The 72,089-nt window shown below is 32.2% G+C and overlaps 1 protein-coding gene and 1 long non-coding RNA gene across 6 annotated transcripts; one reads left to right on the plus strand and one right to left on the minus strand.

Annotated features, from left to right (window-relative positions):
• Positions 1 to 4,914: 4,914 nt before the first annotated feature.
• Positions 4,915 to 49,786, minus strand: LOC132736607 (SNF-related serine/threonine-protein kinase-like). 5 transcript variants are annotated; one of them, XM_060723767.1, is made up of 8 exons: positions 49,044 to 49,786; positions 37,897 to 38,038; positions 36,318 to 36,527; positions 30,005 to 30,187; positions 29,445 to 29,459; positions 17,068 to 17,475; positions 9,898 to 9,960; positions 4,915 to 8,179 (listed from the first exon to the last, which is right to left on the minus strand). In XM_060723767.1, the coding sequence occupies exons 1-8, from the start codon at positions 49,681 to 49,683 to the stop codon at positions 6,850 to 6,852; spliced, it is 2,991 nt and encodes a 996-aa protein (XP_060579750.1). In that variant the 5' UTR covers positions 49,684 to 49,786; the 3' UTR covers positions 4,915 to 6,849. The 5 variants fall into 5 exon arrangements, with proteins under 5 accessions (XP_060579750.1, XP_060579751.1, XP_060579752.1 ...); XM_060723768.1 differs by lacking the exon at positions 29,445 to 29,459; XM_060723769.1 differs by lacking the exon at positions 9,898 to 9,960.
• LOC132736609 (uncharacterized) lies at positions 42,670 to 44,577 on the plus strand. Its single transcript, XR_009626599.1, has 3 exons — positions 42,670 to 43,215; positions 43,458 to 43,618; positions 43,826 to 44,577. It is a non-coding gene; the product is annotated as an uncharacterized LOC132736609 (long non-coding RNA).
• Positions 49,787 to 72,089: the final 22,303 nt, after the last annotated feature.

Here is a 72,089-nt window from a genome sequence, read left to right on the forward strand (position 1 = left end):
AAATTGTTCATTTTAAGTAATTATTCATGATTTGTGTAAAATAAGAGAAAATTTTAAAAATTATCAGTAACTGTAACAAACTCTGAAAATCAGACCATTTTTACAATGAACATGTATCATAATTATGCTTTCAGAAAACTTTCCATAAAAATTATACAGGCACTGGCAAAACAACTTGCACAAATTATTTTTGTAAATGGTTTCAACAAAAATTAAGCTCACAGAAATGTGTAAACATCAATAGAATAAAGACATACTTTTTTCTTCATAAATTGAGCGGCGTCATGACAAAACCAACATAATGGGTTTGCAACCAGCATGGATCTAGACCAGCCTGCGCATCCGTGCAGTCTGATCAGGATCCATGCTGTTCGCTTACAAACCCTATAACAAGTAGAGAAACTGATAGCTAACAATGTCGTGACGTGGCTCAATTATCTTGTTTTAGAAATCTTGTAAATTAAAAAATTCTAGAAATCATGAGAGATCTGATGGGTCATGTGATTTTATATATCAGTAAATGAAGTTGAATGAAATGTTTTGTTCACTTCACTGTCTAAATCATACCTTAAATATGATTCACAAAACACAATGGTTATAATAATGTCAATGCCCAAAGAAGAATTGTGGTGGTGGTGTGCAACATTCATTTTTTATCCAAATGCGTTTTAGCACTCTTTGTTATTTATTTCAATGAGAATACAATTATTTAACAAACAAATACACTTAACTGATACTGATTACCTTTATTATGATCTATTAACATGTCATTTATTCAGAACAACTGATAATAATCATTAATAATTTCACCAACTAAAATCACTCGAACAACTGAAATTGTTCAATGAATGTTAACACTTGTGAATGAATACCATAATTACAAAATGTTGTAAAAGCAAACAATTTCCCATTTCGAATGTGTTCTATGAAATATTGTCAGGAATTGTTCTTGTATAAAATCATATACAATTATATGCTATACAGAGAAAGACTAATTTGAAATCTATCAGTAGAGATTGGTTAAAAATAAAGTTTTTACTTCAATAAATGATATATTTTACTGACAGGACATTACCAGAAGGTGCATGAAGATGCTCCTTTTCTCCCTAGCTATACATTTACCTTTAACCAAAGTAAAGACATGTAACTTATTGCTAATGATTGGCTAATATTTCACCATGTTTTTAAAATAAAAACTAGAAATGTGTCATCATGCCACGGATGCCCCCGCATGCAGCCAAAATTTCAAATGTTATAATATTTAGTTCCAAATTTGTTTGCACAAATTATTTTTTTCATTCTAAGTTCAAAGCCCTTAAAACTTTTCAATGTTAACACAAACCATTTTTATACAATGTTCAAGGCACTAAAATTATTCAGTCTTAACCATTTTTATACAATGTTCAAGGCACTGAAATTATTCAGTCTTAACCTTTTAAAAATAGCATATTGCATATTTGTAGCCAACATAATGGCTAAAAGTAAGAGTGCTGAAACTGAAAGTTCAAAATTTTTCCAACATTCAGGAAAGATAAGTTTGTCTAAAATAATTGAACCACAACCAAATTCAAACTTAAACTGCTTATTCCTAAGATGTATCTATATTATTTTCAAAGTGAAAGGGACATAACTCTGCCAAAAAATCATCGAACCATGACCAAATTCCAACTTGACCTGCGCATTCCTTTGACATATCCATATGTCAATTTTGAGTTGAATATGTAACACTGTTGGGTTGATAATGAACAGAAACTGTAAATTTCATATCATTTTCAAAGTGAAAGGGGCATTACTCTGCCAAAAATCATTGAACCATGACCAAATTCAAACTTGGCCTGGGCATTCCAAAAACATATCCATATGTCAAATTTGAGTTGAATGTGTTGTACCGTTGGGGAGATAATGAACGGAAACTGTAAATTTCATATTATTTCAAAGTGAAAGGGGCATTACTCTGCCAAAAATCATTGAACCATGACCAGATTCGAGCTTGGTCTGCACATTCCAAAAACATATCCATATGTCAAATTTGAGATGAATGTGTAATATTGTTGGGGAGATAATAAACGGAAACTGAAAATTTCATATTATTTTTAAAGTGAAAGGGGCATAACTCTGCCAAAAATCATTGAACCATGACCAAATTTGAAATTGACCTGCGCATTCCTTTGACGTATCAATATGTCAAATTTGAGTTGAATGTTTAATACTGTTGGGGAGATAATAAACAGAAACTGAAAATTTCATATTATTTATAAAGTAAAAGGGGCATAACTCTGCCAAAAATCATCGAACCATGACCAAATTTTAACTTGACCTGCGCATTCCTTTGACGTATCGATATGTCAAGTTTGAGCTAAATGTGTTGTACGATTGGGGAGATAATGAACAGAAACTGAAAATTTCATATTATTTTCAAAGTGAAAGGGGCATAACTCTGCCAAAAATCATTGAACCATGACCAAATTTGAACTTGACCTGCGCATTCCTTTGACGTATCCATATGTCAAGTTTGAGTTGAATGTGTTGTACCATTGGGGAGATAATGAACGGAAACTGAAAATTTCATATTATTTTCAAAGTAAAAGGGGCATAACTCTGCCAAAAATCATCGAACCATGACCAAATTTTAACTTGACCTGTATTTTCTCATGACATATCAATATGTCAAGTTTGAGTTGAATGTGTTGTACCGTTGGGGAGATAATGAACGGAAACTGAAAATTTCATATTATTTTCAAAGTAAAAGGGGCATAACTCTGCCAAAAATCATCAAACCATGACCAATTTCGAACTTGACCTGTATTTTCTCATGACATATCCATATGTCAATTTTGAATTGAATGTTTTGAACCGTTTAGGAGATAATGAACGGAAACTGAAAATTTCATATTATTTTCAATGTAAAAGGGGCATAACTCTGCCAAAAATCATCGAACCATGACCAATTTCGAACTTGACCTGTATTTTCTCATGACATATCCATATGTCAAATTTGAGTTCAATATGTGCAACGGTTATTAAGATAATGAACGGAAACTGATGATGACGGAAGGACGGAATGACGGAATGACGGAATGACGGAATGACGGAACAGGGTAACACTATATGCCCCTGCCATTATATGGCGGGGGCATAATAAACTTTCTACTCCTCATGCAAAACATATAAACATACTAAAGCAATACTAAAATAAAATTTCAATACAAATGAAGGTAAAAACATAATGTCAAATTATTAGTTAAAAAAGTAGAATATGTGAAAAATAAAAAAAAGAATCTTTGGCACAGAAATAGTTTCAATACCTGATTTTTAAAAAATTAATACATTTACAAAGTTAACCAAAAGTGGGTACAAGCAATCTTAGAAGCCAAATCTAATAAGCCATGAGATAATCTAAATGAAATATTCTAAAATATTACAATCTTTACCAAATTGCAAGGAGCACTTTTAATTTCTAATTTCACTATTATGTGAAAGATTTTCTGTCACCTCAAATGATACTTGTTTTACAGATCTAGTAAACTAAATGATGTTAGATTTGTTAAAGTTATGGTAACACATACATCAGAGCTTCATGAAATATAAACATTTTGCCATGTTCCATAAATTTTTCACAATGTCCAGAAGTAAGAAAAACATTTTTTATCTAACAGATTTCATCATGAATATGACATAAAGAAAATGAACATGTTAACTAAATGCACAAGCTACTGCCTTGTGAGAAAACTTATACAAGAGAAATTACTTGTAAATACGAATCTAAATAAATATACAGTGTGCAAAAATACCCTTTAACAAGAGGCTATAATAATAAAGTGTAAGGTGTGTGCACAACACATGGGCTTGAAGTAATTTTGTTTCTACTATAAACTACACATTTACATTTATCACACAGCATATATAATCATTTATACAGCATATATATTAATCATATACACAGCATATATAATCATTTATACAGCATATATATTAATCATATACACAGCATATATAATCATATACACAGCATATATAATCATATACATATACACAGCATATATAATCATATACACAGCATATATAATCATATACACAGCATATGTAATCATATACACAGCATATATACTCATATACACAGCATATATAATCATATACACAGCATATATACTCATATACACAGCATATAACATTTTGTATTGCACAAGACAAGAACAGTATCATAAAGGGGAACAACTCTTACTCAAGCACATCACTCAAGGGACATAATTTTTGCAATGACAGAATGTTACAGGATGAATGGATGAAGGTTTAATAATCTCTTAGACAGCCCTATAATAGTGATAAGATGTTTTGGCATCCTTATAAATAATGTGGTTGCATTGCAAATAATAGAGGAAATAAAATAAGGAAAATTATGAGTCCTTAAATAACGACAGATGAAAATGATATTTATACATGTGTGTTCCTCTTCATAAAATATGCAGTGTTCTTTACTTATGAGAGTACATTTGTTCTTGATTTTCAATTATATAATGTGCCATGTATGATATCTAGAGGATTAGAACCAGTCTAAAATCAACAGCATCTGATTGGTTGATACAAAACAAGATTTGAATTTTACCAATGACAGATGCTGTCAAGACTGGTGCACAATTTTACAACTACAGCAAGTAACCGTAAATGAAAAAAAAGAAAATTCTATATATAATTGACAGTTAGTTTCCCTGTTACATTTAACATTCAACATGATGATTCTCTTTTTTAACTTTCTGTCAGATTTACAGTTTGTTTGTTTTAATCAACATAAAAATAATACAGGTAAAAATTATATAATTAGCACAGATATAACAACCTGTTTGTCTCTCAAGCTGAAGAACTTCTATTGTATACATATATATAATCTAACAAAATCAGAGCTTACATCACTATAACTTGTCCATGAGAATAATCATTTTCCACTACTTACAATAATTGGCAATAATTGTGTGAATACTTTTATCTACCTAAATATTTCCAATAAATATCAATGACTTTCATTCACATCAAGTATAGATAATTTATTATGTTTGAAACATTACAACTAAGGGTGACCATTGTCCCTAGTATAAAATGCTGGCATTTAAATAACACAAATAAAAATATTCTAGTATATTAATGCAACTTAAAATAATGGCAACTGACAAAAGCAGTATCTTTGCTACTAAAATAATGCCAATAAAAATTCTATATTTCTACTACTTAAAATGAGTCAAAGTGGCATCTATAACTTATTGACAATAACGAATGTGAATAAATTTACCTGATTAAATTTGTTATCCATTATTGCCAATAAAGAAGTTTATAAATACAATTTAAAATAAATCCCAATATTACAATTTATTTTGATGCCAAAGAACATGATTTTACATTCTTTTGGTTGAAACAATGTTAATATTACAGAACTAACAGCTGGTAGAAATATGAAAAGCAAATTTTATTTCCTATATAGAATTTACAGAACATAAAACAATCCTGGATACAAACAGAGAAGTCCATTTCCTGAGGTCATCAGAGTGAATCTGTTAAGTGTATAACCATATTCGGTTGACTATATAACCAAATTCCCTAACCCCCACTTAAATTTGTGCTACTTAATGTATAAAATATGACTGCTGGCTATATAGGGTTATTCTTTTTACTTGAATGAAAAAACAGTATAGCTCCAGGAAAACCAAGCTTTGTGACATGATTTTTGAAATTATAAATTCAACTAAATTTCATGTCGATCAATTTCTAAAAAGCAAAAGATGAAAAATATAAAGACTAGAACAGTATTCATTCCATAGCTTTTCTAAGAACACAAATTGTTGACAATGTATCACATAAATGTTAAAAGTGTGCCTAGGCATTTAATTAAGGAAATAACATGTGTTGTGACTGTGGGGAAAATGCCCAGGCATTTAATTAAGGATTTAACATGTGTTGTGACTGTTGGAAAAATCTGTCATAAATATTATAACCCCTGTTATAAAATGTATATTTTTGGGACATTACTATAGACAATTTGCCACACAATAATTATAAAATTTCAGGCATCATACCAGTACTTTAAATATAGTAACCAATAGCAACTAGGAACATTATCAGACAAAATCCTGTATATATTGCATATTTGTATCATAACTTCTTTTATAGATGACTGATGCTGGCTTTGATACAAAATAATTTTAGAAATTTGCATTATTATCAATATGTATTATGATCAGCATTTTTAATGATATATAATTATTACAAAATGTCATTATGCCTGGTTTTCCTACAGTTGTGTCAAAATAGCAATAATAATAATTTCATAATCAAAATAATATTACAGTGAGAAATAAACATTTTACATTCATTTAATACAGTATTGTGAAGAATAATCATTATAATGATAATTATATAGTTTACATTTCCATGGTCAGCCACATAATATCTCTACTGAATATTTTACTATTAAAATGTGGCTCTGATAACTAAAACAAAGTTATTTCTGAACATTTGTGTAATCCAAAACTAAAACATGAAAATAGTATTGTCACAATCATAGTGCTTCATTTACATTTATAAGATCAAGAATAGCAAACATTGGATAAAAATCTACCGTAAGTTTTTTTTGTATAAAAAAGGAAATTAAAATTGGCAGATCACAAAGGTTCTGAGAAATTGTTGAAAGTCTTCTATGTTAAATATTAAAGAGGAGAAAAGCCTTTGCATTATAAAAATGTGATTATAAAATAAGATGCAATATGTTGATCTTTACTCGAAACCAAAAAAATCTACTCAGAATCTGAAACCCTTTGGGTTTTTAACAAATGTATTTACATCAATTCTAGCTTTTGTTTTGTATCAGACAAGTGAACAACATTTAGTTTCAACCTTAATTTGTGTATTTTGTTGACAACTCTGTTGTTTACAACACATGTTACTATTAATATCCATCTTCAGTTTCAATGGACTGTTCGACTTCTTCCCACCGTTTATATCACAGTTCGGTGGACACCTTGCTATTATCAGCTTCTTAATATCAGTCTTTGAATCACCATTTAAAGAACTAAAATCATTAATGGTAGTTCCATGTTTCCTACCCCTGGTCTTATTTTCCTGATTCAACTTTTCTATAAGAGTCTCTCTTAGTTTTTTAATCTCAGAAACACCTTCATCATTCTCTATGTCAGCGTTATCCTCTGCATCACTATCTGACACATTTTCATCTCGTTCTATAACATATTTCAAACTACTTCTACTTCCTGCTAAACTACGATTGGACACACTCGATCCAACACTAAGTTCACTTGTTCTAATGTTTTCTAAAATTGGTTCACCTCCTAGTTTAAAGCTTAAATTGTTTTGTTTGCCTTTGCTATGATGATGGTTACGTCCGTTTCTTGGACTTCCCCCTTTCCCATCTTTCTTTCCGCCACCTCCACCTTTGTCATCACCATCTCTACGTGGTCCACCACCACCTTCACCACCTCCCCCTAATCCTTTACCGAACCCTCCTCCTCCATGCCCACTAGGCCCGCCGTCGGTATCACTAGAATGATCACTACTGTCTCTACGATGAACAAACTTGTGCTTCAATTTATCTTTCCGTGATCTACCTTCGGTATCATCAGTATCACTAGCATCGGAACTACTGCAGCTGGTTCCTCTTGATCCGGTTCCCTTGCGTCTACGACGAGCTTCGTACTTCCTTATAACTTCCGGTGAGGCTACACTATTTCTCTTTGTCAGCATGCGATTACTCAGATTAGGTGGGACAAAATCATCCTCTTCCTCAGATTCATTTTCTTCACAGATCTGGTTCAACAACTGTGGTGAGCTAGCTACACTTAGAAGCGGCCTCTTTATAAACACTTGCTGTTGCTCTGGTTCTTTGTTTGGTGAGGCATTATTACTCCGGTCGTCGTCAAAATCAAGGTTTTCTGCTGATTTTGAGGATCGTATTTTATCAGTAAATGATTCTATCTCTAGATCTTCATCATCGCTTCTACAACTGTCAGAGTCAACACTTTCCTCTTTGATCAAGCTGCATTTACGGCCAATAGGACTGTCACACAAGGAGGTGGAGGGGGTTGGGTGGATGCCCTGCGGTGACAACAGTGACATCACAAGCCCTTTCTGCTTCGGTACAAGCTTCTTCTCATCTGCCGACTCGGCATCTTTACTTTGAATACTGAAAATATATAGAAAACCAATACTTTAAGTTAATAAGTCATGTACATCTTTGAGATTTTATAATGATAGAATAGGTACATTATCTAAATCTCTACAGCTATCAGACAAAACAAAATAGTTTTAGAAGACATAAGTACATTCTTATATGAATTAGATCACTTTTTATTACAAAAAAGAACAATAATGTTACTAGTAATTTAATATGGAATATTAATCTTTCAAATTAAAACATTAAACCAAAGTAAACATGATACCAAGTATCAAATGAAAGACTTCTTGACACCCTGCCCATTTACAGATAATTGATGTAGAAGTTATCTAAGTTCTACAGTATACAGATTTTACAAAGGGATCTTGTGCAAATAAGAAAAACAGTTTCACATCTATAAAGACATAGCTTGAATATTTAAACAAAACAAAATGTAAGTGGCAATATTTTGCTGCTGTGAAAAAATATCACTCCAAAGCTAGGAGATAACTAAGATATCAAAACTTCAGATTGTAAACCAGTCTTTAATTCACTCTAGAATATGATTGGTTGATTCTAAAAATAGATCTGATATTAGCCAATGAAAAGAGTTCCATTGTTAGACTGGTTGCCATTCTCTCATTTTTGAACCTGTGTCAGTGAATCCACACATACATCAATATAAATTTATAATGAGCAAACCAGTTCATATGTTCATATTTATAATGCTCAGAAAAAGGTGCTCAGTCCAACAAATCTACAGAAAATGACCAGGACGGAGATACCAAAATTGACTGGTTTTATAATGCTTTTGAAATAGTAAATGGTAAACAAATATGATGACTTACATAGAGCATTAATAAACATTCACATATAACACACACAGTCTAATAAAATAAAATTTGCATAGTTGTTTATAAAGCAACAGTTCAAGCTAAAACCCAAAAATATGCTGGTACGTTTAAATTCTAAACCATTCTGAAACTTCCTTGAATATATATCTGCTGATAAACATGAAACTTGAAAATGATTTTCAATTCAAGTACACATATTTTGGTATTTTCTTCAGTGATAATTTTACTTCAATTAAAATAATGAAATGGCAGTAATTTTATGTTCTATTATATTTTATATTCTTATAAAGTAAGATTCAAAACACAACTTGTTCTTGGTAGGACAAATAATTATAAAAAGTAGTTCTATCTTAGATGACATAAGTATTGTTCTGCCTAGCAAAAAGAGACTTCAGAAAGATTTTGGGTGAAAGTTATTCTACCAGAATTCAAAACTCGGGGAAAAAAATCAAAGTCCCAAAATAAAGTAGCAGCATTTCATGCAACTAGAGTATATTCAACAAGCATATGTCTCTAATACAGTAATCAAATAACAAAAACATACCAGAAATTAAGGGGGGAGATTTCTGAAACAAACATAAAATTTGGGAAAGCATAAAAACTCTATGAACTTGCCCTCTGTCAAAAGCATGGTGTCTTGGTTTCCAAATATTGAAGGATCAGGTAAAGTGCAAGTAAAACAAAGTCATACACAATGTTAGGATAAAAGCATTGGAATTATAAATACAATAGATAAATAAGCGTAATATTTAAAAAAAAAAATGTGGTAAATAAAATCAAGCAATTGGGGAAATATTTTTTTTAACTAAAAGACCATGCTCTTTTTTCTACTCAAAGGGAGACAATTCTACCAACCATACACAATTACAGCAAATGTAGGCTAAATAGAGTTACCACTCTTTGTTGTTAGCTGAAGGGTCAATGTTGGTAAAGTTCACAACATTCCTTTGCTTCACTCTTTAAATAAGGAAAAAAAATTATTACAACAATAATTAAAAAAATTACGAGTTCGTCTAAATATGGTTAGAGAAGTCTGCAAAAAGAAACAGAAATATTTGTATTAGTCAGTAATGTAACTAAATGCTTTAGTAGTAAGTTCTTTTGATAAACTGGCTTTTGGATAAAAAGTAAAATTTACTTTTTCCCAGCAACACTTCAATCTAGATAGCTAAACATAGTAAAAGAAGTAATGATATAAGTTTATGGATTTAGTTGTACATAAATTTATAATGCAGCATTCATTGGGCACCTGGAGATAAAACACTGCCTATCTAGTCATCAAGTCAATACTTAAATCTATTTTATATATGACTTAAACAGGTATCTTAACATCAAATAATATGACTTTAATAAGTATTATCTTAACATGAAGTAAATCTAGTTGTAAAATCACTTTAGGTATCTAAAGTTTAATAGTTCATGAACTACTCTGGCATCAAAGAAAATATATGAAATTGTGTATTCTGACACAGAATGGTAATAATAAACAACAACAATAACAGCTGCTTTAAAATCTGAGACACGCTGTATGATTTCATTTTCATCATAGTGTCACACAAGATAACCAGTAAAGGGAAATAACTCTTTAAAACAGGACATAACTTTTAACCAGTAAAGGGAAATAACTCTTTAAAACATGAAATAAATTGAGATGATACCCATAAAGGTCTAAGGTTTCTTCAATTTGCAAATAGATTTGCGACTGTCACTATTCAATGACAAAGGATGGTTACTAAACAAAGTGATTATTAAAAGTTTACGGTATCTGAGGTGAGAAAATATATAAAGATTTCAACACCTTGTTTTATTTATAAAATATCTCTCTGTTACTAATGAGTTCTGTGTGAAGAAAATACAATATTTTCAATTGGTGTGTTATATGACAACACATGCTATATTAAGAAACAAAACTGTTAATTAAAACTATATGATATCTATATATAGTTAACACAGTGACTAGCTTGCGATAACTTGAAAAACTAATGACGACAAATCACTCATCATTTTCATCATCATTATCAACAACAACTGGTTAAGACAAGAGATACATATCCAAGTCATGCACAATGACATGGCTAAAATTAGTAAGAACAACGATCTGAAGAACTTGCAGACAGCCAATTATTTTTTTTTTTAATTCAAGCAAGGGAGTGTCAGCATTTTGTTAGTTACATTCACTCAAGAACATAAATACTAGTTACCATTCAGCCAATTACTTGTCAGCATTCAGTCATATTAATTTGTTAGCAAACAGTTAATTACTTGTCAGCAAACAGTCAATTACTTGTCAGCAAACAGTCAATTACTTGTCAGCATTCAGTCATATTAATTTGTCAGCAAACAGTCAATTACTTGTCAGCAAACAGTCAATTACTTGTCAGCATTCAGTCATATTAATTTGTCAGCAAACAGTCAATTACTTGTCAGCATTCAGTCAATTACTGGTCAGCATTCAGTCTATAACTTGTCAGCATTCAGTAAATTACTTGTCAGCATTCAGTCAGTTACTGGTCAGCTTTTAGCAATTTACTTGTAAGCCTTTAGTTAATCACTTGTTGGCATTACTTGCTATCATTCATTACTTAATATTACTAATGTTCAGACTAAGCCGCTCCAGTCAATTACTTGTTAGTCAAGTCAAGTTTTTTTTTTTCATCAACCAGCATACAGCTTATCAGATTTCAGTCTTTTATTTTTCAGTATCTGTAAGTCACATTCCACAACATAGCTGTACGAATACTCTAATTATAAGGCTTATAAATCATTTATTTGTCAGCATTCAATTCTATAACTTGTCAATTCATTTCTGATGTTTCCAGTTCCAATATTAAGAACAATGTTATCTGCAGTTTCCTCCATTAATTATATTGATTCTATATTCTCACTTTCCATTATAACATTGAATTGTTTAATTGATCCTTTTTAACTAGACACTACTTGTTAAAATGTGTGTGACAAATGCAATAATCTAAAACATTACCCTCTAAAACACACATGAAACAATCAGTGAAAACTTTTACATAAATGAAATGCCATGTGCAAATTTTCATGCAATTAAAGATAATATCAAAGAGAAATTAAGTGGATATGAATCTTATTCAACGCACATTTGTCCTTTGACCTTGTTCAGGACATTCACATTTGACCTAGATATAATAATCTTGCATCTAATTAAGTTAGAATAAATCAATGCTAGCTAATAATGGGACATTCTCTTTAGACACATCACACTTAATGAAAATCTTCAGGAAATGCTAGCTTACATAAAATGCTTCAAATACCAAAATTTCCCTAAAAACAACATGCCACAAGTTTACTAATAATACTGTAATATTACTAATTAAATTATTATCATATACAGATTAATTGAATTTCAATGAAAGTATTTTAATCTTAATCACTGATATTTTAACCCCCTAACCCCCAGTCATCAAATTTAGCACTAGCCCAGTGACCCATGGTTAGTGAAAATAAGTTTGGGCCAGTGAAAATTTTAAGAAAATTTAGTTAATTATTTAGTAGAATAAATTCAAAACTGGAATTCGGGCCATTTAATTCAAAATCTTAAATTCTAACACTATTGGAAATTTTTCTATATAAACAAAGAAGGCCCGAAGCGTGCATTATTCTACAACAATGCACTCGCCGTTCTTATTATCTCCCTGTGTATTTTCACATTGAGAGCGCCATTTTGTTTGAAAAATCTGATAAATAAAAACAATTTTTTGTCGAATTTTGTTGTGAAAACTATCTAGAATGAAAGAAAATGGTCTAACTAAGAAAATTAATCCGAACACCAATATCTTTAAATCAGTCGTTAACGCTGTACTGACGTTTAAAGTGTTGTTTACGTGACGTCACAATGTAGCGCCAAACAGCACGTGCAAAACAATCAAATCGAGAACGCTATTTTTATGTCGCAAACGAGTTAAGTTTTATATTTATTTCACTTTTAATAATTTGTATTTCGCTTGAAAAATTATAGAGTGAAATAAAATAAACAAACAAAATTTATAAACGTTTTCAAAATTCGTTATTCTCAAAATGTTTCTACACAGGGTAGATTTAACGACAGTTTTTTTCATACCACTGGAACAGCCTTTAAAAAACGTTTCTATTGGAAACTCTGAGGCGAAAACAAATTTAATCACCAAACATAAAGTCCAACTTTATAATGATAATTATATTTTTTCTTGACGTGTTAGAATGGAAATAGATATTAATTCTTCGTGCATTATTGTAAAATAATGCACGTTTTTCGTTCAAATGCTTTGTAATTAATCACTCAGGCCTATCGGCCTTCGTGATTATATTACTACGCATTTGAACTCAAACCGTGCATTATTCTACAACAATGCACTCAGAATTGATATCTATTTCCTAATTCAATGACTGAACCCCTCCACCAAATCATGTTTTCACAGAAACATATTATATCAATCAAAGAATCTAAAATATAATTATTTATATAGATTATTCTCTAAATTATTTTGATTGACAGAAAACTTTTCGGCCAATAATCTTAAACTAACTGTATGAGTCTCTATGGAGTTATGCTAGTTACTTCTGACATTTCTAATGCCATGCTTTCCTTTATATTTCTGTTGAAGATGACATCTAATCAATTACTATATTTCTAGGGAAAAAAATGTAGAATAACCTTTATGTCTAAGAAAACGTAAAATTACTGGTAAAAACAACTATTTTCTTAAGAAACCTTTACAGGGTTTCCAGTTATATATATAATTCAGATTTTTAGCCTGCTGGCAGCACATGATTCTTACATGCGACCAGTGCAGACCAAGATCAGCCGGAAAATCCTTGTCCTCTGATCATGGTCTGCACTGTCGGCTATTTCAGTAAGTACATATTTTGAAATTTTTCTCTAAAAAATATAGTTTTGATAAAGATTGTAAGATGGACAAGTCCATTATAGATATGTTTAAAGAGACACCGCATTTACAGGGATACCTCATGAAGGCCGATACTTCACACGCAGCCATTGCACAAATATGATGCTCACATGGACAAACTTTTAAATTCTGTAAATTCTCACTACTTTGGGTGCCCAAGTTTCTCTACATTGAGGAATTGAACCTCTTGGATATACAGACACTAGTTAAGCATGAATGAAAAATCAAACTGAAATTCATGAAGGCCAATAGATACTTTCCATAAACATAATTTAGTGTTTGAAAGTTTTTCTCCAATGGGATTGCAGTATTTCAAATGAATTGTAACACATTTACTTTTGTAAATAGGCAAACTGTTAATTAGTCTAGTAAATCAACTTTTATAAAAATAATTTACAACACTAAGCTGGTTAAAATCTATAAGTACGTATTTACAAAATAAAATTGGTCGCGTGGCTGTGCCGCGCCTGACCAATTCAATTTTGTAAATATACACTACTAATAAACTTTAACCTATACTAAGTAACCTTGTTTTGACTTGACAAGGTTTTAAGTATTTATAAAAAGATTGACTTGATCAATGTATATAATTCCTGTGGCCTTGAAATTCTTAAAATAGTACAACTGTTTTCTCATTAACTGTTTTTCCTCACATAAAACTTGGCACCAAAAAAATAGTCCAACAACACACAATACAGTCTATTCATAGCATATTGCATTTAAAGAACAAATGTTTCAATTTATTTGCTGTAAAAACACTAAATTTTCATTATAATTCTCTAAAACCTGATACATAAAAATTCTATATTTTTTAATATATCTCAACAATTCCAATTGAAATATAAAGTAACATATTATATCATACCTGTAAAACATTTACAATTATTACAGTGTTTTACATTCTAAAACGCCTTTATTTTTATTAGGTGTACAAACTTTCTATTTGTATAAAATGGTAAGAGAAATCTTTCTAATATTACTCTTAAAATAAAATCCGATAATGTACCACACATAATTAAAATATGAGATGTTATGTTGTTAATAATTCAAGGTGTAACATATAAAGACACCTAGGTACATGTATGTCAAAACATGTCAGGCAACATGCATGCAAATGTGAACATTCTTGACAAAAAAAGTAAACCATCAATGTAAGCTGTCTTCAAATTTATTTTAAATATCAAGAGACATTCATCAATTAATCAAATGACATATCAATTTTATCAATGAAATCAAATGGCATACCAATTTTATCAATGAATCAAATGGCATACCAATTTTATCAATGAATCAAATGGCATACCAATGTTATCAATTAATCAAATGCATACCAATGTTATCAATGAATCAAATGCATACCAATGTTATCAATGAATCAAATGGCATACCAATATTATCAATGAAATCAAATGGCATACCAATTTTATCAGAATCCAAATGGCATACCAATTTTATCAATGGAATCAAATGGCATACCAATGTTATCAATGAATCAAATGGAATACCAATTTTATCAATGAAATCAAATGGCATACCAATGTTATAAATGAATCAAATGGCATACCAATTTTGTCAATGAATTAAATGGAATACCAATGTTATCAATGAATCAAATGGCATACCAATTTTATCAATGAATCAAATGGCATACCAATTTTATCAATGAATTAAATGGAATACCATAGTTATCAATTAATCAAATGGCATACCAATTTTATCAATGAATCAAATTGCATACCAATGTTATCAATGAATCAAATAACGTATCAATTTTATCAATGAAATCAATGGCATACCAATTATATTGATGAATCAAATGGCATACCAATTAATAATACACTTATCTTGCAATTATCAATGAGATATCAATGTTTATATGCAAGATTAAGTTATTACTTCAAAAAGAACAGTCACATGGTTGCTTTTTTCTCATATCAATATTCTATAAATCCCATCACCAAATGATGATTTCTTTTATTTTCACTTTATATAACATACAGTGATGCTATTTGAACTGAACAACCCTAGAATTGTCTATCACTTATAATTGCTCTTAAAGCAAGGAAATTAAACTTTCTCTTAAATTACTGTATTATTCTTGACCAAAATACTTAAGCAACTTAAGTGAAATTTATTTCAGCAACTTTACACTTACCTAACTCCAACAAGAGTATCATATCACAGATGGTGTAGCAGGGAGAATATTAAAACAATAGAGCTAAAGGCTTGAAAAAATCAATAGCAAAAAGAACCACAACTTTCTTTATTTCTTTAATAAGTCACATACAGACTGGCACTAGGCTGATTTATCAGCCCCAGCAACCATTGTCTGTTATACTATATACCAGTCTAGCTTTTTCACTAAAAAAGAGAGAGAGAAAACCTGAGAAAAAATGGCTTAATAAGTTCGTTTACCATCATTTGCATACAAAGCAGAACACGGAAATTATTATGGAAATTGTTTCCAGTCTGTTGCATTAACTTAAATCAACACGCCTCCGCATTTACGTAAATTGCTGTCTTTTCCAGAGGAATGCAATGATGAGACAATTTTGTAGAACTCTGTGTGCTTGAGACATTGTTACTGCTGCAGTAAAACGCCATAAATGTACGATACGAGAAATATATCACGTAAGTAGTAACTGATGCAGCAGTGATCATGTATTTGGAAACAAATAAAACCCAACATAACAGACATTAAAGTAACCTGTTCTAGTATTAACTTTAAATTTTTCAAGTTTGTATTACATATCATGTGCCAATACCTGGAAACTACTCTGTTTATTAATTGAGAAGTAATCCTCTCTGTTTAATGGAATAACCTAATCAACTTTTCTCTAATGATTAGATATTCAGTGTACTTTATCAATTTTAAATGAGCTCCTTTCTTTTTATTGCAATGGTGTACCAAATATTGTTGTTAAACATGCAAATTAAAACATTTATGTTAGTTATGTTTCATTCCGACATTTATCATTGTACAAGCATGAAGCCCCTTGACCATTGCTCCTTTATGGTAAATTCTACTTTTATCTCTTAAGACAACATAGGTGGCATTCTGCACAACTTTTCCATGCATTTAAAACTTTCCTCAAAATGCAACCTAAAGTCTACTAAGGGTTCAAATCTCAACATGACTGCATTCTTATACCTTCTCTTCTTCTTGGAAAACCCGGGCAGCCGCCATCCAGATTTTTTCTGAGAGCTTCCATTTCCTGATAAAGCTGCAATCTTCTGTTCAAAGTAGGAACTAAGAATGGCTATTCTTGAAAATGCACGAGATTTCTTCTGTTTCTGTCTAACTGGCTCATGGATCTCGGGCACACTTTTTGTCATTGGGTACAGAGGCCTGACAGAGTGCGGGATAGCCAATGAAGGGCTAGATGGCGCTGTTTTAACTGAAGTTCGATTTCTCGTTCTACGATCAAGCGTCTGGCTGTTTGTCAATGTAGTAAAGTAGTCACTCCTAGGATCAGACTCACCGACCTCCGTCGGACTTTCCGGTATAATGAGCTGGCTTAACGGGGCTGTCTTTGTCTTTTTTATCTCCCTTGTTCTTCTTTGAAAAATTAAAGAAATTAATATGTCAATAAAGTGTATGTATTTAAAATTACTATGCAAGCATAAAATACTTTCTAGGCTATAATGTTACCATAATTATTAAAAGGCAAAACCCGAGATGTTTTCCTTTTTCCCCTCCATATCATTAATAAAATTTGTAAAGTCATACCATTGCCTTTATAAATGATGTATAACAAATTAATACTATCTGAAATATCAGCCTGGAGTTGTAAAGATTATATGCTAAATTTGAATAACCATAAACAAATCTGGAGATTATCTTATTCACCTCATTTTTAAACTGTGATGCATATCAATATAAATGTATATAAAATATTATGACTTATATTGACTTGTAAGCCATTGATATAATATGACATTAAATATAATTTGGCATGCAACCTTCAAAATCTATGAAAACAATTTGTTTAAATATTGAACAATCTTTGTTTTATTATTGCACCTTTGCCTGTTAATCATTTGATTGACATATACAAGGTAGTTTAAAATTGATAAAAACTATTGCAATGTTTAACTTCATAATGGCCAAAAAGCCAATATGATTATTTTACTTTGACAAGATAGTCAATAATGGCTTTGACACCATTATCCTTGGCTGAATAGATTTTGTCCAGTTTGTTTATAATACAAAGTCTGGGCTGCCAGAGAAAGTTCATAATTCAAAATCATTACAGTAAACATTTTCATTTTGATTTTTTTGATTTCTATAAAAGCCAGTGTAAACAAAATTGCATTATGGGATTTGCGCATGAAGCCGCCAATAGTCATTCCCCATGACTTTAAGCAATCAGCCTGCTCACCATTCCAACGGTTGGGTGAAATTAAGCGTATGCCATTCCTTGCTTTGAAATATATGCGTCCGTAATAAACATATGCGTACCGGGACACAGAACTAAGCTTCACCAAGAACCTTGCAACCAATCAAATATATGCATGGGTCTCATATACCATTCAGAATTCTCTATAAACCTCTCAGCTTAATGTAATTCAAAGGATTTAAACCTTTAAAAAATTCACATATACATTCAATATAGGCACCAGCACTTCCAGTCTCTTGTAACAGTTCAGCGTTCCACAAATTAAGCAGTAAACATTGGGTGACAAAATACAAGAGTACACGCAATTAAGTAAGCAGACGCAATTTAGGGAAAGCAGACGACACCAGAATATATAACAGGAACCAGTCTACTTCCTGTAATGCTTCACTCTTAGAATGATAATTCCGATGTGATAAAACTGTAATATTGTCTATAAATGATGCTTTACTTCCCTGTGTATCTGAGGGGGCGGGGTTTATAGAATGTTATATGTAACCAAACATTCCTGGACATTAATGATGATCCCCAGGCTTTCCATGCAACACTATTATAATTCAATAAACTAGAAGAATAGGTTACTTACACAGCGTTGCATTTGACATTCAATATATCTATTATTGCCTCTCAGAAAAAAACCTTCAATCATTTTTCTGGCAGGCTATAACAAGTTATGATATATCTCGGAGCAGCTTTATGGAAAAACATTTGTGTCTGTGATGAATCGATGCCCTAGAATCTTGTTACAAGGCAATTATTGGAGATTATATGTAACAATGTTTCTTTGTCACAATACTACAACAAATCCCAATCATTCTTTGACAATCACTACTTCCCTAGCATATCTATTTCTTTTTATTGACAGTTTTTACACTTATTATTACCAGATCTAGACAAATGGGCCTCATCAACACCAAGTACTAACAGCTGATCTGTCTTTATTTCAGAAATAAAGCATGAGTTTATAAGGATGTAACATCATGTTTATAATTGTCATTTAAAAACATCCTCAATCTTTCACCATCAAGCTGACCGGTGTCAAGAAAGAGAAAGTCATCCTTGTACTTCATATTGCCAACACGAAGTGTTTTATCTTTATAACGTAAATAAAATGTACTTAAAAGATGAACTATGAATGTTGCATCATAACCAGAAAACCCTTCACAGTCAGTACTTAAATTTATATGATTTTTAAGTCACAAGGAAAAAAATCTAATCATTAAACACTTTGAAACCTTCACATTAATCAAGAGATTTGTGGATAAGTAACAATACACATACTGACATAGTAATGACTTCTTATTCAATGTCTAATTCTCCTTAAGGTGGTCCACAAACAAACAAAACAAGAGCTGTCCGTAAGACAGCGCGCTCGACTTTTTTAGTGCTTGCCTATAATACAAAACATTGACAGTTAAGGGCCATAATTCAAATAAAATCTTTGACAGAATTACCTTCTCCTGGACATGTTTGGGAATCATGATTGTAAACAAGTATTCCAACTTTCAAATTAATATCTCAAACAGTTCAGTCAAAAAGTGGACTGGTACTAAAAACTTAACCAAGATTCTAAGTCGATAAAAGGCCTTAATTTTTAAAACAAATCCTTGACAGAGTTACCTTCTCTTGCGTACAGATGGGGGTAATGATGTGAAATAGCATTAAAAGTTTCAAAGCAATATCTCAAAGGGTTAAGGCAATAAGTGGATTTTACCCATATTCAATGTATTTTCTAAGTCAAAAAGGGGCATAATTCTGTCAAAAACCTTGACAGAGTTATGTCCTCTTGTCTGTTGATGAAGGTCGTGATGGTAACAAGTATGGTCAGTTTCAAAGCAATACCTCCAATGGTTTTGAAATAAAGTGAGGTGGTACAAAAAACTTAACCAAGATTCTAAGTCGATAAAAGGCCTTAATTTTTAAAACAAATCCTTGACAGAGTTACCTTCTCTTGCGTACAGATGGGGGTAATGATGTGAAATAGCATTAAAAGTTTCAAAGCAATATCTCGAAGGGTTAAGGCAATAAGTGGATTTTACCCATATTCAATGTATTTTCTAAAGTCAAAAAGGGGCATAATTCTGTCAAAAACCTTGACAGAGTTATGTCCTCTTGTCTGTTGATGAAGGTCGTGATGGTAAACAAGTATGGTCAGTTTCAAAGCAATACCTCCAATGGTTTTGAAATAAAGTGAGGTGGTACAAAAAACTTAACCAAGCTCAATACACTTTCTAAGTCAAAAAAGGGCCATAATTCTGTCAAAAACCTTGACAGAGTTATGTACTCTTGTCTGTAGATGGAGGTTATGATGGTGAACAAGTATGGTAAGTTTCAAAGCCATACTTGTAATACTTCTGAAATAAAGTGGGGTGGTACGAAAAACTTAACCAAGGTGTGACGCCAACGCTAACGCTAACGCTAACGCCGACGCCGACGCCGGGGCGAGTAGGATAGCTCCCCTTTTCATAGAAAAGTCGAGCTAAAAACTATTCACTGTTTTAATTATTAACACCAAACTACATGTAATTCGCGACACTTTCATGTCCTGTTCAAGTTTGACATGATGAATTTTTTTATTTAAACCTGACATCTTAAAGGTTTCTGATGAAAACTAATCATTGACAAGAACTCAGTACTAATTGATCAACTTGAAACGTGAAACTTTAAATTAAAAGCTGAATAAATTTCACAAATTTAAAATATTCTGCCTCAGGATTTTTCTTTGCAACAAGATAATGAATATTCCCACAAATATCAAGAAGAAAATAATGTTTGTATTGCATGAGAAGTTACTATTCACTCACTGATATACAACATAAAATGAGTCTCACGACACCTGAAGATGTGACTTCTTGACAAGAAATATGTTGGCAGATGAAAGAAAAGTGTTTTTTTTGTCACAATGAATGTTGAACCAATTCAAACGCTATGGTAGAAAATATTCATGTATGTCTAAAGACTACAGTAGAAAAATTATTATTGTCATTAATTATAACTCCCTCAACTATTATTGAATAAGTAATTGTGAAGTTTCCAATCCAATCACTGCGGTAGTTTTGAACATACCAACTTGCACGCAGAAACTTAACCAATTAAGTATTATGGTGATGCTAGTACAATATGGTGACACCAGGGAGGAGTACAATTTTGCCCTACTCTTCTAATAGTCGGCTGAAAATGTAAATTTCTTTTTAGTTATTTGAAGACCCAGTATGCCTCAGAAATAATTTTATTTTCGTTACTCAAAATCTTTTTATTGCTGGTGTCCTAATGTTTCCAAAAAGACAGTCTTATTGAAAAGCTATTTAATAGGGTTTTAATTGCTGGTGTCCTGTTAAATTTCAATTCAAAAGGCAAAATAGTTTACCAGTTCCTAATGTTATAGCAGTTGTCAAATTCCGTTAAAAGATTCATACTGATGACAACAAGGTTTTATCTTATTATTTTCTTTTTTTCTTTCTTTTTTAATCAAACTTGAATCTTAGCTGACTAATACATTTTTTTACCATAATAATTTATTTTACTTCGAAAATTTGTCCCATCCCTATAAGTAACTGGAGAAGTTATAAAAATATTTTCTTAGTGAATATTTCATATCATATATCACCTTGACTTTTACAAATATTGCTTTAATTTTACAACACTTTTCCTATAATAAGGTCTTTGAAGTATACCTTTCAAACTTAGCTTTAAGTTTATTCACCATTTTATTTACCATTTTATTGAAGTTTTATAATGCATAAGTCATAAAACAAACATAAATGTTATCATGACATATCAACATTGTTACTATATGACAAAAATATCTTACAATTTATGTGACATACATAACTCTCAAAATGCTTCAAGTCCCTCTTGTTCTTTTATTTAGGACAGTTTGCACTTCCTATGACTCTAAATTACTATGATATTACATTATTAGAACTGTGTATTCCTTTGCCCTACAACCAACAACCCATTTATTGAAAACAATCAACATTCTAGATAACATATAAATTGTTTCATTTATGTTGATGGTATTTTTTATGTGAGAAATCCATCTACTTCTAGCTATCAGGGTATTGTCCCAAGATCTTATCCTTCCAGAATGATAACAACATGAATGTCTGATACCCAAAATACACACATTCAATGCACAATTGCAGTGTCATCCCTCAAGTCTCATCCAGCTGAAACCGGGGCTAATAACTTTTTGCCACCTATATTATATACTCCTGCATATCCATGTTGTTTGCCAGCTGAATAACTTTTTATCCTGATAAAGTAAAGTCAATTCTCTATATAAATGTAAAATGAATGGCAGGACAAATTCATTTCTGTACACAAATTTACACAAATTATACTGGGTGAAACCGAATAAAACTAAATTGAACTAGGCGAAAGAGAAATGTGAAACTCAGATGAATTTAAATGGACAACTGAACTGCTTAACAAATAACAAACTGATCGATCTACATGTAAAAGTACTAGATCTTAATATACAGTCATATAATAAAACTAACTTTTGAAGCAATAATCTACATTCAAATAATAATTATTCTTTTTTTTTCTTGGATTGTGTTTAACATTGCACCAACACTGTATAGGTCATATGGAAACTTTCCAGCTTTATATACTGGTGGAGGAAGACCTCAGCTGCCCCTCTGTACACTATTATAGGCACAAATGGGGACCACCGACATTTTGTACACTAGCTGGATATCTTTCTCATCCACTCTCTTCCAAAACTTATTAAAATATATTTTATCCTTAATATTAATATTATTTAAGTATCCAATTAAAAACCTTTACAGTAAATGATGTGGTGCAATATAGGAGTGGTTGCAATCTTTCACAGATTCTATAAACATTCTATATATAAATTTGAACCAAGTATTCTATTCTTATGTACAGGTAAATAAATTTTCCCAAAGTTGTAAAAACATCTTCTCTTAGTGCAAACTTTCATTCACAACTAACAAGACTAGAGTGAAGCAGACCTGTAAATTTATTGGATTACTTATTCCAGTAAAACATCTGTTTCAAGTTGTTTTCAAGGGGGTAAAAAACTTCATTCATAGTGTTTTCTCCCAGTCGGAAAAGCCAGCTGGGCTTATAAGTCTTACACATATCCGAGTTTAAACATAAATTACCTGACAGGTAACAATTTGTCAAAAATGATTTACAAACAAAAAAATAGACAAGACAGGGAAACTTCAGGAAATTTTAGCATTTAGCTTCTTGTTTAGATTTGGCATATTTCCTTCCAGGAGGCAATAAAATACAAAGGTAAACTGTTGTAACAAATCTTGCACAGGTTTGATAGAATAGATTGTATAATTGATGCTGAAGATAAAAGAAATTTCCTCTAAAAAGCAGATTATGCAAAATTGCTTGCTTTCCCTTTTTTTTAATTTTTAGTGTGCTGAATATTGGTCTGCTTTGAATTTTAGACTTACAAGATGGTCAGTTTAAAAGAGTTAAATAGAAATTTGTGTTATCGCCACTATCAAGTCTGGTTTAGCTGGACGGAGCATATGTACTGCAAGGCATGATACACTAATGCATATAAAAAGGTTAACTATATAATACCAAACGAGAGTGTCTGTGATAGAATTTTGTTGGTCATATAATCTCTTTTACTTTATTTTACATACTTCAGGTGAGTAAAATAAGTTTTGCTTGTTCACACTATCCTATTCCTAAAACATAGTTCAAGCTTTTATATCAGAATCAATGATGTAATAAAGAAAATAAACAACAACAGAAATGTCTTAAAATCTTTCCTGTAACTAATAAATTACATCATACCATTGTTTAATCAGGGATTTTCCTCTTATATTCTAATATCTTTGCTGTGACATTTCCTAATTACCCCAAAGAAAATTTTATAAACTTAAATAAAACACAAAGAAAACCTGTTTCCAGCATTGCCATTTTCAGCATCAAATTCCAAATTGATATGTTACCACTGGAAACAGCAAGTTTTTATTTTTCCTGAAATATATCATAGTTACAATGATAGATAGAGTCAGCTTATAGCATTTCATGCCTCTATACCATGATACAATAGGCTATATCTGTCTCCCCTCCTTAATATTAAAAGACAACTCAGAACATTGCCCTTTAGCAAATTACATTTTGGCAATATTTGAGAAAACAGACTTCTACTTAGATGGGAAATTTTCCAATTATTGTGACTGGAATTCACAATTATAGATTTACACATTTATTTTATTCTCCATACAGTTAATGCTAAGAAATGAAATTAAAGAAATAATAATTGCTGTTAAACAATAAAATCTAGAACAAATTAAAACATATCTTTTTAAGCAACCTAGTTTCAGTACAAGAGTCAGTGACACATATAGGAAGTTCTGACAAAGGGGAAATCACTCAGGAAAAAAATCCACACAAGAGTTACAGGTCTTTGAATGGAAGCAACAATTAAGACTTTCAAAGACATACATGCTGAGCTTCAAAAACAGAACTGGAACATGAAACTTTGACCAGAATTGTTAAGCTCACAAATGGAATTATGTATGCTTGAGTTATAGGTCTTGAATAGTGAACTACATGTACAATAATGCCCCCTTACAACAAATTACTGCCAAATGTGGGTGATTAAGTTCAGTATCAGTTAAAGGTTCACATAGTACTTCAATCAATTGTGAAATGAATTAAATCTTTTATTAGCTTCATTCATTTCTTAGGTACACTCTTTGTAGTAAAATATTTCAAGTGTTTTAACATTATTCTATGTCAGAGACGAGTCAAACAGATACAAAACTTCAGTCATCATTTTAATTAAAAACTGTACATTTTCACAGAGAGGAATTTAAATAATTTTGTTTACATTGAATGTTCCAAGAATGTAGTATATAATGGAGTAAATGGAAGACAGATCGTGACAAGAGTTTGGCAATGGTACTGTATATCATTAGATAAAATCATTAGTAGTTTTATTCTCCACTCTCTTCCCAGTCTGATAACTCTCACAACATTTCTTTGTTACTTATTCTCACCAGAAAAGGTTGAACCACATACTTTACTATAGCATCAATCCAATATATTTCTATATTAAACTTTTTATAGGGAAATTTTAACAGGATTCCAGTCTATTTCCAAATTTAACTTTTTTTGAAAACTGTCTATTTTGCTTAATTTAAAGGGTTTTAAAAAGGTAAATAAAATATTGGGCTTAGAAAAGAATAGACTTGTCACTGTATGAAACAAGAGTGAATTTATAATATACTGGTGTTAATTTACCAAACAAAATATAGTTATCCATCCTATTAACATAATAATTATGTTAAACAGCTTTTTTTCCATTCTTTTTTTTAAACTTTCAGATATCACTCAAATTTAAGACTTTTGTAAAGATATTTCTATTTCCTGGTTGAATGTTGGTTTGTTAATTTGTTTTTCTGCTTACATGCTATAACATATTGTTCTGTTTGTTGAATTGTTTAACATCTGTCCTACATATTAATTTAGTAACAAGTCGATCCGGACAATCTTCAAAATTAATGCTTACTTTACACCAGATTAATATGACAATAGAATTATTGTAATAAATCTTTTTATAGAACATCAAAGGTTGTGGTAAACACTAAATTTGGATCAGTCAGTAATTGAGTTTAACAACAATTGAGCCGCGTCACGACAAAACCAACATAATGGGTTTGCGACCAGCATGGATCCAGACCAGCCTGCGCATCCGCGCAGTCTGATCAGGATCCATGCTGTTCGCTTACAAACCCTATAGCAAGTAGAGAAACTGATAGCGAACACCATGGATCCTGATCAGACTGCGCAGATGCGTAGGCTGGTCTGGATTCATGCTGGTCGCAAACCCATTATGTTGGTTTTGTCATGACGCGGCTCAATTTAAACCATAAAGACATTTTACAGCTTGTAAGCTGAACAACCATTTCAGGTCATAGAATGACCACAAAGTAGCCTCATTAGGTCAATGTATAGATACTATTCTTATTATTAACACAAGGATTATACTACAGCTCTTATTGGTAATAAAAGCTTTTAATAATTTAGACAGCCATTAGAATTTCTCAAGGCCAAGTGATAGTTGAATTAAATAAATCAATAGTTAGGCAGTCAGTGTAGCAGACTTTAACTACCTGTATTTCCCTTCAGTTATATTCTTGAAATTCAGAATAGATAGCCGTACACAAACAACTTTTATCTTATAGAATTATGCAATTAAACTGTTTTACATGTTGTTATGTATGGACAAGACTTTTTTTTAATACAGTTAAGTAAAAGTTACTGTGTCCATTAAAGTATGGTCAATCTCAACTTACCATCACTACTAAATTGCTTTCATTTTAACAAATCTGATTGTTTCTGACATAAAGATAAGTCGTATCTCACCTAACCGGCTTTCCTGGATAATTAACCAGTAATAACCAATTTCAACACAAGTGACCGACAACCATTCCCACACGATTTCTGAATCAACGATGAGAGACAAACGACTATAAGACTCAATTATATAACTCTTTTGTCATCAAGAAATTTTGCCTTCCTTGAGGATCCAACCAGTAACCCTTTATTTTACAAATCCCAATACTGAGATAAGGGGGGGGGACTAGACATTATCATAAAATATGGTTACAAAAAATTTCCTTTTTTGTAACTTTTTTTTCCAGCAGATCACACAGTATGAAGCTTACCTATAATACAATCATTATATAACATTCTACTAATCACCAAAATATGTCTATGTTGTGTTTTTGGGGGATGCATTTTTTGTTTTTAAGTCCTGTAGAATGACAACACTTGATGACAATAAAATTCCTCAGTTTCATTTTTTGTATGTCATCCTGCTGACAGTTGCGTTAACTTTGTAATTAAGTAACACAGTTGCACTTACTTCCTTTTAGTTATTCATTCTCTTGTTTTCTTCTTTTGTGACTCATACTTCCATAATATTTTTTATGAATTATTATTAAGATCAGAATGAGGGTATGTTAATTATTATTATTGCAATTCTGACCTTAACGCGTTTTTCACATTCCTTGAAATACGTTTATTTTACATTAAAAAAACCTTTGATTGTATGTATTCAGTCAATAAGAAAAAAAACAACCCACAACTTACATAATAACACCAGTGTCCTAACATGTCTATAAAGGTCATTTAGTTAAGAAAGTGTTATATAAAGCAATTGAAATACACACAATGTAAAAACAAAAGTAATATAGAAAATATAGCAAACACCAGTTTAATCAGGATTTTCTAAGTGCAAAGCTTAGGAAAAGGTCATTTTGTCTGGCCGTATATAAAAATTTCAGAAGTAAAACACGACTTAGACGGAGTCTTAAAACCTAATTAGGTATTACATTATTACGTTGGGTTTCTATCACGTAAAAGAAAGAGATTTCCATTCCATTAGAGGAATTTGTGAATATATACTTGTTAACCTACTTCAGGCAATATAATCAGTGTTTTTTTGTTTTGTTTATTTGTTTCTATTTCTGTTCTTCAAACTTATGTTGTTTGAATGCTGACTCAAAATTCAAGCATTTATTTTAACCAAGTAATTTCAAGTAGTGATTATAAATATGAAATTAAATGGTATTAAAAATCTAAGAAAGAATTTGTTTAGTAATATTCATACAAATTTCATTTTCTTTTATTTTCGCTTGATTGAGAAGCAATTTTAACACTTATCCAGTCTAAAACACTTCAGGCAGATTCTTTGATTCAGTGTACCCACTTTCACCTCTTTCTGCAAAATTACTGCCATCAGTTTAAAATTATTTTAATATGTTCATCGTAGAATACATTATGAACAACCAAGATGAATTGTTGTCATCACAGAAACCAAACAGAATCCTGCACCTACAACTTATAAACTCACAAATCCAAGGTCTACAGATTTACATGTAAACTAGAGTTGTAATCCAAAATGGTATAATAGTTATCGTGCAGTTATCTTTTTCTAGTTACTAAAAACCTTGACCTTGGCTCTAGGGGGCCAAAAAGCAATCGCAAGCAAGGTCTCCACATAAGCTTGCTATGTACTAAGTTTTCTTACAGTATCTCATTCCTGACTCTTAGTTAATGTATGGAAACCATTGTTAGAAACAGTGACCTTGACCCAAGGGGGTCCAAAATTAATCCAAAGCAAGGTCTCCACAAAACCATTCTTTAAATTCGTAGTGGATGACAATATCTCGTGCCTACCTTTAATTATAGCCTGAAACCTGTAGCACCTCCTCACCAACAGACCTATGAGGTCACTGCTATATACCACCAAAACTTACGTCACATTATCAAACAGGGCATAACAAAATTGGAAACAATCACTTGAGAGATCAACACAATACTGTTTGACTGTAACCACCCTAAAGTATGTTTCAACAAAGAATTCTTCTTTAAATCTCAAACTTTGACTCCCAACATATTTTCACCAAACACAGACCAAATCTTTTTCTTCTAAGCTTTCCTGACATTTCCTATAAACAGCAAGCTGACACACTTCCTCCTTTTCTAAAGTGCAAGCCATAACAAGATATAAAACATTAAAAGCTCTCTTTTTCCCCCTAACAATCAATTATAAATTCTAAGAAACTAAATATTCAGATTTCCAGAAAATATTTACTACTTAAAAAACAAAATGGCAGAGACAATAACACTATTTTCAAATATTGCAAAATACCAGACTTTGCACAAAAAAAAAAATCCCATTTCTTACAAAATAATTTCGCCCCATTATTATCACAACATCATTCAGTATACAATTATTCATGAATGCTACTGCTTTAGTCATCTAAATAATGGGATTATTATTGCTATAAATAGATAGTGATGATTATATATACATTTATATATATACATATAAATATATAGTATACATTTCCTAAGGTTGTCACAAGCAAGGCCAAATTTTACGAGACAAACAAAAAATTTGCATTTTCCAACACATGACAAACACTTGTGTATAGATTTAAGCTTTCATTATCATTATGAAGCAAGAACACAACTTTTCCATTCTATTGCAACTCTTTTTTTTGTTTTCTTTTTTAAACATTCTACATTATATAATTTTTGTGCTTTAACAAACTTGCATAAATTGGACAAATAAACATAAAATACTTTACACAGTCTAACATATAAAACTTACAAGGACCACAAAAACCTGGAAAAAGGAATATGCTAATTATAATTTATATATAAACACTGAACTAATCAAATCTAACATGACCAGGGTTTTCATTCTTAGTTTAGGCAACTGATGTGCCAATGAAAACAACCAATTTGGACGAGGGTCGAGTGAGTATTATTATCTATCGGCTGAAAATACAACCGATTTTACATGATATGGATCGCCAATCTGTTAACAATGAAAACCCTGCATGACGCAGCTACTGCTGCTGAAAAAGTATCACATCTTTTTTGCTGATACATAATAAATTTTACTGAAATGTCAAACAATTTAAGCTCCGTCATCCACAATGTAATATTCAGTGGAAAATATATAATATAATTTCTAAAAATATCTCCTGATACTATGTAGATAATGCTTTCTTCCAATCAACACACAGCAAAATCTGAAAACATGTAAGACTATATTTCAAAAAGAAAACTGACAAAAAACCTAAATAGGCTAATAATATTAACTCAGTAACAAATTCTAAGATAATATATTATGGGTCTGGTATAAATTTATATTAACACACATACCGTGGAGATAGTGCCAATGGTTCTAAATGGGGTTTTGGATGGCTTCCTGGTGGGGCAGAATTTTTACGTAATTGCAACAATGCAGCCTGGTTGTCCATCTCCTGACGGTGCTTTCGTAAACGTCTCTCAGCCAACAAATAGTAAGTTGCTGTAATGTGGTTATACATGTCCTTTTCAATAGATCTGAAAAGAAAAATAAACATATTTTTATTTCAATAGTATAGATCAAGTCAAGTTTTGGTATAACGGTTTGACCATACATTAATTTGGTCAAAATGCTTTCTTCAATATCGGGTGACTACTTCCAGCTTGAAGCTTGAAAAAATATTCCTAACATATATCCTTAAAGCAAAGCAGTTCATATAAAGATAGTCAAGCAGTTTTCTTACAAAACAAACCAACCCATATATCATATACACTGTATATAAAGAATGCATTTCTAGAAGGTTGGAAAATCTATGTTAAGTGAAGGTCTGCAGAATTAGAACTTTGACATTTATGCTAACATTTTAAGGTTTTCTTTGCACATCTAAGCCACAAGCAAAACAAATAGACCAAAATAATCTGGCTGAGCTGCAGAGCATTGCGTAATATCTAAGAGACGAAAATCTGTAGCAGACATTAATGTACTTTCAAACTTTTTCAGTCAGCGGAGATAATCTATATCTACACTGTCATGACATTTCAAAACAATCAGTCTGTAGCAAAAAAAAGCTTTATAAAAAGTGCTGATCAAGCATTTTATTCTTCATAATTATAGATGTTGCCAGTTACTTAAATAAATATTGACCAGATATGGATAGTGGGTACATCATCCACTTCACACTCCATTAGTAGCAAAAATCTGCTGACCTACTGGCCTTAATATGTACAAACAGTACAACAATTTTCCTGATCTACAGAGAACATCACTGCCAATCAGATGACATTATTAATACATTGATGACACACAACAGTAATCATCACCTGTAGTTTTGAAGTTTGGTGTAATTATCTGCTACAGAATTGCTTGGTTCAATTTGTATTTATTTGGTCATAATGTGAAACAAACTATTAATGCATCCATCAAATATCAGACAGGTACCTTTATATATTAGATAAGTAAACACAGACCACATATTTTGTGAGGCTCTGTCTTATAATCAGTAGACCACTAATTACAAAGTTTCAACAAGATAAAGGCACATTATGCCTCAGAAATAAATAAATTTTTATTTCTTTAGAAAGAGTAGCCCCACTAATTGTAATGCAGGTTGAGATATTGTGCTGTTTTAGGTATGGGCAATATCTCCCTTAACCCATAACAAAGATATCTCAGAATCTAGCTTTGGCATGTCAAAATATTTTGTTATAATGTTTTAATAATAGGTTTAGAGCATGTCAGATGCTTGAACCCTAAAGAATGTAGTGATAAATATGAAATAGCCTGTGATGATATAAGAACCAAAATATAAACAAAGTAGTACTTTGACTTCCACACAAAATACTAAATCAATATATCTGTACAAACAGCAAAAAAAAAGAAGAAGCTAAAGATGAAAAAGATGGTTCTGGTAATTGGCCAATGAGCAACTTTTTGGAAAACTAAAGTATTCCAAAACGCCATAAATAAAAAAGCTTTTAGAGATGAAAAAACATTTCTAAGGCATAATGGGCATTTAAGAAGTCAGTCAGCATTGCCTATATTAAAACAGCAACATGACCTTGTAAAAATTACAACAACTTATTCAACATAAAAAAGAATTTTTTTTAGATAATCACATTTACATAAAGAAATCAAAAGTATGATGTCACAAACCAGAAATAAGACAATTTAGTGACAAATGATAGGAGCAATTATTCAAACAAGCAATCTAGACCATTCAGCCAATTAGTTCATCTTTTTACAAAAATCAATCATTCATTTGATGGGCTTTCCTGGAACTCTATACTAATCAATACATGTTGATATTTTTTCTTGGAAAAAAAATGTAAAAATAGCTTTGATGGTCACAGACTTCTATAATGATGATCAGTCAAAAAATATTCCGAACACAGCATTTTTAATGTATTTTGTAAATTAAGTTTCACATCTATTTACATATCTAATAGAACATAATGGAAACACCTATGCTATGTCCAAAAATATACAATTTAGAGATATAGCAAATGTTGTATTTAATAACTGTTTATGTCTTAATTGTTGTCAACTCTTAAAGTGAAAACAACCTCCATGGTCGAGGGGTTAGAGTTGATGACTTCTAATCCAGTTACCTCTCTGGCGTGGGTTCGATCTCCAGGAGATGCTTTGGTAGTTTAGCGCGGAGGAAGGTAATTTAGTACTGGTGTAACTCTCCAGGAACGATGGTTAGGAAACTACCCACCTATATGACTGAAATACTGTTGGGAAAAGGCGTAAAATGAAACAAACAAACAAACAAACATACTTAAAGTGAAATGATATACTACACAGATAATCAATCAGCTGCTGTATTTAGTGGCTAACTTAATTTATCAGAATGTATAAAGCTAATATAGTGTTATATAGACTATCCTAGCCCTATCTATCTGGCATTTTATGTCTCTCTGAGGAAGTCTCAGGTTATAAAACTTCCGTTCATGTCTTCATAAAACTAGGCAATATAAACCAACAACCAGAAACACAGAAATCTTTTGGAAAAAAAGCAAGCAAAAAAAAACAAACACCTTCTTGCATTAATAATCTTTCCATCTCAAACAATCAGAAAAGGAAGTCAACAGAAAACCGTTGTTAAATGTCAAAAAATCAATCCTATTGGAACTTATCAATTAGTGAAGAGAGCTTAAGTTGAGAAAATGAGGGAGTCAATTCAACAGCTGTAATTTCATGACAATCATGTAGACTCAAATGTCAAAGGAAATACAAATTGTTGGGGAATGTGGTGGTTATGGTATAGACTAATCAATAATAACAGACCTTCAAATACAGTAAAAAAGAAAATAAGAAAATCAGCAAAAAAATATGGAATTAGCAGGCGCAATATTGGTTAACCCCAGCTTTGTGATAACAAATTTCCTTACTTGCTTTTTATGATTAAATTTAAGATCTCTGAAAGCGTGAATTTCTTACATGAAATTAAAACAATTTTTGTGAAAATGTTACAAACACATTGTTATAAACACACTGTTAATGGCTGAACTCTGTTGATTAGGTAGATGGAAGGACAATAATGAAAATTGCAATATGACTTATTTATACAAAGTTATTTAAAGATTATTTTATTTTTTAAAAAATAAGTAAAATTTTTAATTGCAAAAAAGCATACAAAATATTTCCAATCAGCTTAATTTTGATAGGTTTCAATACAACACATATTTTTTACTTGAAACAAGACCGTTAGCCTAAGGTGACTATTTGTTACTATAAAAGTTAACAGCAACAGATGGTGTATCTTGATATTGACCCTGTCTTTTATCACATGCCATATCTAAACATATACTATCATGTACAAGGTGTTTATTTCATATATATATATATATATAGCCTTGTTTACATAAACACATTTATAATCATTACACCTGTGAAAATTTTGTAATTGACATTCAGATGTCCTGAATTGGATCTTGTCTCTTTAGAAGGGTGGTGCAAAAATTGATGAGTAAATTTTTTTAGGGGAGGGGTGCAGCAAAGATTGATGAGTAAATTATCTGGAAACTATTTCACTATAAGATTGATACAATAATAGACACAGTGACCCTTCCTGATGAACTGACCAGGACAGTTTCCACTGTCGGAAATATACACTTCACATACACTTTCAAATATGAAGTTTAATTTGTACATGTATATAGCTATGAACAGAAGAAGATGCTTATCAGTTGATTGACTGATTGGTTTGAAGTCACTCCAGCACTTTAAAGGTCAAGGTCACATGGCAACTTTCAAGCTTTATTAGTGGAAGAGAAACTCAGGTACCACTTAATGTCTTATTTCAGGTATAAGCAGGCACCTGATCATTGTTAACCACAGTATATATACTGTCGTACATATATTCTGTATATACTACATAATCTATTACATAATGTAGTACATGTATATACCGAATATATACCATGGGTAACCAACGATGGCTCTTGATTAGAATCACCCATCTTTCATAAGCTAGCTGAATAGCTTCCGCACATGAAAATATCCCTTGGGGTATTTGAGCCTACAAATTGGAAGGGACAATTTTGTCAGGAACCTTAATTACTCACAAACTCAGTCAATGATGCCCCAGGTATCTGTTGAAGATATATTTGGTTGTACATAATACAAAGGAAGGGTATCATAGATTAAGTTGCTTTGAACAGGTTATTGAGGAATAGCATGAGATATTGAAGGCAAAATATTAACCTGCTTTAAATTCTGATGATTTTAGTTAATGCTAATTATGTAATGAATATACATAGTTAAACATCCTTCAAAAAATTTGATTATGTTTGATTTTTTTCTATTGCTTAAAATTTATTTATAAACCCAAAAATGAGTATCGTGACAGAAATTATTTAAGCTTTAAAAACCTCAAAATGAAGAACCAACAGATTTTATTAATGGTGACATTCTGGTGTTAACCTCTCTTCTCTTAAATCTGAATTTACTTCACCATTCCCACTAATAAAATAGTAAGGAATTCATTAAATGCAATAGCTTACATCAATAATTCATTAACTGTATCTACTCTATTACAACACCTTTCTCTAAAACACATAAATATGAAAATAACAATCAATGTTTTGAAGGGATATTTGTGATTTTCAGTTAGTATTTATTCAATCTATGTGTCAGACAATTTATGTGATTTTCAGTTAGCAATTATTTAATCTATGTGTCAGACAATTTATGTGATTTTCAGTTAGCAATTATTTAATCTATGTGTCAGACAATTTATGTGATTTTCAGTTAGCATTTATTCAATCTATGTGTCAGACAATACACATTTAAAGCCCATATTGATCCCCGAGAGGTTCAATATAATATGATACTTCACAAATGACTTAATATCTCATATGAAGCTGATGATAATGATGTAAACCTATACAATACATGCAGTAAAATTATGTTGTAATCTTTATTTTTCATTTGAAAAATATCTTTCTTTTATTAAGGAAGGCAAAGAATGATTTCTTTATACTTGTATCAATGACGGAAGTAAATTTATCCTTAAGTACTTCAACAATCTATAAATTATCATTGGCCAATCAATACAAAATTCTAAATCAAGCTTATTTTATAAAAATCAGAAGAACTTCTTATTAAACATAAATCTTATTTTTTTTTAAAACTTGCATTTTCATGTAAAAAGGGAAATTAAACAAAAATTGAACACAAGTTTGTGTTTCTAGTTAGCTTGATAGTGGCATACACATCGTATACAAATAATTCAAGACATTTAAATGAATTCATGTAGCACTTAATAGTAGCATAACTTTTAATCAGACTCAAGAAGAATAAAGATGAACAGATTTTTATAAATGTCATGCAGATACTATATAAGTAATAAGGTGATTTTAGTACATTACTGAAGAAGGAAGCCCTTAAACATTGAGTGGCTACATGCATTGATTCAAGCACTGGCAGACACCCACATAGCTCAACAAATCTATTGAAAGTTAGCTGAATGACTTCCTAACACAAGACAAATCAATGCCCCTGGTGTTATTTATACCCAAACCAGTAATGGGCAAGAGATCAGCATCCATAAGCACTTAGCCACAGAAGCCTGTTTACTTCTGTAGGGTAATTTTGGTTGATCAGACCTACTGTTATCTCAATGTATTATGAATTTACTAAACAATTAAGTTTATAATATTCATCATTCAATCATGAAATGAGCCGTGTCACGACAAAACCAATACAGTGCGTTTGCGACCAGCATGGATCCAGACCAGCCTGCGCATCTGCGCAGTCTGATCAGGATCCATGCTGTTTGCTATCAGTTAGGGTTGGTAAGCGAACAGCATGGATCCTGATCAGACTGCGCGGATGCGCAGGCTGGTCTGGATCTATGCTGGTCGCAAACCCATTGTTGGTTTTGTCGTGACGCGGCTCAAATGTAATGAATTTATTGTGGTAAAATACAATGTAGTGGGAGGATTACAGTTTATGTATTTTTTTTATAAAGTATGACAGATTTATGTCATCAACCCAAACAAAGACAACAATGAAAGATATAAAAAAAAACTGTAGTATACATTTCAAAAAGAGGTCAGATCAATATTTTTGTAAAAAATATGCAGTTTGATATCTTTATTAGTGTAAGAGTAATGACAAAACTGGGCCAGTCAGTATCAAACTTGTCCTATATAAACTTACTGTAATATTTCTTCCTTGGTTGCAATACAGCCTTCGACCATTTTGTCTACAACATTAACGTGCACCTCTTCTGTGACATTCTCTCTAGAAATTAGAGGCATGTGGAAATGTGGTATATCATCTGCCCCAGTCTTCAACCAAGCATGTTCCTCAATCTGCTGTAAGGTGGCACGATGACCGGGCTCTTTACGCAGCATCAGAGATACAAGTCTGCAAAATTCCACAAAAATCATATAAGTACTAAAACAAACTTTACATACAATGGAACAGACTAAAAGATATTTAAATACTGAGTAAAACCAAATTATTTTTCTAATATTTGCATAGTTTTTTTAATTTATGTCAAGAGTAGCAGCAAAACTTCAAAAGTACAGATAAATTTAAAAGCAATACATCTTTTTAATATGTTTAGATATGGATTGTAGTATAACACTTAAAGACAGCAAAAAGTATGACGTTTTTCTCTATCTACAGATAACAAAATAAGTAAATCATTCAAATTATATTATCAGATTTTAAGATTTTAGAAAGGTTAAATATGGGTCCGTATGAATGGTTGTTACATATTTAACCAAAGCGATAAAGGGAAGGTCATATTGCTAACAGTCAAGACCATAAATAAAACCTGTAAAAAGCCTTACAAGGAATTAACAATATTTCACAATCTTTTTCTTTCTTTACAATGAAAATTAATTCATTATCTGCATAAACTTTGTATATAGCGTTTATCAAACATCATGATTATCCAATAAAAATTGATGTTACAAATGTGCAGTATTATAATTATGATACAGTAACATAATGATAAAACTTGAAGCCTGACTTTCACGACTCAATACTAAGATACCTATGTCAATTGAAAGCCCTGTACTTTAATAATTCTTATATGGCATTCAAGTCTAATACAAATGACACACAAAGGCTTATCAAAATAACATTTCATCACTTACTTTTTAAAAGTAAGTGATGTGCAATTTTTTCTTTTTACTTATTGTATCTTAAGTAAGTTTGGTAAGTTCATCCATTTAATTTAATATTCATAATGAATACATTTGAATATTATCACTTACAGACTGCTTATGGTTTTTACAATTATCTAAGCTTATTCAGACTGCTAACAACAATATCAATTTTCTGATACCATCTGTACAGCCTGAACATTTTGTATAAGCATGCAGTCTGGTCATACTGCCAACAGCTCAATTTCAAAAGATTTTTTAGAACATGATTGTGTATTCCCTTAAATGAACAATGGACAGTTCAAGGTTAAATATTTTATAGGACATGTTCATCACACAAATTTAAGGCTTCAACAAGCCTATAGAATCATTCAGGGTGTTCACTAGCTAATAAATCCTGAGGGTCATTTTGACTAAGTTTTACCGACTACAAGGCAAAATCCCCATGATTTTAACAAAATTTGACCCTCCAGTTAAAATCCTGAGGGTCAAATCAAGCTTGGGTCAAAGGGTCATTTCAAGGGTCAAATGGACACCCTGATCTTTGTTATGTTTAATTCTGGTTCAAAGTAATAGATTAGGAAGAACGTCACCTTGTGTAAATATAAATATATTCTTACTCTCTACAAGACTGTGAGACATGAGGTGGGAACTGGTATTTACAATCCATAATCATAGTTAGCGTCTCACTGTCATTCACTTCCTGGAAAGGTGGTTTACCACACACCAACATGAACAAGATTACACCTAGACTCCATATATCTGAAATATAAAGTACTGTCAATGTATGTACATGTGTGACATAGCATTTTCCTTGTTAAATGTATGTAAAAACTAAGATAAGAATATGGTATACATTATCATTATTAAAGTCAGCTATGTTATAGTCTCTGCTACAACATTCACTCCTATCTAACAGTCTTAACTACTTAGGTAAGTTTACATCCTTATCATTTTATATGCCTACTTCTTATTTTTAAGTCCAGTGACTTGCACAATTTAAGTTTGTTTGTTTGTTTGAACCTGTGTATGGCATATTATTTTCTGTCAAGAGAAGTTAGGTCCAAGTTTGACAAAATATGCTATTATACTACTTGATAAATGTACATGTAGAAATCAAATGTTAACTAGATGCTTCTAACATCAATGTCACCCTGTAATTTACTGATTGATCCAGCAATTTCATTCATGGAAAAGCTTATTAGCTTTATTAATATAGAATTTTGAATGAAAATTAACAATTTAGAAGTGTCTTCAGATTAATTACATAAAGAAGGTCAATATAATTACCAGCCTACATGTCACATTTTGTGTCATTTCTTTTGTTGTTTTAGCAAAACTGCGCTTAGCAGGAGCAAAATTATATAGTTTACATGTATTACTAAGTACACCGTCAAGGCACTACTTTTAAGGACAAATTCTCTTCCAATTCATTTTTATATTTATAAATCTTAATAATCTTGAGCTTTTCCTAAATAAAAAAAACTATGACCTGAGCCTCTTAAAGCTACTCCAGTGCTTATTTACCGGACTGTTCTTTAACAAAAATGTTTTTTGCAATTATAAAACATTTGTTAAAAAACAAGAACAATGAAAATAATCTATATATCTTAATGGCATGGCCTTGGCCTCATAAATCTTCACGCCAATGCTTATTTACCTGACCGAAAGGCATTCTCTAACTAAAATGTATATTTTTAAATCATTAGTTAAACTACCTGAACAATGAAAATAATCTATATCTTAATTACATTCTCACCTTAAACTACATTCTTGCTGACTCATACAAATAGATCAATACTAATCTGGAATTATGAAATCAATGTAACATCTGCTGATCAACATTGCTATGCATATGCAAGTACTCATTCTTTAGTTTCTACATTCCTTTGCAGCTTGTTTGTATAATATGGTATTATATGCTTATAGCGTGCATTGTTTGCATTTAGAATTCAGCATATCTGACAACAGTGTTTTATTCAGTTTATAGTGACTTTGTCTGTTTGTCACTTATGAACTGATAATATTACATTAAACAAGAGGGCCATGATGGCCCTGAGGTCGCTCACCTGTATATAGCCCCCCCCCAGGCCCAATTTTTACCCAAGGGCTTTTATTTGTTTATTTGAACAGACTTGGTAGACACCCATAAGAAGATGTTTCATGCAAAACATCTAAGTTCTAGCTCATTGGGTTTTTTAAAAGAAGATTTTTTAAGTTTTTACTATACACATAGAGTAAAAAACAATGACACCCCTCGGGCAGGGCCAGTTTTGACCCCTGGGCTTTTATTTGAACAAACTTTGTAGATATTTACTTAAAGATGTTGCATGCTTAATATCTAAACTCTAGTTATTTGGGTTTTTTCAAAGAAGATTTTTAAGTTTTTGCTATGTATATAAGGAAAATCAATGACCCCCGGGGCGGGGCCAGTTTTGACCCAGGGCTTTTATTTGAACATACTTGGTAGACACCCATTAGAACATGTCTCATGCTAAATATCTTAGCTCTAGCTCTTTGGGTTCTTTAAAAGAAGATTTTATAAGTTTTTACTATATGCATATAAGGAAAATCAATGACCCCTGGGGAGGGGCCAATTTGACCCCAGGGGTTTTATTTGAACAAACTTGGTAGACATTCACTAGAAGATGTTTCATGCCAAATATATAAGCTTTAGCTCTTACAGTTCTTTAAAAGAAGATTTTTTAAGTTTTTACTATATGCATATAGGGAAAATCAATGACCCCCTGGGGCGGGGCCAATTTGACCCCAGGGCTTTTATTTGAACAAACTTGGTAGACATTTACTAGAAGATGTTTTATGCCAAATATCTAAGCTCTAGCTCTTACGGTTCTTTAAAAGAAGATTTTTTAAGTTTAAACTATATGCATATAGGGAAAATCAATTACCCCCCAGGGCGGGGCCAATTTTGACCCCAGGGCTTTTATTTGAACAAACTTGGTAGACATTCACTAGAAGATGTTTCATGCCAAATATCTAAGCTCTAGCTCTTTGGGTTCTTTAAAAGAAGATTTTTTAAGTTTTTACTTTATGCATATAGGGAAAATCAATGACCCCCTGGGGCGGGGCCAATTTTGACCCCAGGGCTTTTATTTGAACACACTTGGTAGACATTCACTAGAAGATGTTTCATGCCAAATATCTAAGCTCTAGCTCTTACAGTTCTTTAAAGGAAGATTTTTTAAGTGTTTACTATATGCATATAGGGAAAATCAATGACCCCCGGGGCGGGGCCAATTTTGACCCCAGGGCTTTTATTTGAACAAACTTGGTAGACACTCACTAGAAGATGTTCCATGCCAAAAATCTTAGCTCTAGCTCTTACAGTTCTTTAAAAGAAGATCTTTTAAGTTTTTACTATATGCATATAGGGAAAATCAATGACCCCCCGGGGCGGGGCCAATTTTGACCCCAGGGCTTTTATTTGAACAAACTTGGTAGACACTCATTAGAAGATGTTTCATGCCAAATATCTAAGCTCTAGCTCTTAGGGTTGTTTAAAAGAAGATATTTAAAGATTTTTCTTTCGGTTGCCATGGCAACCAGAGTTCTGCATGGAATTAAATTCTTTGAACAATTTTTAAAGGTGACCACCAAAGGAACATTCCTGTGAAGTTTGGATGAAATTGGCTCAGTGGTTTATGAGGAGATGTCATTTAAAGCAAAAGTTTACGGACGGACGACGGACGGACGACGGACGGACGGACGGACGGACGCCGGACGAAAAGCGATCACAAAAGCTCACCCTGTCACTTTGTGACAGGTGAGCTAAAAATACAAAATGTATTATATAAAGTATACATGACGTACAAGTCAGTGATATTAATCACAATTCTTGATACTAGCTATGCCAAGTGTAAAGAACATATAGAGATATTAATTAAAGTCACAGTGTAGAGATTGAAAGATGGCTGTATGTACCTTAAGCCACCTTCACACTATTACTTTGATGTAATAATGTAAATTTCTTTAAAAAAAAACCAAACAACTTGACATTAATAAATATATCAACAATTTGTTATTGAAATGAACATCACTTCCTCTAAAAGTTATCTTCACTATAAGAACTGTACGTAAATTTTTCTTATCAGTTTTTTCAGATGTGCCTTGCAGATACAGTCAGTTTCCAGTTTTGGTAATATGGAGGTCAGACTGAGTTGTTAGTCTTGAGAAGTTGAATCAATTTAATGTTTTAAATATACATGTACTCTGTACATACAATGCACGGCAAGTAAATCAAAAATTATATTTTATGCATGTCTAAAAACCATCTTTTGAAAGAAGAAAAAAAATTATTTACACAAAATGTTATATTGTTTATTTTCAATTTTAGCACTTAGTAAGAAATGTTATTATATTGTAACATGTGTGAAAACTTGAGAACCTATTAAAGAGATGCTCTTAATTATCATTTCAATATTTACACAGATTATTAATATAAGACTAATGTGTTACTGCCGAAAAACACACATGGGCAAATCTATATCCTCCTCTAAGGTTGTTGGGGCCTAAATTAACAAGAGCTGTCAGAAGGACAGCGCGCTCGACTTTTTTAGTGCTTGCCTATAAAACAAAACTTTGACAGTTAAGGGCACACAAGACTTTAACTAGGAATTTCTAAGTACAAATCAAGAAACATTTTCACAGAGTTATCTTCTCTTGCTTACAGATAGGTCTCATGATGGCACATAAGAACTCCAACTTCCAAAGTAATATCTCAAATGGTTAAGTCAACAAGTGGACAAGAATGAAAATCTTAACTGAGTTTCTAAGTCAAAAAGGGCCATAATTCAAATAAAATCCTTAACAGAATTACCTTCTCCTGCCCATGTTTTGGGACCATGATGGTAAACAAGTATTCCAACTTTCAAATTAATATCTCAAACAGTTCAGTCAAAAAGTGGACTGGTACTAAAAACTTAACCAAGATTCTAAGTCGATAAAAGGCCTTAATTTTTAAAACAAATCCTTGACAGAGTTACCTTCTCTTGCGTACAGATGGGGGTAATGATGTGAAATAGCATTAAAAGTTTCAAAGCAATATCTCAAAGGGTTAAGGCAATAAGTGGATTTTACCCATATTCAATGTATTTTCTAAGTCAAAAAGGGGCATAATTCTGTCAAAAACCTTGACAGAGTTATGTCCTCTTGTCTGTTGATGAAGGTCGTGATGGTAAACAAGTATGGTCAGTTTCAAAGCAATACCTCCAATGGTTTTGAAATAAAGTGAGGTGGTACAAAAAACTTAACCAAGCTCAATACACTTTCTAAGTCAAAAAAGGGCCATAATTCTGTCAAAAACCTTGACAGAGTTATGTACTCTTGTCTGTAGATGGAGGTTATGATGGTGAACAAGTATGGTAAGTTTCAAAGCCATACTTGTAATACTTCTGAAATAAAGTGGGGTGGTACGAAAAACTTAACCAAGGTGTGACGCCAACGCTAACGCCGACGCCGGGGCGAGTAGGATAGCTCCCCTTTTCATAGAAAAGTCGAGCTAAAAATAGCTTTGTTTGCTGTCTCCCGACCGACCCTAAAAAAACGCTGCGCTCCGAAAAATTTTATTTGCTCTCGCCGACCATTTTTTTTTTTTTTTTTTGGTGCCGCATATTTTTACCGATATCCGTTCAATAACGGCGTGTAGTATTCTGGTTCCCGCGTATTATTCGTCACGTGTATCGACTATCAAGTACCGCCGGGTAAAAGTTGATTGTGTACACATCCGTTACAATTTTGCAAAACGAAAGTAAGAAGATCTTCAAGAAGACAAGTATTTTATCATCTCGTCAACATTTATTATTACGTTTATTCAACTTTGTTGAAAAATAACCTCCACGAGAATGAATTTGTCTGGGCATGGGCCGATCTGTTGAATGACGTCGAGGATTTTTACCCGAAAAAAATCGGACGTTCTTACGGTATGCTTAAATACTGGTTTGGGTTAAAAACTTACTGAGTGCTCATGTAATCGATTTAAAATAAAGTTTTTGAAAATAAATAAAGTTTTTTGTATGTACTCATTCATTTATAAGTACCAGTATTTATTTAATAATCATTTTCTTCAACCAGCAAATGCACTAATCTTATTGTTTTCAGTACCACCTATCTTAGTATTTGAACCATTTCAGCACTCGTTTATCACATTTTCTCATTATTGCAGGGCTTTAAGAATAGTCTTCTAGTGGCTCAAAATGCAAGGCACTGAATGCGGATAAACTAAGGTGTATTTACTCCAAGAATAAATTGACAGTGAAACATGATCTCTAAAACACAACCTTGAGAAATTTGATTACAACTGTGTTTCAGTCATTACAGTTGATGGTTAGTATTGGTATTGCACATTGTTGTGCTTATTTTCTTGAAATAGTGATGTCAAAATGTTTTTAATAATCAACTGAAAGTAGAAACCTGATTTTATTCTTTCTTACATATTTCCCATGGTGTTTGTATAATTAAAAATGTTAAAATAATTGCATTTTTGGCAAAATCTGTATTGCTTTAAGTCTAGCCTTCTGTCTGTTTTCATAGGAGATGCTCTGCAAGGGAGAGTGTTTGTATGACTGCAGATGTCATGCCAATCTAACATGGAGTTCCCTTACTGTGCCTCCAACATTGGACGACCAGATATTTGTGCCCATTGTGATGAGCCAGAAGCACAGAGAAATCCAGAACTGTTAACAAAGTTTAGGATTGTACTTCCAGTTTATGAGCAATGCATCAATGTCCACAAGAAAAACATTCCCCATAGATGTCCTATGAAAAATGAATACTGTGAACCTAAATTTTGTTGGTATACTGTGGCTTAACTGTTTACTTGTCTGAAGTTGCTTAGTGTTTGAAGTTGTTTTTCTGGATGTGTTACTAACTATTCATTTCAGTGAAAATAAAATGTAAGCAGACTTCAAACTGTTGATGTATAATGATGCCTTTTGTTGTTCAGTAGTTATTTTGCATAATATATTTGAGTATATTTGTGTGTTTTAGTCATCCTCTCACATGTTGGGTGAATGTTCGAAATTTTGCTTTTGTTACATGTATTGTTATTAAAAAGAACTATACTTCTTGTATTGACTAATTGAAAGATATACAAACTGAAATAAAAAGTAGGATATATCAATTTTAAAAAATTTTATTCGCATTTTTATTAAACCGTTTTTTCCAACAAACAGAATCAAACCAAAAACATGTATGTATTTCTAAAAAAAAAAAAAAAAAATCCCTACCTACCTACCCAACTCTAAAAAGTAGGGTCGGGAGACAGCAAACAAAGACTTTTTTAAATGTGGCCTGGGATATAACATGAGGTAAAATGCATGCTCACCATTTTATTTTGGGCACTTAATCAAAATCATCAATCAGGAATATTAGGGATGTTAAATTATTTAAAGAGCATTATCACACAAAATTGCATGATTTGAGTTCAGATGCACAACAATATGATAGTCCTGATGGCCATATATGTACAGTGTACTCAAGGGTCAGTGATTTAATTAAATTAAATTACTATCTAATGATAGACCATGCCATGTTATTGATTAGATGATTTATAATTATAAAAAATTAGTTAATTTTCCATTATAAGATGCTCATAGGAAAATAATGAATGGATGAAAAAGTGTGTTGTACTAAATATATACTCAAATAAATTAATAATTAAATTATTACTTACTTGATGTATTAGAATTTGGTAAAGTTTAAACATATTTATTTAAGCTCAGTTAAGAATAAAGCTTATTTGAATCCCTCATTAAGTTCACTACCTGGAACTTACCACTTCCAGTTCTGGTGTCATATAAAGAAACAGAGTCATGACCAAAGTAGGGCTCGAATCCACATTTCCGGGGTTGAGAGACAACCACTTTGCTTCATTGATTTCATATGTTATGTGACAATGCCATGTGACATCATCATGACATGAACTTATAAATAAATATAAATGTATACATTTGCCTTTTGAAGTTTTCATTTTATTCTTGTCAGTTAATGTAATATTTCAAGGTAATGAGCAATGGTCCTTCGTGTCTCCTTATATTTGAGTTAATTACATTGAAAGCAAGCTACCTTCTTAATAATCAAATAACAAATACTTATCATATATAGATTGAACTGAAAATTTTGACTACATCAAACATTCTTTGTTTAAATATTTACTTAACTGGGTTAAAGTGGCCTACCTAAAATTAAATGGTTAAAGTACATGTAATAGAATTGAAGGCCAAACATTGACAAACAAACCAGTTTGCTTTATGAAATATTATTTTTCAAAAATGTGGAAGTAAAACCAAATTAACGCTATGTAACAATAATAGGAAGTAGCTGTCTTATTTTATCTTTTCAGTATAAAACAGTATTTTAATCATTTCAATTTTCCCCAGTCATTGTGTTACATGAGACGGAAGTTGTGGTCATATTATCACTTGATATAAATGGCCTGTGTAACTAAATATATCACCGATCATCGATGATATTTTTTTGTAATTTGTAATGATTTAAATTTAATTTTGTTTTTATTTTAGGATAAGGCATACAAACTCAAAATATAGCTTTTGATAGCTAAAGGTTAGTCTAGAATCAATATATTTATTGATTTTTTTTGTGATGTGACACAGTGCCATTAACATTTTGTAAATACTGGGCTGGCAAAAAGTACGACTGATAATGACTTAAGAAATATAAAACAGTTTTCTTGACATACCACTGCATATATATGCAAATTTCAAAGAGTTTAATGACCTGATTAGTATCTAAATAAATCCAAGAAAACCCAATATTGTCTAATACTAGGTAATAGAAATAATCTCTAGATCAATTTAAAAATAGGCACATACATGTAATCTGCCTTAAGATTAACTTACTGTATTTACATGGATATGACAGATTATCATCTTTGTATACAAAATGATATCATGACCCCCGAGTATTAAAGGATTTAAATAAGTACTTAAAGTACCTTCACTGATGGATTTGTGAGAAACAATACTATTAAAATCTATTTCTTTCTTAAAATGTTTTAACAAGTGTACATAGTACTGTGAATAACACTACCGATATAAAACTGGATTATTGAAAGAACATGAGCAAGCCTATCTCATAATCTGAGATACTTTAATTCATTAATTGCAACCTTAAATTTTTTTGCAAGCATGCAACTTTTTTTCCATTTGAAAACAATTATAATTGTTAAAACTATAAAAGAAGAAAATTGGTACAAAGAAAGAGTAATACTAAGTGTTGAAGTAACTGGTAAAAGATGCCAATAGTAATTTAAGCTTTCATAGGCTATCTGTCTGCTCATTGTGTAAATTTATTTGTTCATCATGGAAAATTTAATGTTAATATATTGCATTAATATATTCAAACCAAGACTGAAGAACGCTGATTTTCTTTCCTTTCCTCCAAAAAAATACAATGAAAGGTTTATAAACTTTATTAGAACAAAAGGTGACCAAGAAGTGATAAGGTCTTGATATTTTCATGTTCAATTGAGAATAAACATTCTAACATGTGACAGCACATTAACTTTCAATGATTCCCATTTTGTTACAAAATATTGCAAATAACGTATAGTACAACTCTATATACATGTATAAATAAGTATGCCGATTAAATAATGGTCTTGTTTAAATCTTATTTAAGATAATTTACCTTCCTTTTTCTAAATAATCAGAAAAACAATCCTTTTAAGATTCAAACTTACATTGGACAGCGTTAGCAGATTACAATATCTTAACCCTAATCTTGCTTAAAGGGACTCCACTGAAGCTTTTTGACAGGACAGGACTTGAATGTTTTCAAGATTTTTATATATCATTTGCTGGAAGTCTACAATACGGAATACCATTAAATGCTGTTCAAAATTAATTTTGGATCATTTGCTCTAGACTCCATCACTCGAGTAACTCAGGGCTCGAGCTAGTGGGCGAAGATGAAGTCGCCCGATTTTATTGATCCATTATTGAAAATTACCAACAATAACAATAACTGTGAATAACATGTGTCACAGTGTGTGTTTGCTTTGTTTACCCTTGCCGCCGGAAAAAGGGACAGTCATGCATCTCAATCAACGCGAAATGTCATTAATCTGTTTGTTTACCAACATGTCATAAAAGTCTAATTAACAGACACTCAAGGAACAATTAGACTCCGCCCACGGCGAGATTTCCAATACGTGCGAGAAACCAATCGTAATTCACGTTTTAATCGAGGTGACATTATTAAAACAATCATTAAATCGCTAACATACAACTACCCATAACAATTATTTATGATGGACGGATCAAACGTCAATTAAATTTTCACTATCAATGATTGTCAGAATTAAGAGGACCGCTCGACATATAACTGTAACGGTAATTTTAAATGAAAGTTATGTTAACCTTTTTTGTCAACGAGTTAAATTTGATAAAATTGACGGCGTATTACACTGTATTTATTACAAATGAAGTTAAATTAAAGATAGTTTCTTTCGTTATCTACTTTCATATTCTTTACAACATAAGTAAATATGAATACAATGTCCGGCGCAAGCTTTTTAATAGTAAATCAGAAGGGAATAACTGTTAATCCACCCATGATATGATCCATGATAGGAATCAACTATGGCTTTTTTATCTTCATTTAATGCAATGGTTGCATTACATGATACTCATTCTTATTACTTGTTTCAAACTACTTTTAAATTAAAATTGAATATTCTGTTGTAACACAAATCCAATTCATTTTATAAGATATGTACATTGAGTCAACATAATTGCGATAACATACAACAAACATCGATAAATGAATCTCCTCACTTCTCCCTAAAGTCTCCCCACTTCTCCCTAAAGCAGCTGGAGGGAGCAGTGACTTCTCCCTAAATTTTGAACCTAGCTTGAGCCCTGTAATTATAATCAATCTTATTTTGCAAATGTCCTAATAAAGGTGTTTCAAGGCTTGGTCTTAGAATCAAACTAAATATTAATTTTCAATTAATCTTCAAATGCTTATCTTTTATCATATATTTCAGTTTTGAGTGCCTCTGTTGATCAGATCAATGTAACTTTGTATGGTCTTACAGATTTTATGTTTTTCCTCAGTGAAACTCCTTTAATATCTTATATAAACTTGACCATCTTTCAGTCATAACAAAACCATTCATAATTCTTCTGTACTGACTGAAAAATGAACATTGCAGACTGTGTCACACTCACAATGACCAGAAAGAACTTTTTATGTTGATCTGGGTCTGCACTGGTCACATGGGTAGAACTATTTGCTGCCAACATGTTAAGGATGAATTAATTCCTTCTATGGCTTATAAATTTTATTTAGTTTATACAAATTTATTTAAGATCGATTGTGAAGGAAGTTTTTCCAAGTTCCAACTTAAATTAATCACTCTTACACCTCATTCCTGATAGAATCCATCATCACGAAGGTATGTGACACAAAGACACATGAAGGCCAGTGTTTCCCTTTCAGTGCTGATCAGCACCAAGCAAGGGAACTACTTTAAGTGGTTTATTTTATTTAGACTGTTACATTGGCGTTGATTGCAACTATACCATTATCTTCACATGCTTTTGTAAAGTCTGTACAGAAACCAGCAACGTTAATAAGCAGCTATTTGAATGCATTTAAGTATTATTGGCAACACCATTAGTTACTAGTAACTAATTTGTAAGAATTGTTACACAATATTTTCTAATCAACAATGATGAATAAATGATTAAGTCTTTTCCAAATTAAGACAATGTTAAATACCCACCAACTGCTTGAGCATCATATGAATCACCAAGAAGAATTTCTGGAGCTGAATAAGCAAGAGATCCACATGAAGTTTCCAATTTGTTTCCAGGATTAAACATATTACTAAAACCAAAATCAGTCAGTTTTACCAGCTCTAATTTCTTAAAGAAGACAACATTTTCCGGTTTCAGATCACGGTGAACAACATGAAGTCTATGACAGTAGGATATTGCTTCAACAATTTGTCTAAAGTAAAGTCTAGCTTTATTTTCTTCAATTCCCTTTTCATGTTTCATGATATAATCATACATGTCACCACCATCCCCAAGTTCCAGAATCAAATACAATTTTGTCTGTGTATCAATTACTTCATATAACCGAACAACGTTCGGATGTTGCACTAATTTCATACAACGAACTTCTTGAAATAAATGAGCTTTTGAAATATCATCTAACTTAGTCTTATCAATCACTTTAACAGCTACTTTTTCACCCGTAAATACATGTCTTGCTAGTTTCACGACTGCAAAATGGCCTTCACCAATTGTTTCTTCAAGATCGTATAATCCTGCTATTTTCCCATCAAAATCACTTCTTAGCTTCCTGTGAGGCATGATGGAAGCCCTCTGTCGAGTGTTGCTATTCGCTTTATCCCCCATTTTCTGGATTATCCTAGTATTAATTCATTTATGTGTTCCAAATACAATTTGACACTTCCATTACAAACTTTCAATGTACACAAATCCACTGGCGCACCATTCTTGCGCATGACGTTGTCCCACGTGATGCAAGTTGAATGGACATGTTTTCAGGGGAGGTAATTCAAAATACGTGCAATCTCCTGCGCTCTGCGAAGGGAGGTAATCACTGTGAGGAGTTCGAAATACGTGTAGAGTACTGTTTTTGTTGTCTTTCGTGACTCAATTTCTACAAAACTTTAGTCAGTATCTATCTATCTATCTCTGGATACTGCCAACCCCTCTTACGAGTGTTAAAGGCGGAAATGCCATATGTCCGAGAAATGTTAAACATTGACATGACTGAAAATGTATTGTAGTCATGGTTAAAATGTTAATAGTGAAACAAGATGATAAGAAACAAAATAGTTTAAAAACACTGGGAGTAAGACTAGTACTGCAAATCCACCACTGCCTGTTTGAACTGACTGAAGTTGGGCAGGGTGGCAATGTTACTAGGAAGATTATTCCATAGTATAATGCTATGAGGGAAGAAAGAGTACTTATGGTAGTCGGAGGATACCTGTATTTGGCGTAGGGATAAGGGGTGCATATGTCTGGTTAATCTATGTGGGGTTTGAACATAAGTTGGGAGATTAATTGCAACCTGTTTATGATATATCTTATAAAACATTATCAGTCTACAGTCAAATCTGCGATGTTCAAGGGATCGCCAGCCCAGTTCTTCCTGCATGGCTGTGGCACTAGAGTGAGGGGAGTAATCCCTTTTAACCCATCTTATTGCACGCCTCTGGTTCATCTCAACTTTGTCAATATTGGTTTTAGTGTAAGGAGACCAAATAGTTGAGGCATATTCAACATGTGGCCGGACCAGGGACTTGTATGCTAGTTCTTTCACATTCTCATTTTTAGTAATAACATTTCTTTTAATAAAGCCAAGGGATCTGTTTGCATTGGAAGTTATTCGAGATATATGTGTATTAAATTTAAGGTCAGCAGATAGATCTAGTCCGAGATATTTAGCATTTGTAACAGACTCTATGACTTGGCCATGGAGCATATATTTGTGTTTAATTATGGTTTTATTTTTGGTGATATGGATGACTTGACATTTTGAAGGGTAAAAACTCCATGTCCCACTGCTTCTCCCACAGAACCATATTGTCTTGATCATGTTGGAGAGTTGGGGGGTCTGAGGAGGAATTGATGGTTAGGTATACAGCAGTGTCGTCTGCAAATAATCTGACTTGGGATTTAAATACAGAAGATGGTAGCTTGTTGATATATAGAAGGAAACAAAGGGGCCCTAGGACAGAGCCTTGGGGCACTCCAGAGGTAACTGGAACTTCAGATGAGCAGTCACTATCCACAACTACTGTCTGTCTACGGCCAATAAGGAAGGACTGTATCCAGTTTAAAAGTTGAGGACAAACACCATGTTCTTGAAAGGTATCTAAGAGTTTAAGCTGGTTTACTTTATCGAAAGCTTTAGAGAAGTCAAGTAGTATGAGATCTGTTTGTTTGCCATTTGAAAGGCTGTTCACAAGGTAATCAGTAAGTTCAATGAGTTATGTCTCACATGATCGTCTTACTCTGAATCCATGCTGAAGATCAAAGAGTATGTTGTGGGTGGTAAAGTGATAGGATAGTTGAGAGGCAACTATGTGTTCAAGTGTTTTACAGAGGATGCATGTAAGGGAAATTGGGCGATAGTTTGCTGGATCACTTGTATCACCTTTTTTGTAGACAGGGCATACGTTTGCACGGGTGCAGTCATTGGGAATATTACCGGTGGTCAGGGATATTTTGAAAAGAACTGCAACGATGTCAACAATCTCTTCTCTCAACTCCTTCAGGACAATTGGTCTAATGTTGTCAGGGCCGGCAGCTTTGTTGGCATTGAGGTTGGCGAGGAGCTTTAGTACACCTGTCCTACTGATGATGATGTCATTCATTTGTGGGCACTGACAATACTTTCTGGGATCCATGAGTCTCAGTTTTTGTATGCATTGATCTTTAAGTGTAAGTGGTATAATTGGTGAGAAACTGATTGAAATTGATTGTTAAGAATGTTTGCTTTTTCAGTGTTATTAATTTTGAGAGAGCCAGTGACCGTGACACGAGACGAGGCGCACCGCGCTTTAATGAAATAATAATATTTAAATATTGATGTTTCTTTGCTTTTGTGTGTGTAATTATCTGTCTGAATGTATCTGTAACTTTCAATTTATAAAAAGAGTGGGCAGTCTTTATATATTTAGGTAGATTTAATTTTTACCCTACACATTTTCAAATATCAAGGGTTGGTCATTCATCATTACAACGACAAGTTTTAACTTTATTGAAATATTAAGTTAATTAAATTCAATTTGACAATGAAAAAGTGAGCATAATGTCATTATAAACATATACATATATAAAAGCAGGTTATTTATTTAGCTTTTTTATGATATTATTAATAACCGCGTCGAGTTAGACATTATATGCAGGTGATAATTGATCAATTATTGGGATATCACATGCGAGTGTAGGACAAAAGCCCCCCGGACGAAAGCCCCCCCCCCCACCTAAAAATGACGCCTGCAGGACAGGGCGGACCGTGAGACAGGGCGGACCGTACCAGGGCGGACCGTGACTCGAGACTAGGCGGACCATATTTTGGGACAGGGCGGACCGTCACTCGAGACTAGGCGGACCTTGATTTAAAAAAGTATTTATATGTGTACTAATGTAATAATATGACTCGCCATTAAAACTGGATCGGGTTCCTCCCTGGGAAAAAAAAAGAAATCTGCATGTTAAATGTTGACTTCTTTAACATGGACGAGTAATAATTTCTGCTCCATTTGTTGTCCGTGGGCAATTGGCAAAAAATCATATTTCCAGTTTACCACACCCCTGGCTTTTTCATTAATGGACTGAGAAACGTGCAATTAAAAGAACTACGCACGTTTATTATGGATATGCAACAAGAAAATACAACAAGGATCAACAATGCTAAGTAACATTCAGAGAATGCAGTCCCCACACTGGACTACCGCAAAGGCACTCAGTAGGGTACCCAACAAAAAGCAAGAGAGGGCACAAAAGCCGGAACATAGAGTAGTCGTGCAAATAAATGATAAGATTTGAACAGTACAGAAACCACTAAAATTTTAAAGCCGTATAAAACATTTTAAAAGCAAGTAAAATAACACAATGGTATAAAATTGTCAAGGAAAAATCTGTGACTAATAAATATGATCTTCGTTGAATCCTTTAAATAGCAGTTTTATATTTGACTAAAAAAGTAAGAATAAGTTTGCAACCGGAAATGCTTGAAGTACAAGTTTGCAACCAAAAATGTGCTTGAGCAATATACTTTTTAGTATAAAACCTTTGTTAGGAAGCTGAAACCCAAAACCGAGAATGTCAAAAACATTGTCTTAAGGAATAGACATATTAATAATTTTCAAAATAGCATACAAACCCACTTTCCTGTAGAAAATATGTGCCGGTGTTGTAAATATCCATTACTCGATAACCATTTTGTCAAATTTGCAACTATTTTTTCGCTTGAGCCAAGTGTGCAACCACTTCACGTCCTGCCCCTTGAAATTATACCAATAATTAAAGTACACAATACAGACATAAATTGTTTTTTAAAAGAAGGATTGGGTCCGAAAGTTGAACTTATAAAGGCCTTTTTACAGATTTACATTGAATAAAATACTGTATGACAGCATAATTTTTTATGTGACTTGCTTGAAATATAACTGGTCTTACATCCTTATTTTTAAGTAATTAAAATCAAAATTGTTTCTAATCTGGAGCAAAAATATAAACAAAGTAAAGAAGAATCGATAATACAAGAACCTATCATTCTGTTAAATAGAATTAAAGGGAAATAAATTAAATAAAGAGAGAAAGAGATATAATTAATGAGGGAGAAACTTTCAGAAATATAGAAAAGAAGAAATAACTTAAATGTGAATAAGTCAGATGTATAGGAAGCAAATTTTCGTAATTCAGTTCATGTGACAATGCCACGAAAGGTTGAGGTCAAGATGTTTGTGACTGCTGACGACCGATTACCCCAAGCAGCTTTCAGCTTAAAGAGAAGATCTTCGTGTTCAACTTTATCAAAAAGCTTTACTTATATCAAAGAGTACAGCTGTAATTTCTAGTCCGTCAAATAAAGCGATACAGAATGTGTTGTACAAGACTGTTTACTGGTTTATACGGAAGCGTCCAGGTGCCAATTCATAATGTTCTATAAAAAAACTCCTACGTAGGAGATAAAAAAGCCTAATTAGGAGTTTGTAACTCCTACGTAGGACTTTTAAACTCCTACGTAGGACTTTATAACTCCTACGTAGGACTTACAAAGTCCTACGTAGGACTTTATAACTCCTACGTAGGACTTTATAACTCCTACGTAGCAGATAAAAAAGCCTAATTAGGAGTTTATAAGTCCTACGTAGGACTTTTAAACTCCTACGTTGGACTTTTTAACTCCTACGTAGGACTTTATAACTCCTACGTAGGAGATATAAAAGCCTAATTAGGAGTTTATAACTCCTACGTAGGACTTTTAAACTCCTACGTAGGACTTTATAAGTCCTACGTAGGACTTTATAATTCCTACGTAGGACTTTAAAACTCCTACGTAGGAGATAAAAAAGCCTAATTAGGAGTTTATAACTCCTACGTAGGACTTTTTAACTCCTACGTAGGACTTTATAACTCCCACGTAGGACTTTATGACTTTATAAGAAATGCATACAGAATGCTTTGCAAAACTCAACATTCCGGACCGGTATATCGGCGAAGGAACAAGACACTAACCCCCCCCCCCCGTCAAATCTTAAATATAGAGGACATTTCACCTTTGGTTCATACAGAATTTATTTAAGTTTGATTGTGTAGGAAGCTATAAGCTTATAGACACACTTTCGAATCCGTTCCTGGAACCAACCAGTACGTACTTAGCAATGAGTGTAAAGTTTCTTGCTCAAGGAAACAACGGCTTGCGCCTAACGGGGTTTGAACCCATGCGGCTAGCGATCATTAGGCTACTAGTCACACGGCCATGCCGCAACACTTCACCTTTTAATAAAGTGTCTCAGGTTTCTAAAGTGTACAGTGTCTTATGGTGAGGTGTCTGTAAGCATTGGCGATGTATCCCGAAAAATTGCTTTACAGCTATTCGAAACAAACTTCCTCGACATCAAGCATATATATCAAAATTTTAAAAGGCTTTAATGATTACGATTTCAATACGAACAAGCTGAACAAAACGAGCAATTTATCCATTTTCGGCCGTTTCAAATGATTAAATCCTTATAGGGGGCAGGGGGGTAGTGAAGTGTCTTGATTCTGCTCCGTAAAGTTTAAGAAGATAACGGTTTGCGGAGCATTATGCATGCATATGTTTAATAATGAAATACATTGTATATCCTACTTTGAACAAAGTTTACCATACATTTTGTGTACATGTGTATAATAAATATAACTAAACGTACATAATACAGAATCATCGTTTAATATATGCAGAGAATGACAAAATCATCTCTGGCTACAGACTAAAGGTATTTACTAAAGTGGCTTGCCACAATTACAACTTGACACATATGAGCCGCGCCATGACAAAACCAACATAGTGGGTTTGCGACCAGCATATATCCAGACCAGCCTGCGCACCCGCGCGGTCTGATCAGGATCCATGCTATTCGCTATCAGTTACTCTACTTGTAATAGGGTTTGTAAGCGAACAGCATGGATCCTGATCAGACTGTGCGGATGCGCAGGCTGGTCTGGATCCATGCTGGTCGCAAATGCACTATGTTGGTTTTGTCATTGCGCGGCTCATATAATTTATTTTCCTACATAATATGCTGTCTTAAGTTATACTCTAGCATACATGTCCGTCGAACTCTGTGCTTTCAGTTCTTTGATATGTATTCTACGTAGGAGTTATAAAGTCCTACGTAGGAGTTTAAAAGTCCTACGTAGGAGTTTTAAAGTCCTAATTAGGCTTTTTTATCTCCTACGTAGGAGTTATAAAGTCCTACGTAGGAGTTTAAAAGTCCTACGTAGGAGTTATAAACTCCTAATTAGGCTTTTTTATCTCCTACGTAGGAGTTATAAAGTCCTACGTAGGAGTTACAAAGTCCTACGTAGGACTTATAAAGTCCTACGTAGGAGTTATAAAGTCCTACGTAGGAGTTATAAAGTCCTACGTAGGACTTACAAAGTCCTACGTAGGAGTTTAAAAGTCCTACGTAGGAGTTACAAACTCCTAATTAGGCTTTTTTATCTCCTACGTAGGAGTTATAAAGTCCTACGTAGGAGTTTAAAAGTCCTACGTAGGAGTTACAAACTCCTAATTAGGCTTTTTTATCTCTCACGTAGGAGTTTATTTTTTTATAGAACATTATGAATTGGCACCAGGACGCTTCCGTAGGTTTACCTTTGATTCAGCTGGTCAGATTATACAGAAGAAAGAAGTTGTTATCTTCAAGAAAATTGAACAAAAACTTAAATATAATTCGTTCAAAAACCTTCTCCACACAACACAACAAGGACATTGGACGAATAGTTCTCAGGAAGAGATGGATCACCCTGTTTTAAAAACAGCACAAACATTGTTTTTTGTCATGTCAGTGGTATTTTACAAGTCTGAAGAGACTGACTGAACAAGAATCACAGAGGAATTAAATAACTGAAGCAGTTTCTTTCAAAATGTTTGAAATAACTATATAGTCCAACCCATATTAAACACTTGTTTTTTTCTGTACATCGAGAGCCTAATTCAAAATATCCATTAGCTCAGGTACGTATATTATACGTACCTGATTAGATTTACTAAAATGAGAAACAGTCAAGTGTATTTTCATTTTCTAACACGTATATTGGTTGATCATGTCAAATATTAAATACCTTCACTGTGTACTTTTGTTGATTTTATTAGATTTTAAAAATATCTGGTATCATATTTGCTATTAACTTTGGCATTATTTGGACAATAATTATATCATTAAAAATTTAACACTCAATGCTTTCCAAAGGGATATACAATGTATGTGGGATGCATAAATAATGAACACACGACCAACAGTTTCAATGCACTTGGCAGAGATTCTAGTCTATCTAAATACTGTACAAGGAGGAGGTCGTGCATCAGGAAGGTTTTGGTTTAATTTTTTTTATCATATGCTAATATCGGACTTATTTAATTCTGGCTGATAATTAAAAACCTTCATGCACACCTCGAACTTCAATTACACACGTTATTTAATACTCAACTTTAAATCTTGAGCTATTTAAAACACATTTTAATCTTTTTCTTTTTCAAAATCTTGAAAGTTGCATTTTATTGTATGTACCTTACAGTAAGTTTAAGAAAAGATTGTTTTATTCGAATTTCACTTTTCGACTATCTAGATCACATATGAGCCGTATCACGACAAAACAAACATAATGGGTTTGCGACCAGCATGGATTCAGATAAGCCTGCGCATCCACGCAGTCTGATCAGGATCCATGCTGTTCGCTATCAGTTTCTCTACTTGTAATAGGGTTGGTAAGCGAACAGCATGGACCTTATCAGACTGCGCGGATGCGCAGGCTGGTCTGGATCCATGCTGGTCAAAAACCCATTATGTTGGTTTTGTCATGACGCGGCTCATTTCATGACCGAACATAACGTTGTAATTTATCATTAAATGATGTGTATATGATGTATATCTTTTCTCCACTTTACAAACTGGACGACGAAGGTACGTAACTTACATTTAATATATACATATAATTTTCTATGTTTTCATCCTTTCATGATATTTTCTGTGGTTGGTAGTATTAATCGGGTTTCTCCCCCCCCCCCCCCCCTGCAAATCAGCAAGTACAGACCTTAGGTCAATGTACATGTAAATGAAATTTGTATGGGCAAACACCGAACAACAATTTCAAATATGCAAATATAAACATGGTGAAAATTCATTTTTTCTGAGAAGCATGTAAATTAACAAGAGTGTCTGTACTTATTTTCAGCGGTACATTTAGTATAGCATTTTTATGTTGATATATACACTGATTCGAAGATATATGCAAAGATATCAGATGTGGTTATTTCTAAATAACTGGTTTCTTACATTAAAGTAGATTGAATAGAATAGGATGGCGCCAATAAAAAAATGATATTCTGATGCTAAAATATTAATAATATCACTTAGCAGTAGCAGTAGATGCAGTAGCAAACTTACAAAACGCAAACTTGGCAGTAGCAAAATACATATACATGTATAATAAGTGTGCGTTCATAACAAACAAAATATAATATAGCGGAATGTAAGGTAACGCAACGTAACATAAGACAAATACATAACATTTACATACTTTTCAAATCACATGCAACTTATAGTCAACAGTTATTGTCAATCTTGTACTACAAATAAGCAGATATTTTGCTGAGAAGGTTTGAATATTTTATTTGTTTTCATAGTTTTAACATAGCGTACTTATACGTAATCCAATAAACAGTGTATTTAAAAATTTAACAAAAATATATATAGCTTACTAACTAAATTATATACATATATTACGTACTAACTGACAAACATATAGCATTATAAATTCGTTTATACAAATATTGTAAAATTTGATAGAAAACAGTTAAGTTAACGTTGCACCCTCAACTAAGCACATCTAACATAAACATTAACAAGATAGCATAACCAGTGTACGCACTAAGCACATTTTTATAGGGGTTATCTCCCATTTACCATCACATATAGACGATATAAAAATGGCGTGCCAATTTATTAATTGTTATGGTATTTGTAATAGCCAAAATTATTTCAATAATATCATTATTTTAATGTTTTGATATTTTACTTAAATTCTTCTTTAAAATGGTCGCCTTGAATCATTTTATGTGTGAGTAATATGTTTGAGTAAAGTATATACATGATTTATATGGTTCGATATGCTTCATAAAAATAGATAAATAATAACATACAAATATGGGACGTTCACTGGTAAAATAGAGAGAAACAGAATCGCAAAAGAACGTGCAAAACGGAATATAAAAAAGTTATAGACTTGCTTTGATTGAGCCTGTTCGTCATCAGTGGACTGAAGTGTACTGGAAAATGCAAGCTACCGTCCACGCCCGAGCAGAAAGTTCAACATTTAACATGAAATCATAAAATTTTGAATTTTGAAACATCCGCAGATGTGTTCGTCAGGCGTTTTCCATGGAATCTTCAATATAACATGTTAATGCCATTCCATGAAAAGCGGCATATGGTCCGCAAGTAAAAGAATGTGTATGTCTTAAACAATGGGAGAAACTAATAGATTGGAATTGTGAATATGAATCCTGTATATCAAAGATGTGCTGTCAAAAGACAAACTGAAAAAAGCAGGCAGTATATTAATCTGTTTCCAAGTAAGAAATACTAGCTAGAACCACCTAACTAATAAACAAGCCTAAAGAAATAACTAAAAGTATCATAAACACAACAATTATGTCATGTCATCAATGACACGTAAATATAACATCTCTTATTGTATGTACTGGTCGACTTTAGAAAAACACACTCGACCCGATTACATATATAAAAGAAAAGTCCAATATTATCGATAGCTAATTTTTATGTGTTGAGTTTGCAATTTTCATGTAATTTCGCTGTTTTTAATGCTGCTGAGGGATCACTTTGGTTCCAGATATTTACACATCACAACAGCACGTGTCAAGTGCTGTGTGGCAGCCGTGAAAAGTTACCCAGTACTTCACTTCAGTGTTGTTAATTTTTTCTTGTCCTTCGGTATCATTGAGTCCAGCACTATTCAGTGTTGAGAATTAAGTAAAGCTCAGCCGGTGCTAGGGCGGCATGAGGGATGTTGCAATTTTTCATTATCCTTCATCAACCGAGTCTGCAATTTTGATGTAATTTTGCTGTTTTTAATGCTTCCGAGGGATCACTTCCAGATATTTGTATTTAGAAAGATGGCAATGACGGAGTGTCACACGGGTCACACGGAAAGAGTCAAATGTGAGATGGTTATATCACTTGTTTCAAACTATAAGCAGGTCTCCGAGTGGTCTTCTGTTCATTAATTCCACTGTTCACTATTAACATATTTCGAAAACTTCTTAAAATGATGAGGGTTTTTTTTTTATTAAAATATGATCAAGTTAGCGATTTTCTAACTAATATCAAAGATCTTTATAACATAGGGTCGGATTTCTAGTGCACATTTGTTCACTATCAGTTATTTGACCGTTTCAACTTGTTCAAAACAGAAAATTTATTTAAAGGTTACTACTAGTACAGAAAACCCAAACAAACAAACAAACAATGCCCTGTGATTATTTTTGTCACATGTACTAATTTTAGATATTATCAATCAAGGCTTTTATTTTCATTCTTAACATAAAACAAAAGTGCCGCTCAATCACACGTGCGCTATATTAAGAATGTTATATAGCCAAGAAAACAAGAACAGTCATGTGACACATTGTATTTTGCACGAGAAACACGAAGTTGTCGGAGTAAGCGTCTTAAATTTCAACCATGTGTAAAGTTGAAACGGGAATGCTTTGTTGAAAATTGTGTGTTGGAATTTATTTTGGAATATTATAAAAATTAAAAAGTATCCTTTTTGTGGTTAATCGGTTTGTGAAATAGCACGTGATACTTACGTCACGAGAAGTGACCAATGGGCACTTTGTTCAGAGGTGCGAAACCTATAAATACTGAGAATTTGAAATGGTCGCCAGCACATATCACTATAACACTTACTGATATAACAAAACTTACCAAAACTTACAAACTTACGAGAATGATGGAGTGGGTTAGCGTTGCATGTTTGAGGGCTGTGGAGGTTGTCAGGTCTGGGATTAGGGCTGTCCTCAGTGTCTTCGGGCTCACGGTGATGCCCGAAGACAGGCCAACTTTTGGTAAGAACTTGAAATTATTGAAATGCTTTACTTACCCCACCCACTTGTATCCGCCATTATCGAAACGAACGTGAAGGAGTATTTTTCTGGCATCATATGATATCATTGCGTTAATTTGTAACATGCATTTGTGTAATAAGAACGCATCCCATTTTTTCTGAACCATTTATTTATCTGTTTATGTACAGTTACAGGGTCAGTCTGACATTGGCAAGACCTTGGATGATTTTTATTGTATTTTTTTTTAAGATAAGGTCAAATGGTGGCACAGAAAGTCAAACTGTTTATGAAAAATGTGTAATATTCACCAGAGGGGTTGCAGTATTCAGAGATATATCCATAAGATAACTTCAGAGATATTTTTATCAGGTTTACAGTCAAATATGAAACTATTCAAAACTTAAAGTGATTCCGCTTTGCCATGTTTGTTTTCACCAAGTCTGTCCAAAGTAAAAGTAGGCCAAAATTCATATAACAAAAAAGTTGATGAACCATTTGAAAGTACACTTCCAGGTCTATGTTTTAAAGACTATTAAAAACAAAAATAAAAATGATAACAATAAGAATATTTACCTTGACACTGTGCTACATTTCTGAAGACCAAGTACAATCTGTTGTCAAGTTCTATGCACATTTGAGCCGCGTAACGACAAAACCAACATAATGGGTTTGCGACCAGCATGGATCCAGACCAGCCTGCGCATCTGCACAGTCTGATCAGGATCCATGCTGTTCGCTATCAGTTTCTTTACTTGTTATAGGGTCTGTAAGCGAACAGTATGGATCCTGATCAGACTGGGCGGATGCGCTGGCTGGTCTGGATCCATGCTGGTCGCAATCACACTATGTTGGTTTTGTTGTGATGCTGCTGACATTTCATGAATGGCAAAATCCAGTTTAAAGTCTGTTTTAGTGCAGACAAATGCTATTTTTTGCAGCAAATACAAAAAAAAAACTTGCAAAAATTTAAATCTAAGGAAAGCAGTTTATCTGACCTTGAAAAAAATGGCCTCCAATGCCATGTGTAAAATAGTAGTACCAGACAAATAAACTTCTTTTATCTATTTCTTGTGTACATGAAAGACAAACACACTTCAGTGTTACACAATAGAAAGGTCTAATTTAACAATTGGACTGTGTTTTAATTTTAATTGTAGTTCATAAGGCTATAAATGGTGATTGTCTTCTTGCACTACTTTTTTTAGAAAAACAATAATGGAGCACATGATTGTGTTAGAAAGACACAGCTTTATTTGGAATTAAAGTTTTGAAAGTTTTTTTGTATTTGCTGCAAAACAATAGCATTTGTCTGCACTAAAACAGACTTTAAACTGGATTTTGCCATTCATGAAATGTGTATAAATCTTGACAACAGATTGTACTTGGTCTTCAGAAATGTAGCACATTCAAGGTAAATATTATTATTGTTATCATTTTTATTTCTGTTTTTAAAAGTCTTTAAAACATAGACCTGGAAGTGCACTTTTAAATGGTTCATCATTTTACATTGTGAGCTTTTTTGTTATATGAATGTTGGCCTACTTTCACTTTGGACAGACTTGATGAAAACAAACATGGCTGACAAAGCAGAATCAGCATTACTTTCAACAGTCAACACAGATCTTTACCAGGCTTTAAAGCTGCATGCCTCCAGATGAGCCCAAAATATTTCAAGAAAATCAAACCTGAGAAAATTGTACCAAGATTTTTAGAAAAGTAATAAGATTCAAGATAAAAGTAATGATTTCCATGTTATTTGTGAATAATGATTGATTTTGTAGTATTTTTCACCAAATTTTTAGTTACTTGTTAGTAACACAGTAAGCATTATTTTTTTCATTTTTTTTTCACCTCTGTTTCAGTAATTTACATAGGTTGTATGTGCCCTTTGCAATGTGTAAATTATTTTCTTTGTTCACTTCACACAATATTTTTTATTTTTAATACATTATTGAAATTTTCATGAAAATTTGCAGGTTCAGGAGACGTGTTGCTTTAAACTGGATTTTGCCAATTATGAAATATCCATAAAACTTTGCAAAAAAATTTTGTTTTTCTGAAAATGTCTTCAGAAATTTGTCATACAGAAACTTTTGATTGAAAGGAATTATCCAAATATATGGAGTCAAGAAATTGGTGCAATAGATTGGAGCTTCTAAAATAACTTTAAAGGCACATTATACCTCAGAAACAAATAAATTTTTACTTTGGAAAGGCAAACATGAATTTTATAATGATTAAAAAATAGTTTTATTGAATTTAGATGCTTGTTACCTGAAGAAAGTCGTGATAAATGTGAAATAATTTGTCATAAAAGTAGCAAAATATAAACAAACATTGATTTGTCTTCCATACAAAATACTAATTTGCTATATCTGTACTTATTGCTGAAAAGCAACAGATGAAAAAGATGGTTGAGGTAATTGGCCTATGAGTAACTTTTTGAATGGATACTATAAAAGCACACCAAAATTAAAAGCTTTTGAGAAAGAAAAGTAAATGTATTTCTGAGTCATAATGGGCCTTTAATCCATTTTTGTTACCACATATTTTATGAACTCGAAAAATGTGTCTTGAAAATTGGGAAAAGGGAAATAATTCTAGTACAACTGAAGCCAACCAAAATATTATTGTATTAAATTGTATTGTAAATAATACTTAATAAATAAAGTTTGAAAAGACATTACTCAATTTTTGTTGAAGAGAAATTTGTTGTAAGCTCAATGGATCTGGCAGTCATCAGTCTGTTTAAGCTGCAGGTTTTAGTATCAAACTAAATACAGAATATTTCACACTAAATATCTGGAAATTTATAGGTTGAAAAATGTTATTTATATTTTTAGACAATTCATTCAGTAATAAACTGTCAATAAATGTCATGAAATCCTATGTCAGTTGTATATAAAATTTATCCAAAAAAGTAAACAGTAAATTTGAAATTTATTTGAATATATTATTCAAAAATAAAAAAAAAGCACTTTCTCTTTAAAGGGACTCCAGGTTTATTGACATGACGGGACTGAAAATATTTTTTCGAGATAAATGAACCATTTGATGAAGGTTTAGACCACTAATCGTTGTGCAAAATTTCAGATCATTCGCGCACTTCTTTTTTCCAGAATAATTATTCAAATTGTAAAAAAATGACCCAAAATGAAAAGCGTTTAAACGCTTTTAACTCAAATCGGGCTAAGAAAAGCATAAAAATACGATTTTCAATTTATTTCAAAGTATATTTCTTAGCTATCTTTGCAAATATTTTTGTTTAAGGTGCCCCAGCTCATTTATGTAAGGAATTCAAATGTTAGGTTTTTAGGCTTTTAAGCCTCAGTAGAGTCCCTTTAAATTGAAATGGTCTAGTCTTAGAATGAAAAATAATGTTGACAGTATTTAGTGTTTGTCATAACAACAGACCATGAGGGAATTATATAATGGAAGTTGTTGGCAAGTGTGATATATTTATCAAAGTTCTAGAATAAATATTATAATTCATCCAATAAATGGTCATTCTAAATCACATTAGAATTTTATCCTTTTCTAAAGCTGCATTTTACAAGAAAATCCAAATACATTCTATTGTTTTTGTGCCCCCACTTTTGGGGGTGGGGGGTTGGGGGCATTTAGATTTACCCTTGTCCGTCCGTCCTTCTGATCTCTATCGTGTCCCATGTAACTCAAAAAGGATTTGATATAGAGTCATAAAACTTTAAAGGAATGTTGATCAGCATGTGTAGTTGTGTACCTGGGTATTTTCTTCTGGATATTTTTAGTGTTGTCAGAGTTATTGCCCTTGACTTAGTAAAATTTTGCAATTTTCAACTTGTGGCGCACGTAACTCAAAAAGTATTTGACCTAGAGTCATGAAACTTTACAGGAATATTGGTCAGCATGTGCAGTTGTGCACCTGGGTATTTTCATGTGGATCTATATAGTATTTTTAGAGTTATTGCCCTTGACTTAGTAAAAATTTTGCAATTTTCAACTTGTGTCACATGTAACTCAAAAAGTATTTGACCTAGAGTCATGAAACTTTACATGTGTAGTTGTGCACCTTGGTATTTTTTGTTTGGATCTATATAGTATTTGACATAAAGTCATGAAAAAGAATTTGACATAAAGTCATGAAACTTGACAGGAATGTTGATCAGCATGTGTTGTTGTGCACCTGGGTATTTTCTTCTTATTGTCCTTGACTTACAGTAGTATAAATTTGCAATTTTCAACTTGTTCATGCATAGCTAAGTATTTGACTTGTAGGCCAGAATCTTGGTCAGCACATGTACTTGTGCACCTTGGAGTTTGCTTGTGTATTTATTCAGCTTTTGTAAAATTCTTGCTTTTTACTTAGTAAAGGATTTTTAGTTTTCAACTTGTGGGACATGTAGTTCAAAAAATATTTGACCTAGAGTCATAAGATTGACAGAACAGTGGCGTGTGGGGACACCCGTGTCCTATGGACACATTACTAGTTTTATGAATATTTGAAAATTAATAGTAAATAGAAATGAATCAATAAATTTTTTTAGTAGACCTAGCTAGTTGAAAGTGTGTTATATAAGAGCTGTTATTTATTTGGTGGAAAACAAATATAAGATGAAAAAATTTGATGATACACAGATATATTGATAATTACGTACTACTTGTCTCTTAATTCTTTTCCATAATTGTTTGAATGCTTTCAGTAAAAACATGGTCTTTTCATAAATGTGTCCTGTTTCAAGCAAATGCCCATTGCATGATTTTTGCTAACAATTTTTTGTCATCACTGCCATGAAATATGCTTCTGCATGATTATGTTTTGGTTGAATTTTCATAATTTCTAGACATTCAATTATTAAATCAAAGTTATCGATTTTCTAAAATGTGTACTGATCAACAAAAAATTATCAACAATACACATCAATATCATTTCTATTGATGAAAGCTCTAAGTAATTTTTTTTTTCAATTGTTTACTCAATTATTTATTATAAAAATAAAAAAAGATTTACATTCTTATTGCAGTATATAAGGACAACTGTATTATAAAAATGTAACTGCAATTTCACTGTTTATAGCCCTGGAAAGAAACAGTTGCTAACATTGGTTTATCTTTTCTATTTTAATTTCTATAAAAACATGGCAGACAAAGACATGTAATCTGTTTCAATAATATATTGGTCAAAACCATAATTGCTAGTATGTTAAGTCTAATGTGGTGCATCTACAACTCCCATACATTCATACATAAAGAAGCAATGAAAACAAAATTATTTATAAAAATTAAAGTCTGTTCATGAGATATAATATAAAAGGATCTCACTGGGATATGTTGGACAAGAAAAGTTTAGGATTCTTAGCAGGTTCATCCAAAATCTCGATTACATTCAACAAAAATGTTCGGAAAAGTTCAGGATTCCTAGCGGTTTTATCCAAAATCTCAAAGTCTACGTCCCTGTAATGGTTGGATATTATTGAGACATAGATATTATGATAATATTATATAGATCTCCAAATGCCCCTTTTTATAACAAATACATAAATAAATTGTACCAGAAAATGACAACAGTAAAAAACATGATTAATAAGTTGTCACGTACTTCACTTCAGTGTTGTAATGTTTTTCTAGTTCTCTGTAATCACTGATTCCAGTACTTTTAAGTGATGAAAATTGAGTACAGCTTAAGTTTGTGCTAGGGGGCGTGAGGGATGTTGCACTTTTCATTATTGCTCATGTACAGACTTAATCATGTGAGTCTGCAGTTTTCATGTAATTTTGTTGTGATTAATGCTTACATTTACTTTGAAATTAAAAAAAATACACTGCTTTGGATTTACTGTTACTGTTTAAAAGTAATTTTAAAATATTCAGTTTTTAAACTTCCTTTCATATGTTTAATGTATTAAATGTGGCTCATTATCCACAATGACCTATTTTAAACAAACCTTACAATTAATTTGTTTGTAATAAACATCTTTCAATGTCTATGCAATGCAGTAACTTCGATACTTAAAATTAAAGTTAGTGCAAAAAATATGGTAAGTGCACTTACATCACTTTTTGCGTTGAAAATCACAGTGCAAAAAGTCATGTAAGTGAAGAAGAATGTCTAATTACTTTTTATTCATAAATGAATAATTGTAATGTTTAAAACCAATTTAATAATACTTATTAATGATATTTCAACATTAATGTCTGGAATTAAAAGGGTTTACTCAAAATGAACAAAATTTTAATCAGTTTTTTGTGTCTCCTGTAAAATTTCAAAAATGTCAGTTACAGTACTTTTTGTGCCAAGGTGACGTATTGATCAGCATGTGTAGTTGTGCACCGGGTATTTCGTCTGGATTTATTTAGTATTTTTAGAGTTATTGCCCTTGACTTATTAAATTTTTGCAATTGTCAACTTGTGTCGCATGTAATTCAAAAGGACCTAGAGTCATTAAACCTTACGGGAATATTGCTCAGCATATTTAGTTTTGCACCTATGGTTTCGCTTGTGGATTTATCCAGTATTTGTAGAGTTATTTCCCTTGACTTAGTAAAAACCGTTTGATTATGTTGTTATTTGTTCCTTGAGTGCTTGAGTTAGAATCAACGAACTTTACAGGGATAATGATCAACATTCACATCACTGTAAAGCTATGCACCTGGGATTTTGCATGTGGATTTTTTTCATTTTTGTTATTGCCCTTGACTTACAGTAGTATAAATTTGCAATTTTCAACTTGTTCAGAATGCATAGCTCAAAAAGTATTTGACTTGTAGGCCTGAAATTTTACAAAAATGTTGGTCAGCATGTGTTCTTATGCACCTTGAGGTTTGCTTGTGGATTTATTCAGTATTTGTAAAGTTCTTGCCCTTTACTTAGTAAAAGATTTTTAGTTTTCAAGAAATATTTGACCTAGAGTCATAAGATTGACAGAACTGTGGCGCAGTGGGGGCACCCATGTCCTATGGACACATTTCTAGTTTTAAATATTTGAAGAGATATAATAGTTTTATGCACTTTAAAGCTGCATGCCTCCAGATAAGTCAGATCAACTTTGAATAAAATGAACTTGGTTTTAAAATAAAAAGTAAAACAGTTTACAATTCAAGTATTGATTCACTTGTTAGATGCAATGATCAACTGATTCTGCAGTAATTATCACCATATTTCTATTGTAAAGGCTTTTTTTGTGTGTGCATATTTTGACCTTTATTTGAAACTTACTTGAAATTACATGCCATTTGCAATGTGTACAATATTTTCTATGCTCAGTTTAACAATATTTTATTTTTCAATACATTTTAAAAAAAATTTCATGAAAATTAGCATGAATTTAGAGGCATGATGCTTTAATGTTTTATAAGGTTAAGTGGTATGAATGAATTACCTGTGCTAAATGTTCCATTAGAATTCTACTGTTAGCATTTCAATTGAAATATTAGGAAACAATTAGAATTCTAGTAGAATACTACTAGAATCAGTAAATATCTTAAAATTCCAAATGGTCTACCACTGGAAATTTTGGACAAAGCAAACTGTTTCAACAACAACAACAAAAACATATTTATTTGATAAGGATCACCGGCCAATAATATACAATACAACATGGACAGTTTGTAATGTTATGCCAGGGTCTTTCAAATATGTTAAAGACCCTGATTATGCCATCATTGTCAGGCCTTTTCCCCCTATCCCACGGGTCGGGATATGATCCCCATTCCCTATCCAAATTATGTTTTTTTCCCAATCCAAAAAAAATTTTTTTTTTAAGAAGTCAGCATTTTGTAACAAAAAGTACCCCATTTTCAATTTTGGTGTCGCGAAAAAGCGTTACAGAATATATTCATGTTTTGTGAATAAAACAGGATTTTTAATTGATATCAGTTTTACATTTGTACACATTTTAGCCTGTCCTTGAATTTTTGATATGACAGAAAAAGCTGAACAGTTTAAGTAAGATTTATTTAGATTTATTTTAACAACTATTACACCTTAAATGCTAGCATATTTTCCCAAATTGGCAAAATTCATGATAACCCTTTTTCCCAAATAGGAAAATTTTACTACACAAATTTCCCAAATTTTCCATGTGGCGTTTTCCCAAAATAGAGGGAAAAAGGCCTGATTATCTGCAATTTGAACTCAATTTCATTGGTAATGCAGGATTTACAACCATTTATTTTCTTGACTGTTTGAAAGAAATTTCCCATGGCACTAGATAATTTCAATAATAGCAGGATTAAGTAAAAAACTTTTTTTTAATGCTGGGGAAATAATTCATTATATAAAACAAAACATAAGAGCTGTCACAGATAGAGACAATATCGATGTATTGTTGATATTTTCTGCCAATCAATAATTTATACACATTAAAAAAAATAGATAATTTGGCTAATTAAATGTCAAGAAATTGTTTTCAAATGGAGTATTTTCATTGGTCACATTGAAAACCTCGGACCAATGAAATCAGGGAAACAAATCTGCTGTGCCATTTTACTTTCATTTTGGATTGAGAATTTGACACAAAGGAAAAAAGTGCGTTATAATTTCATATGATGCTTTGATTGAACAATTATTACAAATAATAATTGAATTTTATCATATTTAAATACGCAATACAAAGAAATATTCATTCACTCTGAATTTAGTGTGTTTTACTCGTGAAAGTTATACCGAAACAGTGCAATTAGATCTCTTCCGAGTTTCATTTGTTGACAGTTTGGGCTTGCATATTACTTGCTACGTTATAATAATCAGCAAAGGCGTCAGTGTTGTTTCCTTAAAAAGTATTTATCTATAGCAGGATTGTAAAGATCGGTGAAAAATTGATGAATATATGCGCAGATAATTGAGATGCTAGTGATATTTCTATGCAAAATGAAATTAGAGTAAAATACCTTTATAATTTTTAGGCATAAATTTTTTTTTTTCATAAAATTTATTTTTGTCAATACTTACGTTTGGATGATGTTTAACTTGGGTTTTGGGTTGTAGAGGGGAAACGGGGGTGTAGTGTAAGTCATGGCTACGCCACGTTCACCTGTGATATTATATATATTCATCATAAGAAAATTGAATCTTTTGATCTGTTGTATAAACATAATTTTCTACATTATATTGATACAGATAAACTTAGAAAGTTTCATTAGGAGTTAAATAAAGTTTATTTCTAAAATTTGATTTAGAAACTAAAATATATTTGTATATGCATTCAAACATTGACCTACAAATAGGGTGACAATAATTTTAATAGTTTATATTATTAGCAGAAATGGTTTTTGGTAAAAGCTAAAAATATTGTCTGCCTTAACAGTGCATACTTGAGATTTAGCAAAATGCATAGAAAATGTGACTTGTGTTCTTGTTAGCAGTATAAGGATATTTTGTTTTTATAACAGTAAATCATGAGAGAGGCACCACACAGGGTGAAATTCAATTGACATTGCAAACTATTTTTAATGTAAATAAACATTTGTGTGTTCATCTACCTGTAATTATTGAAAGAGCTATTTATAGGCTGGGTTTTTGGGAAACGGATATGGTATTTACTTCTTTTAAAAGTCAAAGTTAAGATATTCCACTAATTGCTTTTCTCGTAAATTTTAATTATGGTTCCAATAAAACCAAATGATTTCTAAATGCCTTGGACAAAATTTTTTGTTGTTATTTTTAGTTCATTAATTAAAAACATGGAACTTTAAGGTATCTACTTCAAACTTTAAATATACATGTATGTCCCTTATCGTAACCACCATGTGACAAGATTGATATCTCTAGCACACATTGTTTTTAGAATTATCCCCCTTTGAACTTAGAATTTACATTTTAAATAATAATTATTTTAAGGTCGACAAATGGAAACTTTGCACACTTTGGTGTCTTGTTCACCATCATGCCCTCAACCTGTAGACATAAGGAGGTAACTTTATCAAGCATTTTTCAGAATTATGCCCCTTTTTAACTTAGAATTTGTATAAAAGTTTGCATTGGTATGCACAAATATTTTCAAAGTCCTTTGACAAATGACATTGAAGCTTTGCACACTAGTACACCATTATGTCCTCAACCTCTAGACAGATGGAGATAACTCTACCAAGCATTTTGACAGAATTATGCTTCTTTTTCGACTTAAAATTTACGTCAATGTTTGCGTACCACCTCAAATATTTTCAAAGTCAATTATATGGCTTTGAAACTTTACACACTTGTTCACCATCATGCCCCCACCCGGTACACAGGAAGAGGTAACTCTATCAAGCATTTTGACAGGATAATGCCCTTTTTTGACATAAAATTTATTTTCATATTCCATTGACATCTGCCTTTGAAACGGATAGAAATTTTACACACTTCTTTGTGAGAGCATAATAGGACTCTCTCCAAGTCCTATAACTGTAACATGGATTTGAAATTTTTTTTGGCCCTTATTGAACTTAGTAAATTTTACATTATCAAGGCTCTTTTACTGTTAAGCACTAAAAATGTTGAGCAAGCTCTTGTTTACTATAACTTCTTTGTTTCTTAAGGTATCTACTATTTGTTACTTATTATCACCCACATCATGTGTGACAATATTCATAACATTAGCATGAATATTTCTAGAATAAACTTAGATTTTTTTTCCCATAAAATTTATTTTTATGCCCCCACAAAGTGGGAGCATATAGCGTTGCACTCGTCTGTCCATAAGTCAGTCTGTCTGTCCGTCCCGAAATCTTGTGAACGCAACTCTTCTGAAACCGGATGGCAGATTTTGCTTAAACTTACAGGGATGAACAACCTTAATATGTAGATGGTAGTAAAGGAAGGAATTTTTGCTGCGACCAAATTTAACAGAATTCATAATGGCCCTTTGTTGATTTTTTCACTATATACTATGTAGAAATCTTGTGAACGCAACTCCTCTTTAACCGGATGGCAGATTTTGCTTAAACTTACAGGGATGAACAACCTTAATATGTAGATGGTAGTAAAGGAAGGAATTTTTGCTGCGACCAAATTTAACAGAATTCATAATGGCCCTTTGTTGATTTTTTCACTATATACTATGTAGAAATTTTGTGAACGCAACTCCTCTTAAACTGGATGGCAGATTTTGCTTAAACTTCCAGGGATGAACAACCTTAATGTGTACATGGTAGTAAAGGAAGGAATTTTTGCTGCAACCAAATTTAACAGAATTCATAATGGCCCTTTGTTGATTTTTTCACTATATACTATGTAGAAATTTTGTGAACGAAACTCCTCTTAAAACGGATGGCAGATTTTGCTTAAACTTCCAGGGATAAACAACCTTAATGTGTAGATGGTTGTAAGGGAAGGAATTTTTGCTGCGACCAAATTTAACAGAACAATGGCCCTTTGTTGATTTTTTCACTATATACTATGTAGAAATTTTGTGAACGAAACTCCTCTTAAACGGGATGGCAGATTTTGCTTAAACTTACAGGG

This window comes from Ruditapes philippinarum, unplaced genomic scaffold (assembly GCF_026571515.1).
Source record: "Ruditapes philippinarum isolate M1 unplaced genomic scaffold, ASM2657151v2 ctg2087_1_1_1_1, whole genome shotgun sequence".
Lineage (NCBI taxonomy): Eukaryota > Metazoa > Mollusca > Bivalvia > Venerida > Veneridae > Ruditapes > Ruditapes philippinarum.

What these genes read in the sequence shown, in the direction of transcription:
- LOC132736607 (XM_060723767.1), bottom strand. Translation starts at nt 49,683, where the DNA reads ATGGGGGATAAAGCGAATAGCAACACTCGACAGAGGGCTTCCATCATG. An exon ending in ATATGATGCTCAAGCAGTTG is followed by an intron (nt 38,039 to 49,043) that starts GTGGGTATTTAA and finishes TTTATATTTCAG; the next exon opens with ATATATGGAGTCTAGGTGTA. An exon ending in TCAGCTAACAACAAAGAGTG is followed by an intron (nt 8,180 to 9,897) that starts GTAACTCTATTT and finishes ATATATTTTCAG; the next exon opens with TATTCAAAGTAAAGATGCCG.